Source organism: Phycomyces blakesleeanus (genome assembly GCF_001638985.1).
Source record: "Phycomyces blakesleeanus NRRL 1555(-) unplaced genomic scaffold PHYBLscaffold_4, whole genome shotgun sequence".
NCBI classification, from domain to species: Eukaryota; Fungi; Mucoromycota; class Mucoromycetes; order Mucorales; family Phycomycetaceae; genus Phycomyces; species Phycomyces blakesleeanus.
Window position 1 is genome coordinate 659,700 of NW_017265137.1, and position 68,963 is coordinate 728,662.

The following is a 68,963-nucleotide window of genomic DNA, read 5'->3' on the forward strand; positions in this document are numbered from 1 at the left end:
ATTTACCCCAATCCTTATCGATGGAATCCTGATCGATGGACACCCGAAGAAGAACAAAAACGATCTAGATACTCATGGATGCCATTCAGTACCGGACCTCGCGCTTGCATTGGCATGGCATTTTCTCTTCAAGAAATGAAAACGAGCTTGGCTATGCTCTTACAGAAGTACCGCTTTATTTATGGTGTGTATCATGTTTCTTCTAAAACCCTAAAATAATGATGTTAATAGTAACAATCAACGCCTATTTCTTTTTTTTTCTATAAAAAAATACTTGCGTACACACATACATACATACATATATGTATGAATGCATAATCACTTATGCATAATCACTTACTTACTTGTTGTATGTTTTAGACGGCCCACCTATCCAATTTGATCCTAAAATGGCTACCACAAAACCTTACAGCTTTATGATGACAGTCAAACCTCGTACTAGCTTTCCACAGTCCAATGTTTCTCTAAAAAATACTCCCACAGAGCCAACCAGCCTAGTGATACGAACACTTCCTCAGTTAGTCTCAAATTCAGTCACTATAGATTTACCCAAGATTACATTTCTGTATGGCTCTCAGACAGGTGCAGCCCAAGATTATGCAACGCAGCTTTCTGTACAAGCACAAGGGTTTGGGTTCAAGGACATCACTCTTTGTGAACTAGACAAGTGGAGTGTAATATGGTCTGAAAATATTGATGGACCCAAGGAAAAAGAAAATAACGAGGACAATAACGACCAAAAGGAGCTTATTGTCATTTGTTCGGCTACCTACAATGGTCTCCCGCCCGACAATGCCGAAATCTTTAGCAAATTTTTGGATAAAAAATCCAATGACTTGAATTACTCTGGATTCAGTGGTCTGATGTACACCGTGTTTGGTATTGGAAACAAGAATTGGCGTACATATCAATACTTTCCTATCAAAATTGATCGACTATTCGAAACCTTTGGCGCAGAGCGCATTTTCCCTGCTGGTAAAGGAAATGCAGATAAAGATATCGATTCCCAATTCAATGAATGGTAAAAAAAAAGGTTTTTGCTTTGTATTATTTATAAAAAAAAAAACTTTGCCTCCTTTCAAAAAAAAAAAGGGTGAAATACTCACCAAATACTCCCTCTCGAATTTCTTGTTTTTATAAAGGTGCGTCAATTTCTGGACTCATACTCTCAAATATTACGGTGCTGCCGTTTCCGTAGAAAGCTCTTTTGACCAAACATCTAATAGAGGTCACAAAACAAAGGCCAAAGCCAAAGTCATTCACATCCGCCCAAGTGAAGAAGACAAATGGAAGGTTGCGATAGAAAACAAGAATGGGAGCCAGCATGCCAAGATTCTTGTTAATCAAGAGCTGCAATGCATAGGTTCAAACCGAAGTACACGCCACATACAGATTGACATTTCAAACTTTACTCCTGCGGAAGATGGGTTCTTGTACAAGGCTGGCGATCATCTGGAGATCTGGCCAAAGAACAGTCCAGATATTGTCGAGGCTGTTGCACTAAACTTTGGATGGGTGCTTGATTCTGTATTTGAGGTCGACCCTGGCTCACTGGCCGGTGCTTCATCCCGGTCTATTGCCGCCATAATTTCTGGTCCTTGTACTGTCAGAAATGCTCTGACTTGCTTTGCTGACATATCATCTCCTCCTTCCCGCAGTATGGTTTCCTGTTTCTCTTCCCAGCTTCGCAAGCTTGCTCCCGATACTGCAGATGAATTTGATCAACTCATCACACCAAACTTTAGTAACAGCGATCCATACCCTGCATTTATAAAACGCCACCGCACCCTTCTTGATCTACAGAAGGCTTACCCGTTAGTCAACAGTCTTGACCTAGGACAATTTTTGACTGCTGTGGGGTGCATTCAGCCGCGCCGCTACTCTATTGCATCTTCTCCTTTGGCTCACCCTAAAGAAGCACATGTTGTAGTAGGTCTGGTTGACGATGTCGTGAATGGGTTCCACTACTACGGGCTTGGTTCGTCTTATCTCTATCGATCCAACGGAGTGTCTATCAGGGCATCTCTAAAGTCGTCCAAGGGTGTTTTTGAGCTTCCGTCTGACCCAAGTGTGCCTATAGTTATGATTGCAGCCGGTACCGGTTTAGCTCCCTTTCGAGGATTCCTTCAAGAGCGAGCGGCTCAGCGTGCACAGGGTGTGAAGACAGGATCAAGTATTCTTTTCTTTGGATGCCGTCATCCTGAACAGGACTACATTTTTTCAGATGAGCTGGACCAATATGAAAGAGATGGGGTTCTGTCGAGACTTTATGTTTCCTTCTCTCGGAATACTTCTTCTCGTCCTACTGCCGTCAGATATGTTCAGCATCAGTTGCTGGCCCACTCCTCCGAAATCTGGAATCTGGTGATGCCGACCACCAAAAAGGATTCAAAGCCTGCACATATATATGTATGTGGCGGAGGTGCAATGAGTCGTGAAGTACGCCGTACATTCTACACAATGGCCACATATTTTGGTGAGACTCAAGACGACCAAGAAGCCAAGCTTCTTATACAAAGCTGGATAGATTCCAAGCGATTCAATGAAGACGTCTGGGGCTAGCTATGCTTTCATCTTATTTTATTTGAATTAAGAATATTTAATACAATTATACATATATATATATATAACACCATTATATAATTAGATATTTTATTTGTTAATATAGATATATTTAATCACTGCTTATAATTATAATAATATAAACATTCAATTGCTTTCATTCTTTCCCTTTCCTTTTCCTTTTCTATCTTCTTGGTCTTTCTCTAAGCATAAGAAAATATCGGTCTTGGGCTTCAATTACTATTATCATTACTATCACCTTTTAAATATATATATAAAATATTATATATTTTCTACAGCGCTTGTCCAAAAAAAGAATATATGTGTATATAAAATCTTCAAAAATAAAACAAAATAAAAACTTTTAAAATAAAATAAAAAATTAAACATGAGCAACACAGAGTCCGAGATTCCTTGTCAACATTCCAATGACGCCTCAAAACAATCTTCAATACGTTCAACCAATACAATGCAAGAAATGCGTACGATTAAGCAACGATTAGCTGATGCACTTGGAGACAACGGACCATTATATTGGAGCGCAATGAAGGAATTCATTACTGGAAATCTCAGCCGCATAGAATTTGATTTTTATGCTAATCTATACTTGAATAGACAGAATGGTAAATATATAATAAATAAAAGGTAGATATAGATACACAAAATTTCATAAAAATTCACACTCTAACAAGCGATTTTTTTTTTTTATTTTATTTTATTTTTTTGAAAAAAAAAAACCAATTTGTAGCTTATCTTCACAACGCATTCATCCTCAGTACAATTCAAAATTCAAAAGTGAATTCACAACCAGTACGAAAACCCAACCCACAACTCAATTCCAAACGAAAGCGCATAAAAGAAAGTCGGGAGGTGCAAGAATTAGAGGCACGAAAGAAATTGAAGATGGATGTCATGTCATTAAGTAGAGCTGATCGCGAAAGTTTAAATAAGCTGGTTAAAGTAAGACACACTATGATGGAAATTGAATTTATAATTTCCCTTATTTTTTTGTTTGTTAAACTTTGTATGTATTTATGTATATCTATATCTCTCTCTCTGTGTGTGTATGGTATTAATTGAGTAGGCTGGGAATACAATCCAATTGAAGGCATTTGTAGACAAAGCCCTTGGTAATCTCACAGGCCAATCACCTTGTTCTTTGATTACACGCCTTAACAATGACTCTAGTAAGTGGCAGAAAAACATATACAATTGTGTGTGTTACTGATCCATTGTTAAACAATGGATATTTGGACAGGTCTTGAATCATTACCTCCGCCAATTTGCCGTGAAGCTAAAGAGTTACCGGACCAATACACACTCAATGTGCGAATGAAACTTATATCCCTACAACATGGTTTACTGGATAAGCTAGAAGATGATGTAGTGGATGTTATGGCTCTGGCACTGCAGGTACGAATGCTAATGAATGTTTTTGATAGCAATCAAAAAGACCAACCTAATAATGAAGTATATTCATCGTATTTTCTTTTTCTTTTTCTTTGTGGTTGGGTTACACCTTCATTATTATATTATAATATATATATCTATATATCTATTACTCGGCCAAAAACAAAACAAAAAAAAAGATCTTTTTAAAAAACATTATATCCGACATCATCACAAAACGTCGGGTAAATCGACCGGTTGGTCTGTCAATCTCATCTCACATTAATGAAAATGGCACGCACTCAAGCTATGGAGAACGTTTGGATACATACAACAAATTTGCCGACATGAATTCTCTTTTCAAAACAACCTCACTATCACCATTGTCATCATTATCATATTCGCACACTTCTTCTATTGATTGCAATGATTTTGCATTTGCACTTGACATGTCACCCAGCGCGCCTATCGAAATTCCTCTTTACAAAGAAAAGCTAAAAACATTTGTCTACAAAGAAGATTCTACAAATAAGAATAATAATAACAGTAGTAAATCTGGAAGTGGTTTACTTCCAAAGCAAAAGAAAAAGAAAAAAAAAAAGCAAGAAAAAAAATAACCCCTAAATGATCACAAACTATTCACACCCTCCTACCCACCCACTCACCCACTCACCCAATCACCCAATCACTCACTTACTCACTAATCTCATATCTCACACATCACAACAGCTACAACAACAAATTGGTGATATTTTGTAAAATTTCATGTGGGTTCTACTTGACCGGGTTTTTATATATAAAAGGCATCGCACATAGACACAATAAATCATAATCATAATCATAAAACAAATAATCAAGTATAAAAATAAAGAAAGAAAAATTATAGTTTTCCACTATAAATATTGTATGGTTACTATTATAAATTAATAAAAAGTATGGGAAACAGTTCGTCCTTTATAAAAACAGAAACTACTACTACTACTACTACTACTACTACTACTACAAAGTTTATATCTAAAGATAGCCTTTACCAAGACATATGAGTTCGTATCTATATATTTATACTTAACAAATAGTTACACCAGTAACCTCGGGTTGGTTAAAAAAAACGATGATACTACTAAAAATTGACCATTGAGAAATATTTCCGGAATTCGATCGTACTCTCGTTTCTACATGTGGAGAAATGAGAAGGATGAGGAGGATGAGGATGAGGAAAAAGATGAGGCAGGATGAGAATAAGTAGGACGAATAGGGAGTTTCAAAAAATATATAATACATTAAATACGTTAATCCTCATTATCCCATTACACAATTACATGGGTTTTGTACGCGTAAATATATATATACATAAATATATTCATACACATGTGTATATAAGATTTGAATATTTTTTTGAACCTTTTTTCTTTGGTTTTATTTGGTTTGGTTTGTTTTTAGAATTTGAAAGACGTCTTGTATTGATAAAGGGTTTTGTTTAAACCGGCAAATGACTTTTATAGAAAAAATAAGCTCAAGTTCAGATTCTAGTGTAGCGTTTCTTTTTTTTTTATAAAAAAAATACGGAAATTTGTCTTAAAATAGACAATTATTCTTTCATATACATATATGTATATATAAAAGGTAATGACTTTTTTCCTTCTTCTTCTATTAAATATCAAGAGATTCTTTGTAGCGTATCTTGTAAGACAGTCTGTAGACATTGATAATATACGATTACTCCAGAAAAAAGATATAATTAGACCTTATTACAGACTGCAAGTAGACATTTGTATAATGTTTAAATACCAGAAAACCTGTTGGTGCATGTCGCATACAAGAATTATAGATCTGTAAGCTTGTTTTTGATGCCAAATAGTATATAGAAGCAAGTACTTGAAGCAGTAGTAACAGTAGTAGTAGTAAAAGTAATATTTTCTGACATGATGATATGTTAAAAGAAAAAGAAAAAGGCCTTAATATTTTTACGGATTAACCAGTACAGAAAATAACCCCAGATTAAAAAGAAACCTATTTTGAGTACTATTTTCTTGGTTAGATTTAATTAGAAACTAATTTATTTTGTATATGTCAATCAAAGACTTTCTCTCTCTTTCTCTCTCTTAATGTAGTCTTTTCCTATTCATTTTCCAAGCTATGTATGACATAATCTTAGTCCAATATTAAGCATATATGCTTATTACACACTAAAAGCTTATATATTTTTATTGATTGATTCTGGACCAGACAATCTTTTCAGTGTAATTATGGATCACTATGACAACGAATACACTTGTATTGATAATATTCTCTTTGTTAAGCTACAAAATAAATTTTCTGTTTTTATCAATTTTCATTCTAAATAAACAAGCATTCTGTGAGTATGATGATTCGAAACCTACACAGTATATATATATATGAAAACAAATTGATGTGAGGAAAAAGATGGAACTCCCACAATTATTATAATGTGGGAAAACAGCCGCATATTATTTTTATTACTTTGGCTCCAATTGACTCTTAGGTAATTACATATTCTCGTTCTCTCGTTCATTTTTTATGATTAAATTTTACTTTACTTTTATATATATATAAGTAAATGATATGATAGGAGATGATGTCTAGGTTGAAAGTTGTTAGAGGAGTGTAGTACAAATAAGCGGCGAAAATTAATTAGATACATTAGAATAATTGCATAGGAAATGGAGCAAAACGAAAGAAAGAAAGAAAGAAAGAAAGAAAAGGAAGGAGGAAATGCAGGTGTAAATGTAGATAATAGATAATAGGCAGTAGGCAGTAGATGTTGATGTTGATGTTGATACAGTTACAGATGTAGATTTAGATGATAATAAATATAGTGACAATTGGCTATTCTCTCTCTCTCTCTTTGGTTTAGTTATTAAGACCATCAGATACTAACCATAGATTTACACAAATCCTAAAGCATGAAACTCTTATGAGCCAATTATGATTTATGAAGTACAAAGATGTTATTTTATTTTATTTGTACAACTCTTGAAATCTGAATTTTCGGTTACTAACCAAAGCAAGCCTACAATCATTATTATATGCACATACATACATATATATGTATGTATACAAAGGGGTCGAATGAGTCGTACAGTCATTGCTTTGCTTAAATGTGTAGCTCGGCTCCTTCCTATATCGCTCTAGCCATCCAAAAAATAAGGGAATTCCGTTCTGTAAGATAATCCACAATCCAAACTGTCGATAGCGTGTTGGCACATGTGTTGTACTAGAAATACACAATCTTGGTTGTCAAATTACTAATACCGTTATTATTATTGATCTGCTTTATATACATAATGTATATGAATAATTGATAATCTCTAGTTATACAGTTATTTTCTTGTGTAGACAGGCATAAACAGACACACCCATACTTAAGGTTCTTTACCTGTTTTATTCCTAGCTTTGACTCGATTCCTAGTGCTTGTTTATTATTGTTACTATTAGCTATTTAATTATACGAGAAAATTGTTACATAATAATGGATTTGTGGTTATCAAGTGTGTATATATTATGTTCTGTATTCTTGGTTGTACCCGCCAAGACCATTTTTGGGGGAATTCATGACAGCTGATATGAATTGAAATAAAGGTCCCTGGTTTACTACACGTTCAACCTTCCTTTTCTTTTTTTAAATAAAACATAAACTGTGTGTATATTCTTTAGGTATTAATTTTGTCAGTCATTATTTGTGTAATTTCGGCTTTTAGCAAAGAGCATCTTCTTCCTTTCACTTTATATATAGCAATGTGCCAAATCCTTTACAAAAGGAGTTGGATATCTCTCTCTATATAAAATAAAGTATAATAGTTGACGAGGCTGGTTTATCGTCAATCTAAATCTATGATGTAAATGCGGCAACTGCCAGATTTACTAGTCTTGCTAATCTCACTTTACTGCCGTAGTATTTTGTGCTTCTTTATTTTTTGATCTTAAATATATAATACAGTATAGTACAATATAAGAAAAAGCCTCTTGTTCGATCTTAGATTACCCAAATTTGGTTTATTCTGTAACCTTGGAAACATTATTATTCTTCTGGCAGTCAAAAAAAAATTGCTGTGGTAACCAAGGAAATATATTGGTTGATTGATTGATTGATTGATTGATTGTATATATATAATATATATAAATACAGGATTTGTCACTAAAGGACAAGCCTACACACATACACATCTATAAATAACTGTATCACTATATATAAAAATATGCTTCATTTTTATTTTGCTATAATTATTTTTATATTATATTTGCAGCACCACAAGATCGATGCAGATCACATTGATTATTGTCTTGATAAACGTCTGTTATATTATATTGAACTTGAAATTGAACTTGGGTTTTATGCTATATTATATTTTAAAGCCTTACACATGAAGCTTAAAAGAAGAAGAACAAGAAGAAGAATAAAAGGTTTACCGATTATTTATATATAGATATAGTTTAAAGTAAAATAAAATAAAGCAATATGTCTCGCACGACATAAGAGTCGGTGGTGGACTGGAATCCGATCAAACTTAAAGCAATCCCATACAATATTTATATATGTATATAATTGTATATAAGAGCAGGAAATACCTAATCGGATATCGAGGTCCATTTGGTTTTCAATAGAGAAAGATATATGGTAACGTAGGACTTTGGACGATGTTGCAGAAAAAGAAGAGAAGGAAACCCTAGATATTGAACAAACTAAAAGAAGTATAGATGTACATATATAATATATAGTATAAAGATTGTGTGTATTTGAACAAAAATCCAATTAATTATTTTCTTGCTGTTGTGATTATAAAGACAAATGGCCTGAATATTGTGAAGAGAAAAAGAAACATTGGTCAGATAAGAAACAAATGTATAAATGATTATAATCACATTTAATATGAGAGGCCTATCACTAAAATCAAAAGATTCTTTTTATATATATTGTGATAGTAATGGTGTGTAACTCAACCAAAATGAAAAGTGTGTGTATGTGTGATGGTCTGAAAATAAAAATAAAAGTAAAAACCATAAAAAGAACGTGCATGGTTGGGCGGAAGACAGAGAGTCAGAGAGACAGAGGGGAGACAAAGAGTGAGACATCTTTGTGACATGATTTATAATTCCGAAACTGTTACGGCGTAAGTAAAAGTAAAAAAGTAAAAAGAATCGAAGCCAACCAACCAAGCAGCCAAGCAGCCAAGACAAAACATATATGTAAAGAAGAAACCAAGGATATAAATAAATATTAAAGATATATAAAGAAGTTGGCTCAAGTGGAGCATTTTGAATCATTCACTTTAAGCCCTGCCATCAGCAGTTGACATGCATGATCCAAGAGGTGTGTTACCATCTGGCCCAGGCTATTCTTATCTTTTATATTCCAGAAAAAGCCCTTTTTTTTTTGTTCTACTCCTCAGTCGCTTTGCCACAAAAGAAGCCCTCTATTTTATTTTGCAACCCAGAATAAATTGTTTATATAAAGATATCCCACATTTATTTTCAATTATTGTTCGCCAGGCGAATAGACAACCCTTCTTCCTTTTTCTTCTTAATCTTCTTCTCTCAAGCCCCCCTTTTTTATTGTTATATATATTTTCTGTCATGTTCCATCGCAGTAGCATCTTGATGCAGATATTGTTCATCCTCTGTACACTCCTACTACTGGTGTCATGTCGACCATACGAAATTAGAAAGTCCGGAGGAGCAGAATCATTAGAGCTCTCTAGACCCAGTCAGTTTCAAATGGATGTCTATTCTCGACCCAGTCGAAGAGGCACAGTACAGCGCATTCGATCAAAGAGAAAGAGAAGTGAGTCTAATAAATTTTTATCAAAGCTCTTTATATTCATATTTATTTATCTATTTTCTTTTTGGTCTATCAGGCGTCTCTACACCTTGTTGGAATTTGCAATCAAAGCATGTAGGCTCAATAGATCTAAATGATCCCTTGACAAAAATAACGTTCTACAGGGTAAGAGAAAACCAAGATTTTTTTTTATGTATTTATAAATTAGAAATATATATATATAAAAAATGATCGCCCCACTCTATTTTTATCGATACTTACTATTGTCGTTAAATAGTCTCCGGAATGTCAGGGTGCTCCTGTTCGGGTACTCCAGGGCACCAGCACCAAACAGCTCAATATAAAAGCCCGGTCCGTTAAAGTTGTCCGGATCCGGCCAATCTATTTCTCCACGCCTGAAGACTCCTCATAATATCATCTATACATACACCACCAACACCAAGAAAGTAATACCAGTAACAACAGCAACGATAATAATAATCCACATGTACAGTTAAATCAACAGCACGCAAAAAAACCCCCAACTCCTTTGGAATCCTAAGCACGCTTAATTCTCAATGCCAAGAAACCAACAAAAAAAATCAAAATCAAAAACAATGAATTGAATTGAATTGAATTGAAACTTGTAATAATCTTATTTATATTTTAAAAAAGAATAGAAAGAAAAATCTTAATTAATTTGATTCTTTGGGTGAATCTATGTAAATAGATACACACCAACACACCCACACATATACATATATATATATACATACATATACATTACATACATAAACAAATAAGAATTTTACCATTCCTAATACAAATATATTTAATAAACAATATACACCTGTCTTTATTAAATTACAAGAAAGAACTCCAGCAAGCTAGCAAACTAGCAAGCAAAAATAGAATTAATAAATGAATTGAAAGAAAGAAAGAGGTAATTTGATGAGTCCTGTCATAATTTCATCAAACAAGCTAATATAATTAAAGAGTCCTTATACTGAAAACCTAAACCCATCAACTAATCAATCAATTCATTAATACAATCATTAATTCAATAGAACATAAGCTTTAATATAGGTTAATTATAGACAATATAAAGAACATGGAAATGATAATAATACCTGCTCATTACAAGAATTGGCTCCAATTCTAAAGTAAATCAATAGATAATTGATTTCGAGGATCAAGAAAAATGCTTATTTTATTTTATTTAATTTGATTTAATTTTAATTTGATTTAATAAACCATTGTGGCTTACACACAAACTATTTTAACAATCACAAGCTATACAATCCCCCTCAGCTCAAGACAATATAATTAGATCTAATGTGTATGTATGTGTTTATACTCTGTAAGTCGAATTTTATTCTTCTTTTGAAAATATAAAGGTACTCAAAAGAAGGGGGTGGGTCTCACAAAAGAAATGTACCTACTTTAATCTTTGACCACAAATCATATACATCTTTAAAGAAAACGGAGTCATTATATATATATATATATATATATGTGTGTGTGTGTGTGTAAGCATGCACATCATATACCTCGTCTTACACAATTTTCTTTTTCGTTTCATGATTTTCATTATTACTTTATTACTTTATTTATAAATGTAACTAGAGAGAGATAAAAGAAAGTCAAAATTAGTGGCCTTGGTCATCTTCCTGAATTTTGTTTTAAAAACCATTTGTTGGTTGAAAATCTAATCTGAAACGTGAACATAACTACTATATATGTATATAAAAGAGCGGTTTGATTTAATATACCTTGCTCAATATTTCTTTCTTGACAAGGTGTATCCCAACCGTTCCGCCGACAACGGGTGTCACTAATATACTTTATTTGTGTCTTTCGTGTATTCTCACCCCCAGATTCAATCAATTGACATTTAGTAATTAGTTTTGTGTGGTGCAGTATGATCATAATTGTGTAATTCTTATTTGTCTTCTTTATGATCCCATTAACACAGTATTCAGTAACCAACCTAAAGAGAGAGAGAGAGGGAGAAACCTTTTCGACCCAACTTATAGGCTTGTTCAAACATAAGAAAATGATATTTTCAAGATGGCCAAGATATTTTCGTTTATTAAAAGCAGTTGAAGCTGTAGAAGAAGACTATATGGAGCTAGATAGCTCTTTGGTTGGTGCTTGTCTGATAGTATTACCTGTAAAAAGTCTTATTCTTGACCTAGTTTATTCTAGTAATCTATTTAACTTTCTGTATTTTAACAATAAAGGATTTAATAATAATTTATTACTTTAATCCTTAACATATGACTGTACTATTTTCTTTTAATAGTTATAATTTTCTCTTCAGCTTGTTTGTTTGTTTGTTTGTTTGCATACTTGGTTGGTTACAACAGCTGTTTCCAGGAGAGAGAGAGAAATGGAACAAACCTTGTATCTCCATGACATTAATTTAACAGCTTTGATTCCCATGGCAACCATCAAATTCAGGATTTTTTTCAGTAAATACGACAGGAACCAAAGTCGAAGATAAAAAAAAACATTTATATATCCAATTATTGTTCTATCTTGAGTATACATACATATATATTGTTAAAAAAAACGGAATACTACAGACGATATTATCTTTATTAAAGACTTTGCTTTTTTGTAACAGCCTCTCCATCTTTACTTCGTCTCCTTTTTATCTTGACTCTTAAAGGGTATAATTATCTCATAATTTCTCCTTTAATTTTTTTTTACCATAATTTAGCTCTTCCATTTAATTTTAGAGCTAACATAGGCTAAAAGACTTTTAATCACATCTTCTTTTCGCTATTCTTTTAAGCAGCTTGTCTGAGACGTTGTGGTTTGGCTTCCGGAACTTCATCTTATTGGCTCCTAAAAGGCTTTTTAGGAACTTTTTTTTCCTGATGGCCGTAATGATATCGAATGTTTGTTGAGCTTTTTCTCTTAATTTTATTTATTCATTTATTCTTTTCTTCATCTCTTACCTTAATACTCAGATTCACGTGATCATTGTGCTTTTAATTATTTTTTGAAGATGCGAGGCCAGTACCAAGTTTCTCTCAGCTTATTGGACAATACCTGTACCACTTTGTATGTATCAACTTTTATTTCAGCCTTTTTCCATCTTTTTTTTTCTTAATACACTAATCGAAGCATATCGTCAAAAAAATCCAAACAGCCACTATTACACAACCTTCTTATTCTAGAAGAAAGCTCAGATATAAAACTCTGTAATAACCCCCGCTTAAATCTCTATCTCTATCTGTCTTTTCAAACACATCCCCAAATTGCGCCACAAAAAGAGAGAGAGAGAGAAAGCCTATTACTGTCAAAAGTAGACAGTCAATAAATCAAACCTCTTGTTATTTTTCTTTGTAGCATGTGAACGAGCATTGGTATCATTTTAATTGATTTTATTATCCGGTGCGTGAAACACAGTGAAGCTATAAGCTAGTGCGTTTTGAATTAAACAGAAAAAGCCGTTCTCCCTCTTTATTAAAATCAGAATATACAATAGCCTTTCAAGAAGACATCCTTTTCTTCTTCTTCTTTTTTTTGTTTTTGTTTGATTTGATTTGATTTAACTTTCTTTATGGTAACCAGCACAATACATATTGTTAATAATTTACACAGAGTATGACAAGAAGAAGGAGAGGAAGATAGAAATGGAGAGGGAGAGAAATAGAAAGAATTGAACGTTTGTTTTGAGTTTATGGACTTGAGAATGTACCGAGTTGCAATGGGGTTTTACAATCAATAATGCAAACAGAAATATACAAAATATAAAATCTCCTTCGCTCACACTCCCGCCTTCCCTTTCACCATGGCTTTTATCAAGTCACACAGATTATCTTTATGATCTTTGTACCTGATCCTACACATTAATACTGTTCCTTATTTGAGACAAAAAAATAAAACATTCAATTATATTTATATGTATATGTATAGCTGGCATATATATATTTGGTACAGGAATCTGTTTGTAGATGCATTATATATATATATATATAAAAGGCAGTAATAGGAACAAAATTATCTGGGCTTAGGAAGATGTACACACAAACACGTATACATATAAACTACATACGTACACGCACACACACACAAAGCAGAGTATCATTTTAATCATCTTTACTCCCGCCCCTATACGTATTGCTCTCCTTTAGTAATAATAATAATAATGCTCATGTTTACCTCGTGCCTAGATGTGTATATATATATAACTGAAAAGAAAGTTTAGTGCACGCCTTATTTTAATAAAGGTATATACACATATATATATATATATATAATTGAATAAAATAAAACACACGCACTCAGGCACTCAGGTACGCACTCAGGCATTCACGCACGCACGCACGTACGCACGTACGCACATACACACAAACTCTGCATTCAATGCATTGAAACACCGGGGGATGGGAAAATTTCAGAGGTCACAAACCAACTGGGTAAAGAGACGTCGTCAGCACCTTTTGGATGCGGCTTTCTCTTGTTTTGTTCCAACCAAGTTTAACACAATGAGTGGCCAGAACTACATTGGTTCCAAGATTTCAGCATGTATCATTGCATCTTACTCGATTCCTGTCTAACCAGCATCTTGTTTATTCACAACAGCTCATCAGTTTGAGTGACATTCGCTACGTGGGAACTTTACACAGCATCAACACCCAGGATTCTACCGTTGCCCTAGAGAAAGGTAAACTAAATCTTATGGGGATGATGGTAGCCATGTAGATGGAAAGAACGCGTAATGGAAACTATATATACATAAAGCAAAAAAGCCTTGCCTTGACAATAATTTCTAAACGCGTGTGTATATGTTTTTTCTTTTTCTTTTCTTTCTCTTTCTCTTTCTCTTTCTTTTTGATTTGTTTCGCTATTGTCCTTGCTGTTGTTGCACTATATAGTACGCTCTTTTGGTACAGAAGGCAGAAGAGGCAAGCCTGAAGAAGAAATTCCACCTTCCGAGAATGTTTTCGACTTCGTTGTCTTTCGTGGATCAGATATCAAGGATCTTCAAGTCTTTGAAGCACCCACCAAGCCCACGCCTCCTCCACCTGCACCCGTACCAAATGACCCTGCAATTATGGTACGTTTATTATAATATTATAGGCTAAACCAAGTATATATATATATATATACATATATATGCATGCGTGTATGTGCTTACTTTATAAATATTATATTTATCTTATAACAACAATAATTAATGTCATTCCCTATTCCCTTTTTTATTAATATTAAAAACATATGTAGCAGAGTTCAGTTATGAAGGGTTATCCTCCGATGAACCCCTATATGATGTCTCCTTACCAGCCTACATCTCAGTATTGGCAGTCGCCTGGGTATCCTCCTCAGCAGATCCCCCAGCACCCAGCACAGACTTCGTTACAGACTCCTCCTCCACCTCCCCAAGCACAAACACAGGCACAGGTACAGGCAGCACAAGCCCAAGCAGCACAGGCAGCACAGGCCCAAGCAGCAGCACAAGCAGCAGCAGCAGCAGCACAGGCCCAAGCAGCAGCACAGGCAGCAGCACAGGCAGCTGTGCAACCCAACCAACCCTTGGCAGAGACTCAGGTGCCCCTTACTCGTGTCGAAGTACCAAAGTCTCGTGAGGAGCCTATTATTGCACCAAAGCGAGACTCGTTCGAAAAACACAAGTCAGGTTTGGCTGAGGGGTCCGCACAAGAGATTGATGGTGCTGCAGTAGAGTCTCTTGCAAAGCAAGTCAGTGAGTTGGATCTCGAGATTAAGGAAACCAAGGTGACTGTAGAGGATATTCATGTCCATCAGAATCAGCAGCAACAACAATTGCAACAGCAACTGCATCAGCAGCAACATCAGCACCATAACCAAAACCAGCAAATCCAACAGCAGTCTTCTGGATACAACAACCGTCAAAACAACAACAACGGCAATAACAACAACAGAGGTCGTTATAACAACAATAACAACAACAATAATGGTAATAATTATCGTGGAAATGGCCGAGGTCGTTTCCAGAACCAAGAGCACAATAAGCAAAGTCTCAGCATTCCTAAATCCGACTTTGACTTTGAGACCTCAAACGCAAAGTTTGACAAGGACCAGTTGTTGAAGGAAGTTGCCAGACCTCATGAGGAAGAAGAGGAACAGAAAGTAGAGGTTGTAGAAGAGGAAGAGGAAGTTCAGATTCCTGTATCCGACGAGTTGTTTTATGATAGAGCAAAGAGCTTCTTTGACAATATTTCTTGTGAATCCAAAGAGCGCAAAGAGCAAAATGGGTAAGCTAGACAAATAGAAATACATGAGAGATGTGATGGATTATAGATGGTTATATGTGGTTATGGGATATGGAATGTTAAGATGGGTGTAATGGGTGGGGTAACCTGTATTGACGGAGTTGATGTATATGTGTGCGTGTGTTAGTAGCATTGATCGTCGTGGCAAGTTCCAGGAAGAGCGTAGATTGAACATGGAGACTTTTGGACAAACCACAGTTGATCAATCAAGATTCCGCAACCACCGTGGTCGGGGTGGAAACCGTGGTCGTGGCTACCATCGTGGTGGCAACCGTAACAACAACAATAACAACAACAACTACAACAACAACGGTAACAACGGCAATAACTCTAACCAAAACTACCGCCAGGGCAACAGAGTAAGTTATATATTTAGCTATTCACTTCTTTACGTCTTTACTTATTATTATTTTTATAAACCACATTGACAACAACACCAACAACAACAACAGCAGCAGCAGCAGCCTATTTCACAGGAGCAAATAAACTAGAGAATATCACGAATGTTCAGTATAATCGCATTGCCCTCCTCCCCACCCCCCCTCTATCTTACCTACCTATCTCTTTTTTTCTTCTTTCTTTCATTCTTTCTTTCAATTTTTCGACTATAATTGTCTTTTCTTCTTCTTCTTTTTCTTTTTGATGCTTTCATCGATCGGTTCTTTCTTTGTAAAATAACCTAGTGAAGTCAAACCACTTTCTTTATTATTTCTTTATTATCTCTATACTTATTCTTATTGTTGATGTTGTTTTTCTTTGCAAACTTTGCTTTATGTCTTCCCTTCAATTGCTTTGAGATATCTCTTCTTCTTTTTTGCGATTGAGTAATCGAAAATTTACCATAAAAGACGATATATATATATAAAATATATACCGAGTTTCTTCTTCTTCTTCTTTCATTATCACTATTACTATTACTATTTATTCATTTAACTATCTAATGCTTATGTGCGTGTGTTTTCTTTTTTCTTTTAAAAATGAACCACTGGAATCAATGATTAATTATACATAATGATACTGCTGTTTATTTGTTGTTATTAATTTAACTTAAATTAACTTGATTTAATATTACGATATTATTGAAACGTTATTATATTGTATTACATATTATGGTGATGAAAATATTTTTTGTTTAAAAAAATAATGAAAAAGAACAGAAAAGAACAAAACAAAACAGAAAATAAAATAAAATAAAATAAAAATAAAGAAAACAAAAATCATGTATGTTTTTTTTTATACAGGTGAAGTAGGGTTGAGAGGTCGACGACACACGCGCCAAACTGCTTTACCATAATTCTTCCAACCTTCTGTACCTTGCAGAAGGTGATACAAAATGATAGAAGAGAAAGTTGCAGCACCTAATGTTATTGTCCAAAGAAATAAATAAATAAGTAAATAAATAGTACTGTGGTTTATTTTAATGATCTGACAACTTACCAATGCCGTCCAATTGGAAATTATTCATTTGTACCGGTACTTGGATAGTAGCAGCCAACATGAGAGGAATACCCCCCACAAAAATGTTCCGGGAATCTGGTAGTAGATAAGCAAAGATAGTACAAGATTTCTTATTTGTTATCAATTTTATTACAAGTATTTTTTTTTCTTAAAACCAAAAAAAAAGTGGGCACTTACCAAAGAAATCAACCTCATTGATTACCCATATACGAACACCTGTCACGCCTATGATTGTGTACAGAACGAATGCTACACCACCAAACACACCAGGTGGGATGGTATGAACTACGGCACCAAACTTGGCAATACAGCCCAGAATAATTGCTACAATTGCAGCAACAAGGAATACTACTGGTGAGAAAATACGTGTGATAGCCTAAAAAACCAAAAATAAATAAAAATATATGATGACAATGTAAAGTGTAAATAAATTATAGATCAGCTTAGTTTTGGTTTGGATGGGTTACTTACAACAACACCAATATTCTCGGCGTAGGTTGTCATGGGTGGAGCACCAACAAAGGATGCCATTATGGTTGACAGAGCATCACCAAGATAAGCAGCACCAAGGTATTTCTCCATTGGTTTTTCGGTCATGGAACTCAGTGCCTTGAGATGGCCTAGATTCTCTGCCAAGACTACAACAATCAGAGGAGCAATGGTACTGATTGATTTGCTATCAAACACCAATTCATGATGAATAGTCGGACCACGGACCCAAGGAGCAGCACTGACAGATGTGTAATCAATTGCGGGACCAGCCCCCTTGAGACCACAGATCAGGTTGATAACGTAGCCGATAATCATCCCAAGAAGAATTGCCCTAAAGAAAATAATAGCAATAATAGCAATAATAATAAATGATGTAAATATAATGTTTTAATGTACATTCATAAATAAATAGCTAATATATGTATATGTACGTATATAGATAAATAAGCACAAAAAATAAAGATATTCATTAAAGTGGATCAGACGATACTTGCATGCGGCGTATTGAGGGAAGAGGTGCATAGACTGACAAAAGCATGATAATAAGAACGGTCGAAACAGCCATCCATGTATCAAAGGAGTTTGAGGTAGCTTGTGTAAAGGCAGAGAAGGCAAGATGTAGTCCAATGCCACTTACAATGGCACCAGTAACAACTAAAAATAAATATCAAGGTGGTTGTTAGTATAGTACTCTTGGGTGTAAGCATGTACCGTTACATGTACGTGCATGTGCATGTGTATGAATAAGTGAATAAGTAGGTGTATGGGGTAAAATTTTTCTTTTGGTTAATGGGTATTTACTTGGTGGCATCAGAAACTCTAGCCAGGCATGGCCGAATGCGAGTACAAAAATGGCGATAGCAACGTATATGATGCCAAGAATAAGAATGCCACCCTGTGCTACGGGCATGTTTTCGTTGAATGTACTCGGGCTGTAAACATATCCTGTTACTGCGCATACAGCACTGACAAAAGAGCCAGAACTTCCGAGATAAGATGGTACCCTTCCTCTGGTAACAATAAAGAATATGATGGTCGAGATTCCAGAGAAGAAAAGGGCAGCTTTATAAGAAATATTAATAAAAAACAATTTCAATTTCCAAAAAAAAAAATGTAAGTTAAATGTACAAGATAAACATTTTTTTTGTTTCATTTTAAAGATTAATTTTTCTTGATTTGATGATACTTACTATTGGTGTCGAATCCCATGAGTAATGCTGGAATAAGGCAAGCAATAATAATATACAAAGGTTAGGTGGTTGCCAAGTTAATTGTTTAAACTTATAATCAAGTAAAACTAGGGTCGACAGTCAGAAAAACGTACGGATCAAAACAGTTCCACTGAACATGGCTAAAACATGCTGAATTCCATATGCTATTGTCTGGATCCAGTTGGGCCGTTCATCAGTTTTTACCATTCCTATCATGATCATTTAGTGAATACAATAAGCAATGGTATGTTAGTGTGGTTTTAAAAAATCTTTTTCGAATTATTCTTTACCTGAAGTTTGTAGCTTGTAGTGAGGGAAGTAGTGTATTATATTGTATCGTAACTTCTGCTTCCATGTTTTGCAATCTTCCATAGGGTCTTCGCTCCTGACAAAGTCTGATGCCTTTTCCACCTCAATGGTCACCTCTTTTTCGAATTTGTGATCTGGATTCATTCTGTCAAAATGAAAGACGAAAAAGTATTTGTTGAAGACAAGATAGAAAGTAAGAAAAGCAAAGAAAAAATAAATAAAATAAACCAAGAAAATAATTCCTATTTTATACATATTATATATATATATGTGTGTGTTATATAGGTGTACATGAGTATAAACACATACTATGCAAAAGGAGGGTAGGATGGCTGGCTTGTATCACATGTGTACAGTTTGATATCTCTTCTAAATCATAGGCTTGATACAGGAGATATATACAAATCTCTGGGATATTTGGAATCCGGCAATCAGTCCATTCAAGTCGAACTCTTACACTGAATATTTATTATCATAATTAAATAATTGAACCCAATATTCCATATTACGATAGATGTTTAACTGGTTTAAGCCTTGATTCTATTACATTTTAATACATATAGAGCAATGGAATTGAAAGATAAAATAAAAACGACACACGGATATATTCAATAGTAGTCTGGTAAGCTATTACTATATATTAGCCATGGCTTCCTTTTGATTTTCTAATGACTATACTAACTATAATGACTAGAGTAATTATGATTATAATACTATCGTTAGTGTATGAAATCATCATTTGGAGTTGATAATCTACTGAACATCTTTTTTCCACTTTTTTCTTTAGATTTGTTGCCATGGTTATTGGATTCTCGGAATGTCGGATCATTAATATCCTAGTTAATTTGTGCGATTATGATAGCAAGCTAAAAAAAAATCATTTCTTTTTTGGACGGTGTATCTATATCAAGTGACCCATATTTGAAGGTGAAGATAAACCACAATAAGCTGTGTAGACAGAAAAGACAAGGTGAATAAAGAGATAAAATATAATAGACTAGAACACAACACACACAAAAGAGTGAATTGGAGATGCGATCGACGCACACAAACCTTGTTTATAGGCTGATAGATATAGGATGTCCTATCTCTCATCCTAATCTCTCTTTCATTCATTCACTAATTCACATGAGGTCCTCTTTTTCCTTTTTTTTAAGAAAAAATAAAAAGGCAAAATTATAATGATTATTACTTTAAACTAGTAAAAAGGAAAGAACACTGGTTTTGTTGCTGTTGTTGTTGCTGCTGCTTTTGCTTTTGTTGCTTTCTTTTGTCTTTTTTTTAATGTAAAGTATTTATATATGTATATATATTTTTGTGGTGCTTGTATGTAAATGAAATGAAACCATGAATAAACTAAAAAAAAAAAAGATAAAGATAAAGATAAAAAGATAAAATATAGGCTAAAAGTCTTCGTTGGCTTCCCGGATCTCTTTAAGAAGGGCATTATCTGGGTTTAAACTCTGGAAAAGCAGGTAGTCAAACTTGCCGTTGGCCATCAGTCGAACCGCCATTCTGTCAATGCCTATGACAGCCAATACAGTTTGAATGTATGCGTCAATCAAATCATCAATACCAAGACCAAGCTGATTGAAATCTTTCCGATCCATTAAAATTAGCCGTGATGTGTCTGTGGTCCAGCCACCATCTGGCAGTTTGACCGATAGGTTGGTTCCAAGCATATCCCAAGTATTGGCTATACAAGAGAAAAATAAATAAAAATCAATCAAACGATCAATCAAACAAAGGAGTGGGTGCATGATTTTTTATTTATTTATTTTTGGGTTAGTAATAAGCAGGAGACTTAATAGTTTTAAGATATTCTTACCATCAGGCTCTAACTTTGAAGTCAGGGGAAGACGGGCTTTTCTTCCGTATATGCAGATCGGTCTGAATCCGCTTTCACTGCCTAAAGGAGACCAAAAAGAAAAAAAAAGAGGGAAGGGGAAGTTAATATCAATAAACTCGATCAATTTTTGCTTTAACTTTTACTTTCTACTCTTGATATACACTCTAGAATACTATGTAGACTTGCCTGTAACCATCATACGAAGATCGCTTACATATGTATTGCTCTTCTTGTTTGGAATGGTCCCGACATGATAGAAACGACCAGTACGTGACATACTGGACCATGAAGCATTTCCAACCAAAGACTGTACAATAAACTACGATAATATAAGCCTTACTGGTTTATATAATTAATAGCAAACTAACTCTAAAAAAAATTAAAGCAGAATAGCAACAGAAAGAAAGAGGGAGTGACAAGGAGTGTGGTCAAACATACCTTGTCATAATGGTGATCCTGGTCGAGAAAGTTCTCAAGTTCATGCTTGTTGGTGATCGTATATACGCCTTGACCTAATAAAACGAAAGTTAAATGCCTTGTTTACCCAACAACAACAACAATAATAATAATAGTAGTAGTAGTAGGGATAATAAATAAATACGCAAAAGAAAGAACTTTACCAGCATTAGAATAAGGAACCTTGAGTACAGCATGTCCTCCCATAGACTGCAGCCATAGGGGAATCTCACCACGAGTAACATTGTTGATTGTTTCTGGAGTACGGATACTGAGACCAGAATCCACCAGCTCAGAGTTATAAAAATCATAAGCTCTGGCAGCCATCATCTTATTGCGTCCTCCTGCAAGACAGCTGATGATTTGGTTCATCACGACTGTCTTTGTAACCAAAGGAAAGCGGTTCCATGGCTTCTGGGTGAGGTAGCGGAAGCATGCACGGATAGGATGCCAGACCTTGTCCTGGTCTCGGATATATAGAATACGATCGGCCCATTTGACATTGGGATCAGGATCATCAACGTGCCATTCAGCAATCCAGACGTGTTCTTTGGCAACATCAGCCAAAACAGCCGCGTACCCACTTGCTTCCATCATGTTTTTATCACAGACCACAGCCAACCCACCAAGAGAAGGATCTGCCTTGGAAAGCTGTTCTTGGAATGCAGATTCGATAACCAACCTATAGCCTCCCTGTTCATTATGTTCGTCAGTCTCGGACAGGAGCGGCATGGACTTTTGGCCAGACGGACAGGAGTTTGTCTCGATAACGATCATCTGGCGCTGTCCAGACGAGGTGGTTACATTGAAAAGGTCAGAGCCGGCCCATTGAAAGTGGGTTGGACGGTAAGACAGGATTTGCTTCAGAAGATCAGGGTTGACCTGAGGGTTGAGATGTGTGTATCGGGCGATGATACGGTCATTTCCAAGAGTAAAAAAAGACTGGACAAGAGGGTGGATCTGTGCATTGAGCACGCGAGGATAAAAGTGCTTCTCAGACTCAAATTCACCCTGGGACACGGTGTAGGCCTTGATGTCGTGCTTCTGTTCCTCACTAGGTGGCGTGCGTGGGGGAGAAGGAGAACGGGCGGTCTGGGTAGAGACTGAAGCACGACGTGGAGTCTTTTCTCCCGGGACGAGTGGAGGCGATCCTGGAGTTGTGAAAGTGGGTAGACTGGTGAGAGTGTCTTGCTGCATGGAAAAAGAGAGTAAGTGGTCCATGAGAGAATATTGATTGCCGGATATTTATACCAAAATTGCTTACACTTCTCTTTCACAGCTGCATGACGTGCAAGTTTAATACGTCCAAGCAAGTATCATTTACCAAACTTTGCGCTTCCGATTGGATCGATTTCTCCCTCTTTCTCATCCAGTGCAAAAGGTAGACCCTGCCTCAAAAAGGGAACCCCTTTCTAGACGAACCAATCTTTGGCTTCCCAGTCACCGCATGCTTTTCGTCCTTCTCCTTAACTTATCCCCCTCTCTCACAACTTCTGTTTCTTTAACCCAAAAAAATAAGAAGATCGCTTATGCTGAATAATAATCCCAGTAGCCGTGGGAATACACTTTAATAGGTACACACACAATTATATATATAATATCTTTATGTGTCAGAGAGAGAGAGAGAGAGAGAGAGAGAAAGAGTATGTGTTGGGGTACACTTGATAATAAATAATTGTTATTGTTCTTAAATATCTATATCTACCAATAGTTCTTTTCTACACGTGGCTCATCTGTTTGGTTCATTGATATGTTATTTTGACCAAAAAATAATAAATAACAAATAATGATTAAAAATTTAAAATATATTATATAGATATATATATATTCCAACCTCTAAAACAAACATCATAAACAAAATCGCATTTCAATTGATTCTTTTTTTTTTTTAAAAAAAAAAAAAAATCGCCGAGCTTCCTTATCACATCTCTTTTATTTTATTTTTTTAAATAGCCAAATATTTGAAAATTTGAAACATGATCTTTCAAACACATACATACAAACCCACACCCATACATATACGCATAAGCACACGCATAAGCACACGCATACACGCATAAGCACACGCAGAAAACCAAGATTTTTTTATTTTTTTATTTTTGCCTTTGCCATTCTATTTTAGTTTACTGCAAACGCACAAATTTATTAATAAATTTTATAGGTACATCAAAGATTTCACTCTTTTTATATATTATTCACTATGGTTAAGCCAAAAGAAGGGGTTGATAGAGAGGGGGATGTTCTTTACAGAGAATAACAAAAAAAGTATATTTACAGAACTATATGCAACCCTTCTTTCGGTTGTTCCTTACCGTGTTGCAATGTAATGCCCTGTACCTTTTCTTTTCTTTTTTTTTTTGGGTTTCCTTCCCTTGCATCAGATTTGCAATTGGCGTGACAGAGGTGGTGCAAATAGAGTAACTCCAGTGACGTTACTCCGCGACGTCATTATCCTTCTCTGATTGGCTGCAATTCTACACTCGCTTTTTTGAACCTTCTCTCATTTTTACCACCCCTTTTTGCTCCATCTAGCCTTTGAAGCAACGACACGTGTAATCTTTTAATATATTTTTTATATTATATTATAACTATAACTATAGTACACTATACTACAATATCACCACACTATAGAATACCATACTATACAATACTATAGTCTATTATATTTCTCTTGCCGTCGCACCGTATTTGCACATCGACAGCTAGAAACAATATTAGAGCCTAATTTAAAAGTATCCTTGACGCCATCTCATCATCTCCATCCATTACTTATTCGGACTCAGGGTAAAGCGTTCAACTTCCACCCTATTATTCTCTTACCCATTTTCCTTTTTATATTTTCGTTCCCCTCTCCCCTCCTCGTCCTCCTTCCCTCCCTCCCCCCAACCTCCCTCCCCAAACGCCCGCCCACCTTTCTTGAACCCAGACTTTTTTGTAATAGCGCACGATGCAGATGCTTACAAAGGTAAGGGAACCACAGTATACACATATACGCACACACATACACACACATACACGCGCGTCTTCATCTCGCTCACAACCGGGATCTAGTTTGAATCCAAGAGCAATCGCGTCAAAGGCATTGCCTTCCACCCAAAACGTCCATGGATTTTGGCATCCCTGCATAATGGCTGTCTCCAATTGTGGGATTACCGCATGGGCACTCTTTTAGAGCGGTTTGATGAGCATGATGGTACGTCTCGGCCAGCCAGACTCGGTCTCATATCTTGTTGGTAGGCCCTGTGCGCGGCATTGCCTTCCATCCCACCCAGCCACTGTTCGTATCAGGTGGTGACGACTACAAGATCAAAGTGTGGAATTACAAGACTCGCCGTTGTCTTTTTACGCTCAACGGTCATTTAGATTATGTTCGTACTGTATACTTCCATCACGAATACCCTTGGATCATCTCGGCCTCGGATGACCAGACAATTCGCATTTGGAACTGGCAATCACGTAATTGCATTGCAATTCTCACTGGCCACAACCATTATGTAATGTCTGCCCAGTTCCATCCCAAAAATGACCTTGTTGTATCAGCTTCTATGGACCAGACTGTAAGAGTATGGGACATTTCTGGTAAGTCATATTTGAGGGTTCTTCAATAGTATATATATATATATATATGTATATCTATAGCTAGATATATCTAAAAATAAAATAAAGAGAGAGAGAAAGAAACAGAGAGATAAAGCTAGAAGAAGAAGAAGAAGAGGAGGCAAAGGTCTTTGTTTGCTTATGTTGAGAATCAGGCCTGCGTAAGAAGAACCAAGCTCCTACTCCAATGGCCTTTGAGGATTCATTCTCTAGACAGAACTCACAGGCAGATCTGTTTGGATCTACTGATGTTATGGTAAAGTATGTTCTTGAGGGCCATGACCATGGCGTCAACTGGGCCACTTTCCACCCCACACTTCCCCTGATTGTATCGGCAGGCGACGATAGACAGGTTAAGTTGTGGAGAATGAATGGTACGTACATAAATATACAAATCATTACAATGCATAGAGCATTTAGGCCATTTAGAAAAAAGGAACCAAAAGCAAAAGCAAAAGCAAAACAAAACAAAACAAAATAACAACGAGTGAGGAAAATATTGATACATATTTATATCAGACTCCAAGGCATGGGAAGTAGATAGCTGCAGAGGCCATTTCAATAATGTGTCTAGTGCCATCTTCCACCCTCGCCAAGAGTTAATTCTATCCGATGGTGAGGATAAGTCTATCCGTGTATGGGATATGACCAAGCGCACTGCTGTTGCTACTTTCAAGCGCGATCATGACCGCTTCTGGGTTCTGACAGCTCATCCAGAACTTAACTTGTTTGCTGCTGGTGAGTAATTAAGAGACATCATCAATCAATAAAGGAGTTTTTAGTGTATTGACATTATATTCCCCCGATAACCAAAAAAACAGGTCACGATAGCGGTTTGATTGTATTCAAGCTGGAGCGTGAACGTCCTGCTTATCAGACCCACCAAAACCAACTGTATTACATTAAGGACAAGATCCTGCATGTGCATGATCTTGCCAGTACAGCAGACCAAGAGATTCTCAGCGTCCGCAAGCTGGGCTCGCAATATGTTCAGCCCCGCACCCTTTCCTACAACCCAGCTGAGCGCGCTGTTTTAGTGACATCTGTAAGCAAAAATGAATTATAATAACAATAACAGTAAGAAGAGTATGCATTAACAGTAAATTTTCTCTCTCTCTCACTCTCTTTTAGCCTCACGATGGTGGTATTTATGAATTATACCCACTTCCAAGAAACTTGACTGGTAACTTAAAAGAACCTGCGGATGAGGCAAAACGCGGAAATGGTCATTCGGCCGTCTTTATCGCTCGCAACCGATTTGCTGTGTTTGATAAAATCAACCAGCAAATCCAGATCCGTGATTTGGCAAACGCAGTTACCAAATCTTTCAAGACACCAGGAATGGTGACAGATATGTTCTATGCTGGTACCGGAAATTTACTTTTGGCTACTGCCACAAGTGTAATATTGTTTGATATCCAGCAGAGACGTGTTGTGACAGAACTTGCTGTGGCTGCTGTCAAGTATGCAATCTGGTCGGCTGATCTTAACACTGTCGCTCTTCTCAGCAAACACACCATCACCCTCGCTGACAAGAACCTTAAGCAGACATGTCAGATCCACGAGACAATCCGTATCAAGAGTGGTACCTGGGACGATTCTGGCGTTTTTATCTACTGCACACTCAACCACATCAAATATGCCCTTCCTCAAGGGTATGTTATTTAATAGCCAATATTTAATCGAGTGCTTGCATTAATACTCTTCCTTTTTTTTTATTTCCATAAATACTAACAACAATAATTAATGATTGATTTTAAATCGAATTTAGTGACAACGGTATCATTCGTACCCTTGAGCAGCCTGTCTATCTTACTGCAGTTAAAGGCAAGGTTCTTTACATCCTCGATCGTGAGGGCAAGGCACGCTCTATTACCATTGACCCCACCGAGTTCCGTTTCAAGCTGGCACTTATCAACCGCCAGTACGAAGAAGTCCTCCACATCATTCGCAGCTCGAACCTTGTTGGACAATCGATTATTGCTTACCTCCAAAAGAAGGGTTATCCTGAAATTGCATTGCACTTTGTCCGTGACGAACGCACCCGATTCGAATTGGCATTGGAATGTGGTAACCTCGACGTTGCGCTCGAAACAGCAAAGATCATCGATAAGCCTGATTGCTGGACAAAGTTGAGCACCGAGGCCTTGCGCCAGGGTAACTACAAAATTGTAGAGATGTCTTATCAGCGTACAAAGAACTACGACCGCCTCTCGTTCCTTTACCTCACCAGCGGAAATGAGACCAATCTGCGCCAGATGATGAAGATTGCCGAATTGCGCAATGACTCCATGTCCCGTTTCCAAAACGCACTTTACCTGGGCGATATCGAAGAGCGTGTTCGCCTCCTCCAAGATGTTGGGCAGTTGCCTCTTGCCTACTTGACCGCCAAGACCCACGGTCTTACTGAGCAGGCAAACGCTATTCTCGCAGCCGCAGGAAAGACCGAGGATGAAATCGAGCTGCCTAGCATGTCTGCTGATTTGCCTACTCCAATCAAACCAGTTGTTAAGCTTGAGGATCCCAACTGGCCTTTGTTGACTGTCTCAAAGAGCTTCTTTGAGGGTGCCTTTACTTCCGAACGCAACACATCTAATCCTATTGCTGCCCCCACATTCTCGTATGATGCTCAGATTGATAATATTGAAGAAGCCGGTGGTGATTGGGGAGCTGATGATGATGATGTGATCTCCGGAACTAAGGCCAAGGCCTCTTATGATGATGACGATCTTCTTGGAAACCATGATAATGGAGATGAGGCTGGTGGATGGGATGTTGATGATGACATCAAGGTAGACATTGATGCAGAGATTGGCCAGGCTGCTGCACAGGCCACCGCTGAATTTGTTGCACCTACTGCTGGCACAAGTGAAAGTGCTATTTGGGTGCAAAACTCTCCTCTTGCTGTTGATCACATTGCCGCCGGATCCTTTGAGACTGCTATGCAGGTAAATATTGAGGATTTCATCCATTGTTTTGAACCAAAGCTAACAAAAAAAGCTGTATTGGATTATGTGATTATGCGATTGTTGTTTTGTAAATGGCATATATATATATATTAGATCTTGAACCGCCAAGTGGGAATTGTTCAGTTTGAACCTTTGAAGCCCTACTTCCTTTCCATATTCCAGGCATCCCGTGTATATGTCGCCTCAACTGCTTCTAACCCAACTCTCACATTCTCCCTCCGTCGCAATCCCGAGGAATCAACTCAAAGAAACAGCCTTCCCGCAGTTGTCTACAACTTCCAAAACATTGTGTCTACCCAACTTCAACTGGGTTACAGACTCTTTACCTCTGGTAGATTGGCTGCATCAGCTACTCAGTTCAAGACCCTGTTGCATTCTATTTTATTCACAGTTGTTTCTAACAAGACCGAATCAGAGGAAGTTACTCAACTCATCAACATCTGTCGTGAATATCTTACCGGTCTTGCTATAGAGCAGCAGCGTCGCGCCACTACTGGCACAGAGCCCGAAAGTGTCAAGCACGCTCTAGAACTCGCTGCCTACTTTACCCACTGCCAGCTTCAAGCCTCCCATCTCCAACTCGCTCTTCGCCAGGCTACCAAGCAAGCATTTAAGCTTAAGAACTTTAGCACTGCTTCTCAATTTGCCCGTCGCCTGCTTGAGTTGGCTCCCCCCAGATCAGTCGCTGATGAGGTAAAGCTCAGAAAGAGAGAGAGAGAGAGAGAGAGAGAGAGAGAAGAAAAAAGAAATATTCATCATTTCTTTTCTTTCTGTTATAAATAGGCTCGTCAGATCCAGGCTGTCTGTGAGCGTTCTTTGAGAGATGAAATTGAGCTCAACTATGATCAGTACAACCCATTTGTGGTCTGTAGCATTACTTTTGAACCCATCTACAAGGGCTCTCCAAAGGCGAGCTGTTCATTCTGCCAAGCTTCTTATAAGCCTGAATTAGAAGGCAAGCTGTGTACAGTGTGTGAAGTAGCACAGATCGGCGCAAGTGCAACTGGTCTGCGTGTACTGGCATAAAAGATATGAAGTAAAAAAAAAAGAAAAAAGAAAAAGAAGAAGTGATTGTAATCCATTAAAGATAATAATAATAAAAAGAAACGTCAGCTTTTTGTAAAAGTGAATGGTCTAATTATATGTACAAGTTATCTAAATAATCTACTAATTCGCTAGTCCATACGGACAAAAGGGGGCAGCATAAGCGCTGTCAATATAAGGGAACACAGGAACCTCCATTGTAGTCTGGAAGCTAATACGGACATAAGGCTCCATAAATAAAGGACCTGTCACGGCAATCCAACTGACTGTAAGTAAACGGCCGACCCAAAGTGGCAATTGCTTAGGGCCCAAGGGAAAGTCGGGGGACGAGACAATCGATGCGATGGCTTGTAAAACAAAAAAGATAGTCTGATAACCTTTCACGCCGACTTGGTTGAATTGGCTATATCCTCTAATGGTCAACAGAACGTAGTCATGCATCAAACCAGACACAACAAAAGCACCCATCACAGCAGCTATATGTCCTGCTTTTGTTTGTTTGCCAAACAGGCGCTTAATTGGAAAATAGCCGATTCTTAGGAATCCAGGGCGAAACTTCTGGTGCCAGCGTTTTGACCACAGCTCATAGGCAGATCTTGAAAGCCATGGCTTGTTAAAGATGGGTGGTTGGTCTACTAGCCAGATATAGGCTGTATAGTAAGGCTGAACCAACTCTGTCTTGTTCTTGACCGGCAGGAACGAATATGCCAACAGTTGGGCTGACCGAAATATACGATAAAGGGGCAAAAGAATTGCTACATGCAAGTGAACAGTAAACCCCATTACCATATGGTAGTACAGGCTTCTTAACGGGAGCTTTCCTCGTAATGTGATAAAGTCGAGCAGAACGTAACCATAGCTTTTTGACGAGAAGGTCTCTGGCGGCACAGCACAGACTCGTAAGAACGTATCAAATGGCACCATTACTGGCATCAGCATAAATAGAGATAAGTTGGCCATAAGGAGCCAACATAGTGCATCCGAACGTACTTTCTGGATAGGAACCGTTACGATCTTTTCTGGTTTCTCGCTCGGCTCAGGAGTGATAACGTCCCAAAGAGGTGGAATTCTGCCACCCACAGGAAGACGATTAAGATCGATAGTATAAAACACCATTCGAGCAGATAAGCAAGACGCAATGAGGCCAACTGCCGACATGCCTAGTTTGTCGCCATTTCCGTCATGCAACAGTGGAATTGTAAAATGAGCCGTGGCAAGTGTCATTAGGATGAGATTATGTATGGTTGATGTTGGTGCAAGTTTAATAGTGTCATTTTTTGTAAACAGGTAGAATGTCAAGAGAGGAAAGGCACAAGTCCCATAAAGCCAAAGTTCTTGGTTGAACATTTATTTTATTTTTCTTTAAAGAAAAAAAAAACAAGAGCCAAATGTTCAAAGTGTCTTGGTAACCGAACCCTATATGCCAAGTGTATCTGCAATTGAAATTGTAAAGAACAGGGGGCGCAGACGTAATGTAGAGGGAGGGGGAAGGTATGACAAGTATTTATGCTAATATTATTTCTTTTTTTTTTTACTGTATGCTCAGCATTCGTTTATGAATAGATTAAGAGGTCTCTTGATGGTCATATGTATATAGTAGAGTTTTGAGCATATACAATGCCCGAGAGAATGCTTTTGGTCAGAATGATGAATGCATAATAATATTAAAAACAAATGTGTACCTGAGGTTGTATGCCACTAAATTAGAAAGACTGTTTCAAAATTGCTTCTATTCTCTTAAACATCGCTTAATGGTTCTCATAAGAAAAATCATTCCCCCCCTTAAAAATCAAACTTTCTGCTACTGTCTTTTTATCTTATCTTTTTTTTTGGGTTCATAATAGATGCAGACTGCTTTTTTTAATATGAAGATTCTTACAAAAACAAAAGATGGTTTCAAGACACTTTCTTGTCTTTAAAGTAGATACTATTAAGATAAGATATAACTTATAGTATAATGTCTTTTATGGAATATTGAGATATCATTTTAGAATAACCTTTTTAGTATTTTTTTTATGTAGTAATTGATGATATTTTTTTTTTAAAAAACCAAAATAAAAGAGGTGTGATTGTTATAATTTTCTGCTAAAAACTTAATCACTGTATGTCACACATGCTATTTATGCATTTGAATATTGCAAAGATACGATATCGATAAAAGAAAGAAAAAAGAATTTTTTTTGTGAGATGGCCCTTGAACAAGTATAAAGGCCATTTATCTAAGACAAAGTGAAATATTAAGCGTGTTCAGTATCCCATGATTCAAACAAACGCTCCCATTGATCCCCAGGTACAAGTGATCCAAACAGCTGGGTCATATTATCTCCAAGCTTTTGTTAAAAAAGAAATTTAAAAGAAATATGGTTAAACATTGGGTTGTATATATATATATACATGCTTTTCATAAATGTATTTTAATATACATATTTCTTACCTTGTCAAGCTCACGAATAATATCTTCCATCATGGTAACGTATGCATAATAAAACATATACACATTGTCCTTTTCAAGTGTTTGCTCTGAACGCACTACTGGCATCTCCCGCAACCTAACCAAGAGAGACTGCCATGCCTTGCGAGCAGGTGGGAAATATGGTGGCATTGGTGTCTTGAGCCTCAATGCAGAAGCCAATAGGTAGAAATACAACAAAACATTCCCAACCATCTCACGTCTTTCTTGATTTGCAGGCATGATAAAGTTTCTCTGGACCTCTTCATACCAAGCATCTTTGAGAACAACCGTGCGCATCGAAAGAAACTTGTCAACAATGTTTTGACAGGACCCCAAGATCGTTCTATATGTATCAGCGGGAAATGGACCCTTGAGGCGTGGTTCATTGGGAGTCTGAGCCAACAGTTCCTGAAGATCCAAAAGTGCCCTTTGTAAACCTAGCTCTAGATCCATAAAGCTCTGGGTAGCCAGTCGTCGCTGGGCCTCTGCAGTCAGCCACTGTGCATCAGAGGCCTGTCTGCCTAGTTGCTGTACATGCTGGAGAGTAGCGTCAGCAATCTCTTGGCGATGTTGAATATCGTTTGATGTTTCAGAATAAAGTGAGACTAATTTCTGGTAGAGCCAAGCAAGTCGCAGCAAAAAGTCCGAAAGTCCTTTTCGGAGTTCAACGCGTGCTTCATAGGGCCAAATGTAAGCTGTGGTAATCAAACCAAAGGCCACACCGGCCAAAATTGCTAGGCAACGCTGAAGTGCCAATCTCCAGACTTCAATTGTGTTTTCGTTTCTGTCGTTGAATTTGTTTAACATCACAAGATTATAAGCCAGAAGAGTGAATTGGCCAAACTTTCCGTGCTTGTGATTCAAGATCAACCAAAAGTTGGGGACAGAGAATAGCCAAGTAACGATAGGCAAAATAACATGGTTACCAGGGAATAGTATATAGAGAACCATGGCCGAAAAACATCCAAGGATTGTAGAGAAAATACGGTATACAGCCACCAAGTTGGTTCCTCCCACAGTAGGGGTCATAACAACCATAAGCTATATAAAAAAATGCATATATAATAAAGTATGAGAGTTCACCAATAAGAAATAAAGATATATATATATATATATATATATATATATTGTATATTGTATATGTTCTTACTGTGATAAGGGCCCATTCCATACGCCATTCACGGAACCAGGGGCCAGTTGAGCTCAAGAAGGCAGGAGTGGCCAGAAGAGTTGCAGCAATAGCGGCCTTGGTAGCATATCGAACCTTTTGAAGTTTAAAAAGTGAAAAGGTGACCCAGATCTGAATGAAGAATTTACGCCACTTGGTCGTGGGCGTGGGTGTATGCAGTGTGTTTGTAGTGTTACGCTCATTAGGAGTAAATCCAGTCAAAGAAAGGCGTCTTCCTGATCTCGAAGGCTCTATAGTTTGTATCTTGCTCTTTAGTATACAGGTATATAAAAAACATAATATAAAAGGTACACGCATACAATACACCCTTGGATTCGTTTTCTTTAAAATATAAGGTTTACCTTTAGGCCTACGCCAAAATATCAACCATACCCAGATGCTCTCCTTTGTTGTCTCATCCAATAAGGCTTCCACAGCCTCGGTCAGACAAATCAGCTCGCGTGCAAATTCCATCATATTGAACACAAAAAAATAAACCAGAAACACTTCATCTCCAGGCACAAAATCATCCTGAGATGCATCGGATCTCAATCTACGCAGGCGATGTGCATGCAAGCGCCGGACGGCTTCCTTTTGGGATACCTCAAACAGTGAAATGGCCTTTACAAGATTATCCTTGAGTGTTTTAAAATCTGGACCAGTCTTGTTTCTGTTGTCTACCGAGGCGGCAGGGGCCCCGAATTTGGTCTGGAGATGGAGAATCGTTTGCTTGCATGTGTAAGCCAGAGATTTCAATGGTTGCCTGATAGTTTGGATAAACTCGATCAAAGAACGGCTTTCATTAGCGGCGGCAGCGGCTTCTTCATCCCCCGAGGCCAAGATAGAACGAGACGATGAATGAGGGTCACTTAGGCCGGAGTTGGATCGAAAGACGGATGGAATGTCGTCGTTTCCATTGTGTTCGTCGTCTGCAACATAAGAAGTCGATGTTCTCTGACGTCTCATTTCGTGTTCGAGCTTTCTGCGTCTATAGCCAGCCCTGATGTTCCAAGAGGACTCTGACACCTGGGCTCTCTTGTAAAGATTTCTTCGGTTAGTGGGTTTGGCACCCATGACTTCAAATTGAAGACCACATGAACTGCGTAGTCCACCAACATGCTGAGCTAACCGTTGCATACTCTTTATGACCTTGTCATATTCATCACCTCTTCCGCGCATCTCACTGTTCCACAAGGATTCCAATTTGGCTTCTTTGAGTGATTTTTGGAGAGCTGTAAAGCTTGTTCGGTGGGATTCAATGGCAGTGTGTAAAGTCCGATTAGCGGTAAATTCCGGAAGATCGTCATCGAGTAAAAAAGTCTTTGTGAGCAATTTAAGCAGGATGCGGTATGACAGTAACGTAGCCTCGAGATCTTTTCTAATAAAAATTTAAAAGAAAAAAAAAGAAAAAGTAAAACAAGGGACATTGGAGAACATTATTTAGCAAAAGTTTTAGAGGATGTATGTCGCCTAATATTTGAGCTTACTTTAATTTCTTGGCTGCCGACACAGGCCAGAAGACGATACAACAGGTTACAGTGATAAGAGTACCCGTGGCGACAGCGGAAGTGATTTGTTGGATTCTGGTAGTGTCGAAATCACCTTTGTTGGCTGATCCCTCTCTGACAACCACGATAAATAGGATAATGAAACACAGACTAGATGCTTATGAAGATAAACCGCCCATTGTGTAAATTTTTCTTTTAATTTTATAGAGCTAACTTTGTATTCTTTATGGATGATGTCAATTTGTTTTTGCTTACCAGTGGCCACCGGAGGCTTGTTCCAATGTGCCTTGAGGAAAGAGACCAGAAAGGTAGGCAGGATAAGCCAAACAAAGAGTGATATAAGATGGGCTACGGTAAACATGTCTCGATCGACAAAGAAATCTGTTGTTGCCATTGATCCCAGACAGACGGCTAGTGCGAATAGAGTGTATCCCCAGCCATACATTGCGGCTTCTACCATGCCTCCGAGTGTCTTTGCAGGATTAAAGAAAACCGTGGCTGTGGCAACGATATGACTGGAGGTACGGTTGTGGCCAATCAAGGCATTGAGGCTGGGCACAAATGTGAATAAAGAAGCCAAGAAATAGGCAAATGAACACTTGAGTACCAATCGCTGTTGAGGTGTAAGGACAAGTTGATTCTTGAAACGTTTGAAGCCAGTCTTTAATTGACTCCAGTAACGGTTGTCTTGGTTTGAATTGGACTGTTTACGATCATGTTTGCTACGACGTCTGCGTCCGGCCGGGAAGAAAGGTACATCTGAATCACTATCTGATGAAGACGAAGAGGATGAAGACGAGGAGTTGCCTGTTCGATCCACACCCGAATAGCTGTTTCTGGCATGTCCCATCAGTGGTGTGGTGTCTGGTAGGTCTTGACTGCATTTTAGAAGATCCCAAAAAAAAACAACAGCAACAGAACCATTAATATCAATAATAATAATAAGAGAAAGTTTCGGCTACTTTACTTGCTTTCTGATTTGATTTTATTTATTTTAAAAAAAATGTTATCCAGATATGTTTTGGGTGTATTAAAAACAAAAAACCAAAAAAAAAGAGCTTGCCTTTCCCAGTCTTGTTCGTAGGTGTCTGAGTACATCGCTTCTGGTAGGGTGGATAAAGAGACTGTGCGTTTTTGTAAGGTACCGTCGTCCAGTACTACTTCTGTTTCATCTGTCAGGGAGGGTGCACGGAGTTTCGGACGAAGTTTGCTAAATTTGTGGAAATGATCTTCACCAATCTCCATTGGCGAACTTGAGAGGAGAGAGGAATTACCCTCGATTGGTGGAGAAAGTGCTGCATTACGTGGTAATCGTCTCGGGGCAGACGAGCTCTCCATATGCAAAAAAAAAAGACAAGAAGTAAGAGTGATAAAAAAAAAGAAAAAAAAAAGAGAGAGATAATGGATGTGACATCATATATGGAGATTTTAAATCCTTAAAATATATATAAAAAAAAGACAATATTCAGCCGAGTAATTCGAATTGCCTTTTTTGACAAGTCGATCTGTCCTTTCTGTTTTCCTGTGTATATATATGTGTGTGTGCATATACTGGGTCCATCTTTGGGCGGTATACGTTTTGTATAAAGCGTACAGAAATTATTGATGTTACCGCCATACAATAGAGTGTACAAAGAATGTTTTGGGCACAATGAAACATACGGAAGAAGATCTATTGTTATCGTAAATATGGCTCCAATGTCAAACAAATTCATAATATATATATATATATATATTTATTAGTGCTCTTTACTCAAATGTCCAGGTTCAGGCTCAGGTTCAGGTTCATTTTCGTTTATGCTAATATCATTGCACTTAATGTTTTTTTGTTCTTCTTGATTTTCATATGGTAATCTCTTTATGTACTTTGTGTATATAAATACAAGAACATGTTACTTTTTTTTTTCAAAAACAAGACAAGATATAGTAATGCGTAAATTACCTTGTCATTTGGTTAAGCATAATGGCCTGAATAGGAGACTTGATGGTCTTTTATGTATATATTTTATTTCACTTTTTACCATTTCAGGTCAGTCTAGGGAGGACGATGAATTTCTTTTTTTAATTTTTTTTTTTTAATTTTTTTTTTGGGCTGTCGATTCAAAGTGTGTACAGGTACAGGCACACACATAGAAAGAGACTACAAGATACAGACACAAACTTGCCGTTATTACTATTACCATTACCGTTACCGTTATCTCTCTTTTATTTTTATTTTTACTATTATTAATATTTTCATATATTCATTGAATGGCAATGACAGAACAACTCGAGAAAGTATGCCTTCAACTTGATGATCTGGCATTACAATATCTTTCCAAACTGGAGGAGTATGGTCGAGAGTGGGAGACCTGCAGCAGTGACTTCCAACAGGTACAGTTTGATCATCTACATTTAGTGGATAATCTCAAAGCTAATCAAACCACGTTTACTCAAGGGATACTTGGATCTTGCTCAAGCCAAATACACAATGGGATTCACAACCATCTCACAGTCTTCTTATGACGAACGAATGAAGGCCTTACTACGAATGCATGTCCCTTTATTTTTAGTTATACAAGTACAATCTCTAATATATTTGTATCTATATATTCTTTTCTTTAGTCAGATTGAAAACAACACCTTTAGTATATCGAAACCTCCAGAACACCCGGTAGAATCCGAGACTAATTTGAGACGCAGAACAGCACCAACCACAAGTACCAGTACCAGTGCAAGTACAAGTACTAGCTCGAGCGCCAGTTCCAGTTCCAGCTCCAATATCAATATCAATAATACCAATACTAACAATTCTTTCTCGACAAAAAAGAAGGACTCTGAATGGATCGAAATCGAGAGAGAACTTGAATTACCAGAAGAATATGAAATGAATGAAAAGAAACCAGAAAAGCCAAAGAAGCCAAACAACGATCCTTTGCGATGGTTTGGATATCTTGTATCGCCTTCTCTTAGAACTAGTCAGAAGCATTTTAAAACAGGTAAATTACGATAAAAAAAGAAAGAAAGATTGAATAATTTTGAATATGAAATAACAATAACTTCTTTTGCGTGTGGTTTGTTTTACTTTGACTTTGTAGCTACAATGCGAATAATTGAACAAGCTAATCGGATGAAGGAACTTAAATGCTTGGAAGAAGAATATAACGCATTGCAAAAGAAGAAGATATTGCTTTTGGATCAATCAATACCTTGAATCATATTGATATTTTTGAACTTGAGAAAAAAAATATTGTTTTATTTATTGACTTTTTTTGTTTTATTTTGTTTTGTTTTGTTTTAATAATTTGTAAAGAAGAGAGAATGATAAGTGGAAGAAGAAGAAGAAGAAGAAGAGGCTATTCATAGTTTTCATAAGCAAGATAAGCTCCAGAAATTAGGTCCATCTAGGACTATTTGGGTGGAAATTAACCATTAATTAATGAGCTGACGATCAACGGAGCATTCGGCAATATTCATACCTCTTGTTCCGGATGACGCATTGAATAAAATGTTTCTTCGTCAACAAGCTTAATAGTAATAAATGATTTCATATTAGATTCATTTGATCTCAAGAGACATCTAAAGAATCATTATTCTTATTACCTGTAGCTTATTGCCTGTGCCTCTTACAGTGGTGTCAAATTGAATATGTTGCCCAGTTCTAAAATGAATGAATAAATGTGTATAGATATATAGATATATATATATATATATAGACTTACTCATATGGTTCAATATCCATCACTTCTTCTCCTAGCATGCCCCAATTAGCCAATCCGCCTCCAGACTTCTTTAGCAGGTTGCGAACATCCGAAAGACCATTACTAGACAGAGAATGATATTGGGATTAAAGAACGTCCCTTCAGGCTTTGATAAATACAGCATATGAATATATGTGTATATTACCGAGAAGTGTGATGTTCATGGCGAATGCCGAAGCTTGATTGCTTTGTACGGGTCATGATAGAAGTAAAAGAGAAAGAATAATGAAGAAAGAAATATTGGGAGCAAGCAAAACTGTCATTTTAACTTGGTGGGAAACCACGGGCGTCATGCGACTTTCTGGTCCATTCCAATCAAAAATCAGATGATTACTATGCCGTGCAACATTTTTATTTTTTATTTTATTTTATTTTATTTTATTTTATTTTTACAAAGGAAAACATGGAGAGATTCATATATATATTTATTTTTATTTTAAAGGTGACAAAAAGGGACAATGCCTGCACTGCCTGCGAGGGGATAAAGGAAGGAGTCTATGGTGACATATAGAGTGTAAACCAGAATGATACTGCCCCATACCATTAACCCTATATCAATCACTTTATCTTGAAGGTTTGTTGAGATCTTGTAATGGAACATCCCTAAAAGATTAAAAAGAAAGATACACACACAGATAAATCATTATTTTCAATCAATTAGACTAACCCTTAATAACCAGCTATACCTGGGAATATAAAGCACAAGGGAACGCAGAACACAGATCCAACTATAAAAAATAAAAAACAAAAAAGACACACGCACACGCATATCAATAAGCATGCCAGTATGAAACGCACACAATTTTTTTTGAGAAAAAAAAATAATTACCAAACGAGACAAATAGGTCTAAATTAGCAGGACCAATAGAGTAAGCAGCTAATGCACAGAAAGATGCCAGGCCAAGTCTGAAGGCGTTCTTTAGCCATTTCACGCGCCTATCTTGATTACCTGACTGTCGATTCCAAAAGAGACCATTTTCAAGGATCTTTGTGGCTGGAAACAGAGTCAATGGGGTTCTGTAATTTAATGAACATAAGATTAATTTGTCTTTTTCTTTTAAAAATAAATAAAAATAAGCACTGGTCTCGTATTTACTTGCGTGAGAATAATTGCAATTGAATAAAAGGTCTGGGCTGTGATGGTCAGTGGGTTGGATGGAGGGAAATTATATATGACAGCTGCCTGAATATGGTCGCCATAAGCGAGGTACGAGATGGAGCCAATCAGTACATAAACTACACAGACAATCATAGTGCCCAGGGTAACCACAAACGGAAAGCGTTCGGGTTTTTGCATGGATTCGACAATTGGAATTACTATTAATTTTATATATTAGTATTTAGAACACACTATCCAAACTAGATTGATTACCTAGTCCAACTCCTTCAAACGAAAATGTTGCTTGATAAGAAGTACATACATAGATAGATAGATAAATAAATAAACAAAAAATTAGCCTTAGCCTTTGTTGATTGTTGATTGGCTTTTATTACCTGTCCCAATCATGAGTGCAAAACTGGATGGATTGACCATCTTTACATTCGGTCCAATTCCCCCATCAGTCAATTCGACAGATGCAAAGTAGAGTACGCTCACTAGGCCAAAAAGAATAAACACATCGGCGATGATAGCTGTGAATGATAACCGGGCGATGTGTCTCACAAGAGCTAGTGGAAGTACTAAAATCAATGGAATCCAGATATAATACTTTTGGTCCAGATGGGCCGCACAATTCGACAACACATCTACTACATTCACCAGGTTGCCGGATATAAACACCAGGTAGGAGCACACGAAGCCTAGCTGAGAAACAGCAATAAAGAACAAGACGGTGTATCGGACTCGCTCTCCATACAATATCCCTCCCATATCACCATACGATCCACCCACGATATTCTGGGCATCAACCAGTCGCAAAAGGCCAACCAAAGAAATAACCGCGATAACTAACATTAGCACTATAGATAGAGCAAGACCACCATTGGCAAACCTAAAAAAAAAAAGGTATGTCAAAATTAACAGATCTTATGTTAGTATTCCCACAACCACAAGAATTAAACAACATTATCATTTCTTTGTTGATACTTGCGCTTTGGGAAGAAATAAAACACCAGATCCAACAAATGCTTTGAGAAACATAAACATAGCCTTTGTTACAGATGCCTTTGGTACATCATCATCATCATCTTCCTCCTCCTCGTCTTCTTCAGTTTCCCTTTTTTCTTTTGGGCTCCGGAGGTCAACAATCCTCTCTTGATGTCTACTAAAAGCACTACTCCCTTCTGCAATAAAACTCCTTCTCTTCTCTGCAACAATACTTGGCCGTGTTGTCTGATGTGTGTCAAAATCCTCTCCTGCAAAATGGCTATAGAGTGAAAACGAAGACACCGATCGGACAAATTGATGTCTTTGACGAGAATGGAAAAACGATGCGTGGGGTGTGGCAGTACGCGGCGGGTGGGAAGAATGAGGAGGTGGAGGTGGAGGGTATGGAGGATGTGTAAGGTTTGGCGTGCTTTTTGCGGAGAGATAACTTGATTGCCTTTGGGGACATGTGGGTTGGCGTATTACCGGATCGGGTCGGAGAGAAGAAACGGAGGTATCAATCGGAGGGGGTTTGGGTGCACTAGAGAGTGTCATACTAGAATAGTACACACACTATATACACTATACACTATACACACTACGTACTATATACACACACGCACACACTTAAAATAAAATACTATATATATATATATATATGTGTGTGTATATATATAGAATAAGAGAAGAAGTAGTAAGATTGAAAGTATAAAACTATTGTGTGCGTCGTTATACTGTTGAACAAGAGAGTCGAGTAAAGAGCACAAAGTAAAGAAGAGTAAAGTAAAGGGATTATTTTCAATGCACAAAGAGATAAAGAACAACAGGGTATTTACAGCCAAAAAGGCCAAGGCCAAGACCACATAAAACTAATTAAATAAGTAAATGAATTAACAAACAATTAGGAAAATGAAACACAAATTATTAACATCTCTTTGAAAATAATAATAATTCATTCTAGGAATTGATACGGATTCATGCCATTGATAGGGTTGTTATCAAATTATGGCGGTTCGTTTATTTAATCGGTTGTTTATCAAATACACATTCATTCGTTCAAAAATATCTAAAATCATAATACTATCAGTAATAATACTACTAATAATCTATAGTGGTATGCACATCTTCTTTAAACATAAAGAAGTCTTTATAAACTGTGTTTCAATTATGTCTATCCACACACACACACACACACACACACACAAACACAAAGCACAGCCAGTCACCTTAACCTATCCAAAGGCCAATTGACTCGCTTTTTTTTTATATTTATATATATATTTTAGTCAAGAGCAAGAGCCAAATAATATATATATATATAATGTCAAACCCTCAATCCCTTCATGTAGTGTTGCATGTACCAGAAGGTAGCTTTTATTTGTACATTGGTAAACTCATTTTCAATGATTAACTTGTATGCTTCATAAGGTCTTGAGTTTGTAGCTGTTGATGACATTAAGGAATCACTAAAAGGAAAGATCACCGAGGAAGCGACTTTTCTCAGCGAACCAAAGACAGGACGAGTGCACTTGATGGTTCAGACCACAAAACCGTCCCAAATAATACAATCCCTCAAGTCAGCAACCTTATTGAGCGTGTACAGCGTTACTCTAGTTGTCTCTGAAACCAATATCCCTCAAAGCACATTCGATGATCCTCAACTGACATACGACTTCACCAATGATGTAACCCTTGCCAGTCCCTGGGAAAATGCTTTGGAGGCAGTGAGCATAGCCTCAGGCTCAAATAGCAGTGATCTTGCTCCGACATTTAGAGCAACATTTCACAAAGGCCAATTAAAGAACAGTGCACAATCACAGAAATTGGCAGGTTACATCGGATTTGCATTCAGTCAGAGACACCCTGACTGGAAGGTCAAATTGACAGAGTATGATCAAGAGGTGGTCGCGCTTTGGTTCCGGTCGACTGAAAAAGCCATGTTGGAACGACTGGCTTCATGTGCTGACCACGGAGAGGATGGTCCTATTGTTCTCTTGCTCGGCTTGACAATTCCAATCAAAGATCCAAAATATCGCAACCGTGTGCATGTTGGACGAACCAGTTTGAATCCGTGTATTGCCTATTGCTTGGCAAGACTAGCAGATCCAAAACCAGGTCAGGTTATTCTGGATATGTGCTGTGGTACGGTAAGCATCTTTTGTTAGATAGAAACCATTAGATCTATGCATGTGTGTGTATTTTTCTTTCCTTCTTCTTTATATTACTCTAGTAAAGACGATATATATATATTCTGTATTCTTATTATCATTAAACTATTTTCTATTATCTTTTTTCTTATAACTCTATACCTACTTATATATATATATATATATATATACATGTGTGTGTGTGTGTGTTTAAAGGGCACAATTCCTCTTGAAGGTGCTTCTAAATATCCAAGTACAATGTGGATTGGTAGTGAAGGTAAGAAATCCAAAAAAAAAGTATAAAATATATACGTATAAAAGTATTCTAAGAGAGGTTGTGCCGGTAGTAAATCTGAGAACACTTTGCGTAAAGGCAAAGGGAAATCTTGAACATTCCGGTGTAAACAATGTGGATTTGATGGTTGGTGATGGCCGTTGTCTTGCCCTCCGTTCTGGATGTATTGATACTGTTGTCTGTGGCAAGTGAACATTTCTTTATTTTAGTTTTTTTGAATTCCACTATATATCTATACATAAAGGACAATATCTATGCATCTATGTATTCACAGTTATTGATATTTAGACTGGCCCTGGGGTTTACGCGAAGGATCCTATTCTGCTATTCAAAAGGTAAACGTCTAGATTATATTGAAATGAAAATTAAAGTGATTCTTTCTTTTTCCTATTGATTTATTGCTTTATACTTGAGAAACAATATCTAATATTCTTTTATTAGCTGTATCCAAAGTTTATCAAACAGATAGGTCGAGTATTGCCTACTCATGGAAAGGCGCTTATTGTTACTCAGGGTCAAAAATTGTTCAATAGAGTGCTGGCTTATTCTTGGTCCAAAGATATGTGGACAACTGATTCTATTATCCCCATTGGTATCGGTGGTTATGATGTATATCTCTACATACTTATCAAAAAAGAACCCAAGCCGTCTGCTGAGACAACATCTTAAAACAACAACAACAACAACAACAACAATAATAATAATAGAGTCCCATCTCTCGTAGATTGTATATTATACCTTTATTTCTTTGCATCAATGATCCAAGCATTGTGTTTTTTTTTATAAATTATAAAGTTGAAGACTAGACTTTTTTTTTTCTAAACTTGATTTGCTTGGTATAAATGGATGTTGATGTTCATTTTGATCCATAATATTTCACTAATAAACAACACAGATCTAGTACATCGAATATAGAGGGTGTTTTTTTTATTATCTATTAGAAAAAACGGTTATATTTCGGCGTGTGTTTTTATACATTCCAGGCCTTTATATCTATGAATTAAAGTAATAAGTTCTAGGAGCATTAAAGTATCTTATAGGCTAGGTCTTTTTTCTTAATTAATTTGATATTGGTAAATTTCTTTGGATTATAAAGCTTTTTTTTTATATAGTACACACACCTATATAAATAGATATTTCAAAGAAAAGAGCTTTAATGACATATTCATCTCTACTAAAGGACAACCCACCTAGGTTATTATTCTAATGTATTTCACTATTGTAAATTTTGCATTAAAAGAAAAGGAGATGTGTATACCAATATTAATTTACACACTGATGCACACACACTTTACTTTGCTATATGATAAACATATTATCTACATTTGTCTACTGTGTATAGTTATATACTAATCTTAAGGCTTGGAAGTTGTCGAAATGCAGTTGATTGTATTGAAAAGGCTAGGGGCAAGTGAGTAAAGATATTCCAACGACAATAGTATAGGCTGTATGTGGATCCGGCTGTACAACTAATCGACTGGATGTTTTGTCTACAAAGTTTCCTTAGAAAATCACATCTGAATTTCTGGGCTTGATGTTTGAGTCTCACTCAATTACAATGTGTATACCACATTCAAAATGTGACACTTTTCTGCATTTCTTTCTTTCTTTCTTTCTTTATCCCTGTGAGTCAAGTATTTAATCAAGAAAATCGTCCAACCCTTTAAATATAGCAGTATTACTGAAAACGCAAATATTAATCGACTGGATCCTAGGATCATAATGGAAACAGCACACACACACAGCCAAAACTATTCAACATACCTACTACCAACAGCACAACAGCTTGTTCTTTTAATTAACTTACTAATATATAGTTTTTTGTAAGCTACCAGTTAAAGCTTATTGATTATATATCTATAAAGCTCTTTGGATTAGAAATCCAACATCTTATTAGGTAATGCTATAATAGTACATGTATAATGAGAAAAGCATGGCTTTAAACCTTGACATATTTTACATAAGTTCTGTATCATTATTGTTTACACTCCAAAAGGTGATATAGGCAGTGTTGGTTTATATGATGAAGTGGCCCAAAAGCTTAAAGAAAAGATAAGAATAGGTATTGCTCTTCTCTAACAAATCCTTAGCCCGCATATTGGTATTTCGCAGCTTGTTTTTTTAAAGAAAAATAAAATAAAAACAAAAGTGGTGTGTAAGGAGAACTTAAATTACTTTTATCTTTTGATGTTTATATGGTTATTTCGATAATTAGTAAGATGTTGCTAAGCTATTACTAAAGGATTGGTGGTAAACTACGCTTATTTGAATAATTAATACTAAATAAGAAAGAGAGAGAAATTTAAATAGATAAATACAGTTGGGATTGATTATTACAATTCTTGTGCTTTTCAAGTAATTTCTTCGCCAGCTATAAAAATTATATTCTTCTTGCGGCCACGACTTGAGCAATTCGTTTACATAATTGATACAGAAAAATATTTAGAAAGATACAATATGTTTGGGTCAGCCGAAAGTTCAAAGACACACGCAATGAGCTAATGAAAATTAATATTCTCCTATCTATGTAAGCTCTTAATGAAGGTAACAATAGCGAGTCTATCTACTAAGAAGATAATGCTCCCTGCCACAAGATTAATACTGCAGAAGAGTGGAAGTAATGTTATAATTTTATAGTAATAGTAAGGCTGCCAATTAGCCCAGATTTTAGCTCTATAGAGATCTCATAAGAATATTCCACCAGAAGAGTGAAAAAGAAAAAGAGGTTAATCATCAAAAGCTTTTAAGTATGTGGCGGTAAATACCTATATGGAATAAAATATTACTCGGATTGGTGTTTGTAATATCAAGTGTATGCCAATGCCTGATTGCATGCCAATGCCTAATTGCGTGCCAATGCCTAATTGAATTTCAATGGTTAATGACATACATGAGATGAAGAGGGTTGATGAAGATTAATCTAACTATTAAATATTCTAAAAAAAAAACTATATCTTCATATTTATATGTTCTCAGGCATGGGTTGTTAAGTGAAAGGAGATCAAGTAAACTAAGAAGGTTATAGTGGTCCCTCGATAACTTCAAGGCCAACGCGAGGACTAAGTGCCTTGAAATAATTGAAGGATGAAATTAAGGAGTGCAGATTATATACTCACCGATGAAGATAGAGGGAGTGTCAAAACACGCTTTGTTAGAAGTACCCCTAAATACAATTAAAAAAAAAGTTGGCAGCTAGTTATTATCATAACTCGATTGGCTGAAATTCTTTCTCATTAAGGATTCAGGCTAAAAATTATTGTGAAAGTGAAATTACCGAGAATTGTGAAAGTTTAGCCTGGTTTTTAGAAGGAGGGTTGCCAGAGCCTTGAAATTATCGAGGGACCAATGTAAAAAAATTGTACTATTGATTTATCAGAACTTAATGAGTATGATGTTCATTGTTGGTACGAGTCCATAAATATATATATATACACATACCTTGGTTGTAAAAAATGAATAAAAATTTAAACAGATCCCAGTACTGAATATTGTATTAAAATATTCGTTCGTCTGTTTTTAAAGTGTATCCGATAAATCCCAAAAGTAAAATCAAAGATTTTTTTTGTCAAGACCTGCGCTTGAAGGCCGATCCACTCAAGTTTACACCCAAGCTTCTCAACAACCCTCATTCCTGCCTACTCGGCATGGCATCAAATTTACCATGACGGCAAAGTATCGGTGAAATGCTTTAATGCCAAACTGCTCGGGACAGGTGTCTGAGACACCCAAGTGAACAGCATAGCATTTACTTAGGCACCTTAACTTTGCTTCGGGTTCGTCCCTCATGTCCAGTTCTGTTTACCAGAGCGTGGGTTACAAGTGTCAAAGTCTAAGCAATGAGGGACTTGAAAAGCACAGGGATCATTTCAACAGGAAGCAGTAAAATACAGGAGATCGTACTGGTTGATCTATCTGCATTACTTCACGTCCAGGTGCTCAACGAATTTAAAAAAAACTCTACGCATCCAGGTGATACACCCTTATACTTGCACCTTTCTGTGACAATCTTGACATGTCCCGAAGGACAAAATCCGGAGAGCCAATATCCAACGTCCTAAGAAAATAGCATAAAGCTACCTCTGCGTTCCTCAGTCTTCTCCATGTTATGTGCCGCACAACACAGAAAAAACTGACGTGGATTTCATCCGGCTTTCGCCTTCATATGAGTGGCTCAGGAAGGTCTTTAACATCCAGTATGCTCTACACTAAGAGCTACTTTCCCTTACGGTACTTGTGTTCAGTTGGTTTTTTATAAGTATATTTAGCCTTCGATGAAACTTTTCACCGGGATTAGGGTGTTTGTAAAAACAACCCGACTCATCGGAAGCTACTTAACACAAAGACAAGAACTCAAGACAAGGTGAGGGGATTGCACCCTCCAATAACCTTTTCCAGGGAGTGAAGGCTACTGACTTGTTGGTATGTCTGGAAAAGCAGTTCACTAGTTCACAATCCAGAGCAGTCAAAAGTCTACCCCGGTTCAAACATTGGAGCTTCTCCATCTCAAACAATAAAGTCCAAGACGGAATCCCTTTTGGTTTCTTTTCCACTGCAGTAAATGCAGGTAGAATCGCTCAAAGTACGGACCAATTTTAGGCCATGGTACCTTGAGCGAACTCAATGACTAGACGCCAAAGAGTGCAGTGCGTTCAATAAAAAAACCAGAATCTCATATTAAGACAAGCCCTATAAATAAGGCGTCTACAATGAGCGAGTTGGAAAAGAGCCCGGAGACTCACTGTTAAAGACCATGATATACACATTTTGCATGAAAATGTTTACGTATATTCCTTTTGATATATCGTGACCAATAGAATACGAGGTATTCAGGGATCACTGCAAAAGTAGAGAAGTAAAAGCAAAATATATTATAAAGTTAATATACTTGTCATGTTAAAAAATGTGTGTGTGTACGCATTTACTTACCTCGCAGATAAACTGCGAATGGTTTAACCAGTACTACTGTTCCTTGCACATGAAATCGTCCTTGTTTCCTTGTACATGAAATCGACCTGGTGTCCTTGAACATGAAATCGTCCTGGTGTCCTTGTACATGAAATCGACCTGGTGTCCTTGTACATGAAATCGACCTTGTGTCCTTGTACATGAAATCGACCTTGTGTCCTTGAACATGAAATCGACCTTGTGTCCTTGAACATGAAATCCCCCTTGTGTCCTTGTACATGAAATCGTCCTGGTGTCCTTGTACATGAAATCGACCTTGTGTCCTTGAACATGAAATCGTCCTTGTGTCCTTGTACATGAAATCGTTCGGGAATCCTTGTACATGAAATCCCGTTTGTGTTCTTCTGCAAGAAATCTCCTTGGTGTTCCTAGTACATGGAATCGCCCAAGTGTTCCTTGCGCAGGAAATCTCCCTGGTGTTCCTTGTACATGGAATCGCCCAAGTGTTCCTTGAGAAGGAAATCTCCCTGGTGTTCCTTGTACATGGAATCGCCCAAGTGTTCCTTGAGAAGGAAAACACCCTGGTGTTCCTAGTACATGGAATCGCCCAAGTGTTCCTTGAGAAGGAAAACACCCTGGTGTTCCTAGTACATGGAATCGCCCAAGTGTTCCTTGCGCAGGAAATCTCCCTGGTGTTCCTTGTACATGGAATCGCCCAAGTGTTCCTTGCGCAGGAAATCTCCCTGGTGTTCCTAGTACATGGAATCGCCCAAGTGTTCCTTGCGCAGGAAAACACCCTGGTGTTCCTTGTACATGGAATCGCCCAAGTGTTCCTTGCGCAGGAAATCTCCCTGGTGTTCCTAGTACATGGAATCGCCCAAGTGTTCCTTGCGCAGGAAATCTCCCTGGTGTTCCTAGTACATGGAATCGCCCAAGTGTTCCTTGCGCAGGAAATCTCCCTGGTGTTCCTTGTACATGGAATCGCCCAAGTGTTCCTTGCGCAGGAAATCTCCCTGGTGTTCCTAGTACATGGAATCGCCCAAGTGTTCCTTGCGCAGGAAAACACCCTGGTGTTCCTTGTACATGGAATCGCCCAAGTGTTCCTTGCGCAGGAAATCTCCCTGGTGTTCCTAGTACATGGAATCGCCCAAGTGTTCCTTGCGCAGGAAATCTCCCTGGTGTTCCTAGTACATGGAATCGCCCAAGTGTTCCTTGCGCAGGAAATCTCCCTGGTGTTCCTTGTACATGGAATCGCCCAAGTGTTCCTTGAGAAGGAAATCTCCCTGGTGTTCCTTGTACATGGAATCGCCCAAGTGTTCCTTGCGCAGGAAATCTCCCTGGTGTTCCTAGTACATGGAATCGCCCAAGTGTTCCTTGAGAAGGAAAACACCCTGGTGTTCCTAGTACATGGAATCGCCCAAGTGTTCCTTGAGAAGGAAAACACCCTGGTGTTCCTAGTACATGGAATCGCCCAAGTGTTCCTTGCGCAGGAAATCTCCCTGGTGTTCCTTGTACATGGAATCGCCCAAGTGTTCCTTGCGCAGGAAAACGCCCTGGTGTTCCTTGTACATGGAATCGCCCAAGTGTTCCTTGCGCAGGAAATCTCCCTGGTGTTCCTTGTACATGGAATCGCCCAAGTGTTCCTTGAGAAGGAAATCTCCCTGGTGTTCCTTGTACATGGAATCGCCCAAGTGTTCCTTGCGCAGGAAATCTCCCTGGTGTTCCTTGTACATGGAATCGCCCAAGTGTTCCTTGAGAAGGAAAACACCCTGGTGTTCCTAGTACATGGAATCGCCCAAGTGTTCCTTGAGAAGGAAAACACCCTGGTGTTCCTAGTACATGGAATCGCCCAAGTGTTCCTTGAGAAGGAAAACACCCTGGTGTTCCTAGTACATGGAATCGCCCAAGTGTTCCTTGCGCAGGAAATCTCCCTGGTGTTCCTTGTACATGGAATCGCCCAAGTGTTCCTTGCGCAGGAAAACGCCCTGGTGTTCCTTGTACATGGAATCGCCCAAGTGTTCCTTGCGCAGGAAATCTCCCTGGTGTTCCTTGTACATGGAATCGCCCAAGTGTTCCTTGAGAAGGAAATCTCCCTGGTGTTCCTTGTACATGGAATCGCCCAAGTGTTCCTTGCGCAGGAAATCTCCCTGGTGTTCCTTGTACATGGAATCGCCCAAGTGTTCCTTGAGAAGGAAAACACCCTGGTGTTCCTAGTACATGGAATCGCCCAAGTGTTCCTTGAGAAGGAAAACACCCTGGTGTTCCTAGTACATGGAATCGCCCAAGTGTTCCTTGCGCAGGAAATCTCCCTGGTGTTCCTTGTACATGGAATCGCCCAAGTGTTCCTTGAGAAGGAAATCTCCCTGGTGTTCCTTGTACATGGAATCGCCCAAGTGTTCCTTGAGAAGGAAATCTCCCTGGTGTTCCTTGTACATGGAATCGCCCAAGTGTTCCTTGCGCAGGAAATCTCCCTGGTGTTCCTTGTACATGGAATCGCCCAAGTGTTCCTTGAGAAGGAAAACACCCTGGTGTTCTTAGTACATGGAATCGCCCAAGTGTTCCTTGAGAAGGAAAACACCCTGGTGTTCCTAGTACATGGAATCGCCCAAGTGTTCCTTGAGAAGGAAAACTCCCTGGTGTTCCTTGTACATGGAATCGCCCAAGTGTTCCTTGCGCAGGAAATCTCCCTGGTGTTCCTTGTACATGGAATCGCCCAAGTGTTCCTTGAGAAGGAAATCTCCCTGGTGTTCCTTGTACATGGAATCGCCCATGTGTTCCTTGTGCACGGAATCGCCTTGATGGTTCTTGTGCTGGAAATCGCCCAGGTGTTCCTTGCGCAGGAAATTGCACTGGTCTTCCTTGTACATGAAATTGTCCAGGTGTTCTCTGTGCTGGAAATCGACCTAGTTTTTCTTGTACATGAACTCGACATGAAAGACTTTTTCGTGAACCACAGTGGAATGGATTTTGGACATATGATCAAAAAGAAAACAGGTACAAAAAACATTGTGCTGTAGTTAGTAGTTGACCGTGTCAAAGTTTGATTGTGTGTATAAAATGTTTTACCTGCTATTAGACTGGACATCATAGTGTGCAACTTAACTAGAAGTCATGTGTGTGATGCATTTTCATTATTAATATTAATATATGTCTTATATGAATGGAAATATATAGACATTGAAATGCATTTTTCCTACCTGTGGGAAACCAAAGACCATGAAAAGAAAAAGGGAAGGAAGAAAAGGGTAGACAGGCAATAGGGATTTGTATCAATTGTTATAAGAGAAAAAATGGGGATGGCGCAGTAAATAAGGCGTAAAATACCTATTTAGGATAAATCAAAACAAATTCATGTGAAAATAAAGAGCCCTATGTTTTTAGTGAAAGTTCTATACTTTTTGTCACATATTTTTTTAAGAACGTCTTGGTATTGCCTGATAGATACATTGAATAGTACTGGCACTGAGAACATTTGGATATTGTTTGGCTTTAAATAACCTTTGTATGTCTTTGTAGAAATATTTTTTACACACTTTTTATCTCATCTAATACTCATCCTGTTTTTTTTTAAAAATCCGCCAAACAAATAAAGAAAGGTAATTAAGTCTTCTGATCACAACCTGTTTAGTTTCATTTCACAAAGTATCTTGAAATACAAGTAACTAAAGAATCACCCTTTCTGAGAGAATAATATCATATTCATTATTAAATGAGTTGATATTTTAATGCTTCTCGAAAATCTTTTCTTATATATTTAAATTTGTTGTAAATGAGTATTGACTACTGCTGTAATTGAGAATAAGTCTGAAGGAAATAATATAAGTCCTCAGCTATTCCAGTCAAAAATGTCTACCAACTACTTTATTATTTAACACGGGTTTATTATGCACAATAGTGATTATATTTTATATAATGATATCATCATAATATGTGATACATCAATGAATTATTACAAGTATACTTATGACTCACAAACACATTTACTTTTGATGTTAACACTTCATTGGGACTACACACCTTTATATAATTAATCATACATTAATTATCCCAAGATCACGTTCCTCTGAATAAGGCTCAGATAGGATCGATTACCTGACCCCAGTCATATAATTTTCCCAGTCCAAAACAATATAAATAGCAGTGGTAGTTCAGTGTAGAAACCTCGTCAAATTTTGATACCAAATCTTTTCTCAATAAGCAAACCCTACACAAGTTCTCACGAATCTTTGTTCCTCACTTTCAAATCTTGCATTCTTTTTAACAACTTCAAAAACTTCAACTACCACAACAAAATTATACAATTTTAAATATATATGCAATATCTCTTGTCAGCTATAAATACAGAGTTTTCTCTTACTTTTAATTAATTAAAGTATTATTATTATAGTGCACATTAACGTGTCTTAGCTAATACGGGTTATTCACTTTAAAGCTATGTTCAAAGGCAAAATTTTAATTTTATAATTGTGATAGTAAAAGTACAATAAGCTAACTATTGAATCTTTATTTTTGATACTCTAGTATGTATATATTGCTGCAAAATTGTCAAATCATTTATTTAAAGAATTATGATAAATATTCTATAGTAACTTTACATATCTAATAGTATGTATAAATATTCCTTCTTTTTTCTCTTTCTTTCTATGATAATAGCATTACTTTTTGATACAGAGCCTAGTTGAAATTTTTTATTTTCTTTATGCAACCCTTCTGTTTTTTCATTATTTTTAATATACAGTATCTATAATTATTTTATCAAAAAAATATAGCGATTCTTATATCTAATCAAGCTAACTATATATCTTAGAATATATCAAATTCTGATATAGTCGATATAATGGAATCAGAACAATAATGCGTATTTTAAGCTCAAAGCACAGAATACAACAGATAAGAATACCTCTGTGTCTCTCTTTATATATATATCTTTATTATTTGACACAGTTAGCTTTGGAAAAGGTTTGTTTTTGGCCAAACTCATTTGATATATTTATATCTGGTCGACACAATTAACTGTTTAACAAGCTTTCAAGCTTTTACTATCTTAAGTTTTTTCTAATCTTTACTTTCTTCATCACTTATTTATATCAAGGTTATTTCCACAAGCTTTATCATCTCATTCTAAAAGTAACAAGCGTTCATATTAATTTACATGCACTATTATTATTCAAACTATTAAATTATCTCAATAACCATGCTATCTAATTATTTTATAAAAACTATACAATCCCAAACAAATCAATTCAGTAATAATTATCTTTTGCAAATATTAATATTTGTCTATATATTTTTTTCTGTTCCTTGATCTGAAGAGCACTGCTATTTGCTGCAAAGGCTACAAGTGTTGGTCTGACCAATCTTTTCTCCTTTTCATATATTTTCTTTTACAAATGCTTATATCACACAAACCAACGTAGCATATGTCATATTCTTCTATTGTATTTTATTCTCTGTTTTGTTTTTGTGCATTTCTCTTGATAAATTAACAAGATGTATCATATTATATCAATATAAAAAGCAACAACAAAAACCAAATCACTAAAATCAACACGTTTTCTGATTAGTTGTCTTTAATTTTAATATTCTTTTTTTTCTGAAATGCATTTATTCAATTAAACAAGTTAAAGTTAAATGAGAACAAAATATAATGTTAAAACATGTATATTAAGGGAGAAAATAAGAGAAAGAAAATATTAAACAATTGAAACTCTGATTTCAATCTTTCATCTATGATGGAAAATAAATGAAAAGAATGAAAAGTAAAATGTAAAATAGAGCAATGAAGAAAATATATATTATCCCAAAATTCTACTTGAATTCAATATTTTAAGTACCCTTGTGAAATAAAGACAGAACTGAATATATTTTAACTACTACCTTTTCAATTCTTACAGTACGTGCTGCTTTTATATAAATATTATGTGTGTGAATAAATTATAATATTATTAATTTTGTTACTGTAAATATATAGCATATCTCAGGTATATCCAATATCACTGCTCTATTTATATGTTACTATTAATATATTCTACATATCTGCAAGAGCAAAAGGGAGATTATCAGAAATTATTCTCCAGTAAGACTTTTGAACAGTAGAAAGAACTCTATTCAAGATATGATGGTTGTTGTGAATGAGTATTGATTACTGCTGAATCTGAGAGTAAGACTGAAGGATAAAATAATATCCTTAGCTATTCCAGTCAAACGGATCTCCCTTTATGATATTATCTAATACACAGATCATCATACACATAATTGATTATTTATTATTATCACCATGACATGGGATATACAAATACATATACATTATATATATGGCATCATTATATTTCATCTACATATTTCTTTTATTATACAAATACTTAATTGAGAGACTACAACTACAACTATCTAATATTATGAAACATTACCCGAGTATCTGGGTCGGAATACTAAAATATTACCAATAGCATAAATGCTCTTCTTTACCAAAACTCTTGGACTGATCTGACTGGAGAAGTATCATATCAATTGGTCTTTCCGGATCTTTCCAGAAGAACAATACTCCTGGAAGATGACTCATCGTGATAAAGATTACTTAAGCACACATTGAATTACAAATTAGAAAAACATATAAATATCAGTAGATAGTTCCGTGTAGAAAGACAATCGAATTTTATCATTCTTTACTTTTCTTTTGAAATAAACAACCTACACAAGTTCTCACGAATTCTTTCGTCTATATTATATTTTGCTTTATTTTCTCCCCACAACATTTTTTTTCGTGAACTACAATGAACTCTCCTGCTGACTTGTTTCCCGCTGGTTTGACCCCTGTTCCTGAGGAGGCTACCTTGTCCCCCATGTCTGCGGATGAATTATTCTCTGACTTGAGTGAGCCCGTCCTCTTTCCGGATGCTGCCCCTGGTTTTGGTTCCGTTTCTGGTTCTGGTTCCCCTCCCGTTGGTAGAGAAGTAGCAACTGCTTCCTCCTGTGTGGCCGTTCTCAAGGCTGAATTGGGCAACCATATCGAGGCCTTCAGCGCTGCTCATGTAGCAAACAATGAGCAAGCAGCTGATGATGCACTCCGCAGGATCGAGCGCACAAGATTGGCAATCACTAGCCTTGAAAAGTGCAGCGAGATGCTTGCCTCTCCTGGTACAAACACAGAGAGAGCTGGCCGTGAAGGAGGGTTGACTCTCAACAGAAGAGATCTTCCCAAATTCCAATTGGCCTCCAGTATTATTAAGCCCTTCCCAAATGAAGAGGTTTTTGAATCAGTTGGACATTTCCTACGTACCTTCAAGAATGTGATCGAGTCTTCTTCCTTGGACATCGAGAGAGTTTGGAAGAAATTCCTCCCACTTTGCCTGCCTCACACTGATGACGGATGGGTAGAGATGGATCTTAAGAAGTGTATTGATTGGAAGGCGGCGAAATCATGCTTCAACAAAAGACATGGTTCCAGCTTGGTGTCTCGGCGATTCACAGACCAGGTCTTTACAATGATGATGAAGAACACTGAGTCCATCGGTGATTACTCGAAGAAGTTCCTCCGTGCGGTTTACAATGCTGGTTTACCCAAAGACGATGCTCGCATCGCTGATCGCTTCCTTGCCTCGCTGACCTTATCAGTGCAAACACTGGTAAGAGTTACCATGGCCCGCTCTGGTCCCAATGGGGAGTCCAAGCGTGATTGGACTGTAGAGCAGATCACGCAGATCGGCAGAGACATCCTTGGGGATGACAACAGGCTCTATGCTGAGGCGACCCGATTGATTCCTGGTTCCCGTGGGCAACCTGAGAAGAATAACGAGGAACATCCCAGAAAGAAGCTTCACCACTCCAACAAGATAACCAAGCATGAGAAGACATTTTTCTGCTCGCACCATGGAAAAAACCCGACCCATGAGTCCAGCAAGTGTTTTACCTTGATCAACCGCAAGAACAAAGCCAGTAGTTCCAACAGTCGCAATCCTTGCAGACGTTGTGGTGAAAACTACTACCATGGTCATGTCTGCAAAAGCAAGAACAATGAGCCAATTCTCATGGTATCCCAGTCTCCCGCAAAGGATAAGTCTGAGCAGACGCTCAAGACGATCCAGGACAGGATAGATGAAGACATGGAGGAAATATCATTTGAATGTAAGTACCTACTTGACAGAATTGAGAGAAGAATTAAAGCTAATGATGCGTTTAATCTTGTAACTCCAATCATAATAGAGAACCAGAAGTTAATCGGGATGATCGATACAGGCAGTTCCCGCACGTTTATAAATTTGAAATGTTTAAATAACAATTTACAAATAACAAAAATAAATTCTTCAATTGGTTCCTTTAATTTTCTGTCTAAGAATAGTAGTACAAAGAGATTAGGAAAAACTGATCCTTTAAATTTTAAATATATAAATGGCATCACCTTTAAGCATGCACCAGAGGTGTTAGAGTTTAATACGGGTTTTAATTTTGATATCCTCCTTGGAAGAGATATTTTGGCAAAGATGAATATTGGATTAATTAATGTTGCATATGATATTGAAGGAGAATATGTCCATTCAGATAATGCAAAAGACTATGCCGCCATTTATGAAAATCTAAATATTGATAAAGAGAAAAAGTTTGAACCTGATAATTCGCCAGCTGGCACAGCACAGCAACGAGCAGAATTTATGAGCTCTATTAAAGCATCACTGGAGGAAAATAAGAATATTCCCGTTGAGTCATATTGTCCTTTATCAGAATCTATTATTCGTTTACCTACTAAGGAAGGTGCGACGGCTTACAGACGGCAGTATCCTATACCGCACGCTCTAAGACCAACACTTGACAAGCAAGTAAAAGAATGGCTTGAGACAGGAACTATTGTCAAGTCCAAGACCAACACTTCCTTCAACAGTCCAATGTTGCTTGTTCCAAAGAGAAACAAAGCTGGTGAGATTGTCAGTCATAGAGTGTGTTTAGATGTGCGATTGTTAAATCAGATCCTACCTCCCACATTCAATTATCCAATTCCAAAAATTCAAACAATATTTCAAAACTTAAGTGGAAAGAAATTCTTTACCACACTCGACTTATCCAATGCGTATCATCGTTTCAAAGTTGCACCTGAGGATGTACACAAACTGACATTCACTCACTTAGATGGGCAACAGTATAGCTTTATTAAAGGCTGTTTTGGCTTGAAGATGCTTACTTCACAATTTCAACATGTCATGGCTACTTTATTTGATAAGATTGACTGTGTACAGAATTTTGTTGATGATTGTATTGTTGCCAGTGAAACATTTGAACAGCATGTCAAAGACGTAAAATTAGTTATTGAAAAATTGTCATCCGCGAAGTTGATTCTGAACTCGGAAAAGTGTGTCTGGTTTCAACATTCAGTGAGATTGCTTGGTTTTGTCGTCAATGAGACAGGCACCAAGGTTGATAAGCGAAAGTTGACAAATGTTGACAAATGGCCTATTCCTACAACTGCGAAACAGATTCAGCAATTCATGGGTTTGATCAATTACTTCAGAGATTATATTCCTATGATTTCGAAGGTAGCTGAGCCTATTTCACGTTTGAGTCATGCCAAGAATGTGTCTGGTCAATGGACAGATGAGCAGACGAAAAGCTTTAAAGCACTAAAAGACATATTGCACCAAGATTTAATTCTTCATTACGCAGATATGTCACGTGAAATGTATGTGGCCACAGATGCATCCCTTTATGGAGCAGCTTGCTTATTGTTTCAGCGAGATGAACAAGGGCGTGATAAATATATCAGCTTTGTATCAACTTCCTTAAGCCCATCGCAGCGACGATGGAGCACAACTAAAAGAGAATTATATGCAGTCGTTTTGGCGCTTGAAAAATTCCGTCCATTTCTGTGGGGCCGACAGTTCACAATTTTTACTGATCATCGAGCACTCATTTATCTCCACACTCAAAAAAATCGCTAATCCAATGATGATTGGCTGGATTGAGACACTCCTTGACTTTGATTTTAAAGTGGTCCATATTCCTGGTTTGTTGAATAAACTACCTGATTTGCTAAGCCGCTTGTATCCTCCAGAGGATAGTGACAAGCTGGTGGAGGATGATGGATTGAGAAAAATCAGAACAAATGACTTTCAAGCTAAAAACAGAGTTATTGTTCAAAAGAAAAAATATAGTAAAGACAGAGTGCTAAATGTACTTGCAACGCAACTCGTCGAAAATGCTTCAGAGTCGTCCGACTATATGTCACCTCCTGAAGAAAAGCGTAATGGCTTACTAAAAGAAGCACATTCGTTTGGTCACTTTGGAAGTCAAGCTATAGTGAATGATCTTCATTCACAAGGCTTACACTGGACTAATATATATGAAGAGGCTAAAGAGATTATTCGTTCTTGCCCTGAATGTCAGAAACACAATATTAGCAAGAAAGGCTATCACCCATTGACTAATGTTGTAGCATTCCGACCATTTGATCATATTGCAATTGACTTATGCGGTGAATTCCCTGTATCAGAGGATGGACACACGTACATGTTAGTTCTGGTTGATGTATGCTCCAAGTACATTATCTTGAGACCACTGCCAAACAAGAACTCAACAACAATAGCTAAAGCATTGATAAAGATTTTTGGAGATTATGGTTTTCCCAAAGTAATGCAAAGTGACAATGGTCTGGAATTTAGAAACTCTTTAATGTCAAGCCTATCTAAAGAGCTTGGGATTGATCGAAGATATTCGACAGCATATCACCCACAAGGAAATGGTATTGCCGAAGCCAGTGTAAAAATTGCAGAGAATACTGTACGTAAAATGATGAGAGCGAACAGCAATGACTGGTGTCACTATCTACCGATTGTTCAGCTGTGTATCAATAGACATATTCCTCAAAAAACACTAAGTGCGCCGTTTTCATTAATGTATGCTCGCAGAGTCAATGTGCCTGATGAGTATGGTGACAAAGATAAATACTCTCTTCCAAAAGCCACAGTTACAATTGATGAGCTAGAGAAGCAGATTGATCATATGGAAAATATTATATTCCCTGCCATTAACGAACGTGTGTTAAGGATTAATGAGGAATTAAAAAAGAAATATGATCACAAAAATATCCTAATCGACATCCCCAAAGGAACACACGTTATGGTCAGATTACCACATCGATCAAATAAATTGGCACCTATTTATGAAGGTCCATATACAGTGGTTCGAAAGAATAAAGGAGGATCGTATGAGTTAAAGGATGAGCAAGGTGAATTGTTACACCGAAATTATACACCCTCAGAACTCAAGATGGTCACCATCGATGAATCAACAATTGAGAATGAGCTCTACGAAGTTGAAGACATTCGAGATCATCGTGGTACTGCTGGTCAACGAGAATATTTGGTCAAATGGGCTGGCTATGGCGAACGCGCTAATACATGGCAAAAGGCTGAAGACTTTACCGATTCCACAATTGTACAAAAATATTGGAAGAAAGTTAGAGAGTTGGAACGTTTAGAGAATGAGAGAGCTGAAGACTTGATTAACAAAAGTGCATCCTCAAAAAAGAAAATAGTTCACACTTCAAGACTAAATGGTAAAAGTAACAATAACGATGAGCACAAGAAAAGAACACTTCCTACCACTTTGAGTAGAGAAGAAAGATTACACAAAAGAAGAGCAACAAAAAATTAAAATAACAAAAAATGAACACGTAATCCACAAAGCTGAGTTTACAGTGTAGATCTCCATAAAGTACAAAAATTATGTGCATGATTGACTATAATAAAATAAGCAATTGGCCAGACAATGAAATAGTAAATGAAATGTTTTATTGCCGAATCAACAAAAGGTATTGTTGAATCTGGTGGAGGATAATGTTGTGAATGAGTATTGATTACTGCTGAATCTGAGAGTAAGACTGAAGGATAAAATAATATCCTTAGCTATTCCAGTCAAACGGATCTCCCTTTATGATATTATCTAATACACAGATCATCATACACATAATTGATTATTTATTATTATCACCATGACATGGGATATACAAATACATATACATTATATATATGGCATCATTATATTTCATCTACATATTTCTTTTATTATACAAATACTTAATTGAGAGACTACAACTACAACTATCTAATATTATGAAACATTACCCGAGTATCTGGGTCGGAATACTAAAATATTACCAATAGCATAAATGCTCTTCTTTACCAAAACTCTTGGACTGATCTGACTGGAGAAGTATCATATCAATTGGTCTTTCCGGATCTTTCCAGAAGAACAATACTCCTGGAAGATGACTCATCGTGATAAAGATTACTTAAGCACACATTGAATTACAAATTAGAAAAACATATAAATATCAGTAGATAGTTCCGTGTAGAAAGACAATCGAATTTTATCATTCTTTACTTTTCTTTTGAAATAAACAACCTACACAAGTTCTCACGAATTCTTTCGTCTATATTATATTTTGCTTTATTTTCTCCCCACAACAATGGTAATCAATATTTGAGAGGAAGGGAGGTTGCGGAAATTTAATGTCAAATTATTGCAGATGAGCTGATATAAGAGTGAGATATACATATTATCTGTTGTGAATGAGTATTGATTACTGCTGAATCTGAGAGTAAGATTGAAGGATAAAATAATATCCTCAGCTATTCCAGTCAAACGAATCTCCCTTTATGATATTATCTAATACACAGATCATCATACACATAATTGATTATTTATTATTATCACCATGACATGGGATATACAAATACATATACATTATATATATGGCATCATTATATTTCATCTACATATTTCTTTTATTATACAAATACTTAATTGAGAGACTACAACTACAACTATTTAATATTATGAAACATTACCCGAGTATCTGGGTCGGAATACTAAAATATTACCAATAGCATAAATGCTCTTCTTTACCGAAACTCTTGGACTGATCTGACTGGAGAAGTATCATATCAATTGGTCTTTCCGGATCTTTCCAGAAGAACAATACTCCTGGAAGATGACTCATCATGATAAAGATTACTTAAGCACACACTGAATTACAAATTAGAAAAACATATAAATATCAGTAGATAGTTCCGTGTAGAAAGAGGGAATTTGATCATTCTTTACTTTTCTTTTGAAATAAACAACCTACACAAGTTCTCACGAATTCTTTCGTCTATATTATATTTTGCTTTATTTTCTCCCCACAACATATATGTTATAAAATATAGTAGTATACTTTTAAATATTAGTATATAGCTTTATTATCTTGCTATTTATTGAAGTCTATAAAGACAAGGGGATTGTATAACGGTTCTATACTGTTTTAAATAAAGAAAAATAGAAGAAATAAGATTAATTAAGAGTGAAATAGCAATATTTTTAAATATTTAGCCTTTGCTTTTAATATCTGGTAATATTCTGATATAAGCCGGAGTATTTGAATATAATATGAACTTAATTAATACGCAAGTATATATAAGTACTTAACCATTAAACAACTAGAATATAAAAAAAAATACAGTGACTGTAACATTAGTAATATGCTTGAAATATGATAGTGGCACAACATATTCTAAGTATTCAACTAATCGTCTGGCAAATAGACATTTGTTTTTCTTTAGTCTAAGGTTTTCAATGTGACAAGCTTGAAATACTAGTTCGAGATGCTTAGCATGTTCGGAGAGTGACTTGGAAAAAATAAGTATATCATCAATAAAGATATATGAAAATTTTCCAATATATTATTATAAAGTTATAGGCGTTGTTCTTTGAAAAGTAGACGGAGCTGATGAAAAACCAAAAGGCATAACTGTGAATTCATATGTCCTATGTCGTTTTACAACACCAATTTTTCAATCGAATATTGTGTAACCGGGATTTTCCAGAATCCACTCGCAGCATCCTGTGTGTAAAACCAGGTAGCTCCACCAAGTGAATCAAGCAAGTCATCAATATGAGATAAAGGGAAATCATCTTTAATTGTGATTTGATTTAATCTTCAGTAATATATAATGAGGAGTAGTACTTTATCTCATTTCTTAACAAAGAAGACAGAGGAAGTTTACAATACTTGCAATGGAAGAATAAGGCCAAGCTCTAGAAGATGATTTATTTCTATTTTGAGAGCTTTGTTTTCTTCTCAGATAAGTTGATAAGGTCTAAAGCAAATACGTTGGATAATGTTTGTGGGTATGTGATATTCCAAGAGATTGACTAAAATCAATCCACTATTTTCAGCATATGCACACTAGTTTTTATTTAAAAGATCATTGATAACGTTTGGTATTTTTGCTTCTTAATTTGATGTTTCTGGGAGTAATTTGTCAACGTATTCTAGTAGTTGTTTTCCTGTGACAATATGTTCGTTTTGTTAGGATATATAGAGATTTTGTGCTTCATTGTTCTCCCAAAGTGATGTTACAAATTGTGTTCGTAAAACTTCGAATTGATTTTCTTGCAATAATTTGTCCTAATCTTTTTCAGGTGTTTTTGGTCCTTCTAGGCAGTAAGTCTGATGGGATTCCAGAGTTTCCCTTAAACAAATAGCATTTGTCAATAGCTAAATTGCAGCTATTGTCACCTTAAACATTCGACGACTCGGGCTAAAAGAATATATCCAGAGTACAAATTAATGTCTTATATATTTAGCCTTTGGGCATACAATTTTCTCAAACAAACTTAAACGAATAGTGATTGAATATTTTTGGGCTGACTGTTGTTGAACTGGTCTTGTTTCATCTTTTAGCTTAACATATCCAGATTCATGTTTTATTAGTATTATAATGGCTGAATTTTGAGGTCGAAGTTGTATTCCACAGGTTCGGAACCAGAGCATTCCAGAAAGTTAAGGGTCTTTGCTCGAGGGTTCACTTTTGACGCTCATAGTGTCTGATCTAAATTTCCGGCTATTTGTACTGGTACATACTTGATTATGTTGCATGGTTCTTTGGATTATACGTCAAGACTAGATATAGTTAGTTTGTCTCCAGTCGGCTTGAGTCCAAGTTTTTCTACTAGGTTTTGCCAATAATAGAAACACTTGCGTCAGAGTCAAAGATTACTGAGATAATATAGTTATTGATCATTATTGAAGCCTTTAGTGGCTGACTAACAGAGAAATTGTTGAAATTGCTTTTATAGTTATAAGTGATGTCATCACTGTATTCTTGGGCAGATTTGTATCTATTGGAGCCATTGATATAATTTTCAGAGCCAATGTCATCCTCCATACTGTCAAATTCTTTATAAGTGTTATTATCAGCGTTGATATCGGTGCTAGTCTTGGTATCAGTATCCGTTTTGAACTTAGTACTGATATAAGTGTCAGTCTCAATATCTGTGTTCTTATTGTTTTTAACCAAGTTGATAGGGGGAATTAGATTCTTTTTTAGTCCATGTAGATAATAGAACTCACCTTTGATATCTTTTGAGGTGAATTTGTTCATTGCTAACCAGTCAGCAACGGTCAATTCTGCATCTGTTAGTAGTAGTGTATCCCAGACGCCGTCCTTTGATCTTTTTATTACTGGCAGTAATTTTGATGGGGTTCTTTTGGTTCTTATTTTATTTGTGGCTTTTCTAGGATCAAGAAAATCTGATGGTCCAGCTACTTGACTCATTCTTGTATTATATTTTATAGGAGAAAATCTTTTTGTTGCAACTGGGAATTGAGGAAAAAGATGTTTATTTGATGTGTATACAGCAGGTTTATTTTCTTTTTGACGGTTTGAGATTGAAGGTTCTGAAATGTCGGTGTCTACTCTATTTTTTGTTTAAGCAGTAAAGACAGAAACGGACTCAATGAGATTAACATTGGATTCATGGCTGTTTTATGGTGGGTTTTATATAAAATGAGCTCCAGTAGTCCTCTATACTAGTGCCCAAACCTTTTTCACTGTTGCTTTCTTGAAGGTTGGAACATTCTGGTCTTCGATACTCTTTTTGATCACATTCATAGAAGGTAAATGGTTTTCTTGGTTTTTCGGAGCCAACTAAATATATTTTTAAGGCTTTGAGTTCTTGTACGAGATGGAATAGGGCAGCATAAATGCTGGAGGCTTTGTCAGAGTTTTTTTTGGGGGTGATGTCTTCTAATTACTTGCAAATAATTGTGTCGACCAGATATAAATATATCAAATGAGTTTGGCCAAAAACAAACCTTTTCCAAAGCTAACTGTGTCAAATAATAAAGATATATATATAAAGAGAGACACAGAGGTATTCTTATCTGTTGTATTCTGTGCTTTGAGCTTAAAATACGCATTATTGTTCTGATTCCATTATATCGACTATATCAGAATTTGATATATTCTAAGATATATAGTTAGCTTGATTAGATATAAGAATCGCTATATTTTTTTGATAAAATAATTATAGATACTGTATATTAAAAATAATGAAAAAACAGAAGGGTTGCATAAAGAAAATAAAAAATTTCAACTAGGCTCTGTATCAAAAAGTAATGCTATTATCATAGAAAGAAAGAGAAAAAAGAAGGAATATTTATACATACTATTAGATATGTAAAGTTACTATAGAATATTTATCATAATTCTTTAAATAAATGATTTGACAATTTTGCAGCAATATATACATACTAGAGTATCAAAAATAAAGATTCAATAGTTAGCTTATTGTACTTTTACTATCACAATTATAAAATTAAAATTTTGCCTTTGAACATAGCTTTAAAGTGAATAACCCGTATTAGCTAAGACACGTTAATGTGCACTATAATAATAATACTTTAATTAATTAAAAGTAAGAGAAAACTCTGTATTTATAGCTGACAAGAGATATTGCATATATATTTAAAATTGTATAATTTTGTTGTGGTAGTTGAAGTTTTTGAAGTTGTTAAAAAGAATGCAAGATTTGAAAGTGAGGAACAAAGATTCGTGAGAACTTGTGTAGGGTTTGCTTATTGAGAAAAGATTTGGTATCAAAATTTGACGAGGTTTCTACACTGAACTACCACTGCTATTTATATTGTTTTGGACTGGGAAAATTATATGACTGGGGTCAGGTAATCGATCCTATCTGAGCCTTATTCAGAGGAACGTGATCTTGGGATAATTAATGTATGATTAATTATATAAAGGTGTGTAGTCCCAATGAAGTGTTAACATCAAAAGTAAATGTGTTTGTGAGTCATAAGTATACTTGTAATAATTCATTGATGTATCACATATTATGATGATATCATTATATAAAATATAATCACTATTGTGCATAATAAACCCGTGTTAAATAATAAAGTAGTTGGTAGACATTTTTGACTGGAATAGCTGAGGACTTATATTATTTCCTTCAGACTTATTCTCAATTACAGCAGTAGTCAATACTCATTTACAACAAATTTAAATATATAAGAAAAGATTTTCGAGAAGCATTAAAATATCAACTCATTTAATAATGAATATGATATTATTCTCTCAGAAAGGGTGATTCTTTAGTTACTTGTATTTCAAGATACTTTGTGAAATGAAACTAAACAGGTTGTGATCAGAAGACTTAATTACCTTTCTTTATTTGTTTGGCGGATTTTTAAAAAAAAACAGGATGAGTATTAGATGAGATAAAAAGTGTGTAAAAAATATTTCTACAAAGACATACAAAGGTTATTTAAAGCCAAACAATATCCAAATGTTCTCAGTGCCAGTACTATTCAATGTATCTATCAGGCAATACCAAGACGTTCTTAAAAAAATATGTGACAAAAAGTATAGAACTTTCACTAAAAACATAGGGCTCTTTATTTTCACATGAATTTGTTTTGATTTATCCTAAATAGGTATTTTACGCCTTATTTACTGCGCCATCCCCATTTTTTCTCTTATAACAATTGATACAAATCCCTATTGCCTGTCTACCCTTTTCTTCCTTCCCTTTTTCTTTTCATGGTCTTTGGTTTCCCACAGGTAGGAAAAATGCATTTCAATGTCTATATATTTCCATTCATATAAGACATATATTAATATTAATAATGAAAATGCATCACACACATGACTTCTAGTTAAGTTGCACACTATGATGTCCAGTCTAATAGCAGGTAAAACATTTTATACACACAATCAAACTTTGACACGGTCAACTACTAACTACAGCACAATGTTTTTTGTACCTGTTTTCTTTTTGATCATATGTCCAAAATCCATTCCACTGTGGTTCACGAAAAAGTCTTTCATGTCGAGTTCATGTACAAGAAAAACTAGGTCGATTTCCAGCACAGAGAACACCTGGACAATTTCATGTACAAGGAAGACCAGTGCAATTTCCTGCGCAAGGAACACCTGGGCGATTTCCAGCACAAGAACCATCAAGGCGATTCCGTGCACAAGGAACACATGGGCGATTCCATGTACAAGGAACACCAGGGAGATTTCCTTCTCAAGGAACACTTGGGCGATTCCATGTACAAGGAACACCAGGGAGATTTCCTGCGCAAGGAACACTTGGGCGATTCCATGTACAAGGAACACCAGGGAGTTTTCCTTCTCAAGGAACACTTGGGCGATTCCATGTACTAGGAACACCAGGGTGTTTTCCTTCTCAAGGAACACTTGGGCGATTCCATGTACTAAGAACACCAGGGTGTTTTCCTTCTCAAGGAACACTTGGGCGATTCCATGTACAAGGAACACCAGGGAGATTTCCTGCGCAAGGAACACTTGGGCGATTCCATGTACAAGGAACACCAGGGAGATTTCCTTCTCAAGGAACACTTGGGCGATTCCATGTACAAGGAACACCAGGGAGATTTCCTTCTCAAGGAACACTTGGGCGATTCCATGTACAAGGAACACCAGGGAGATTTCCTGCGCAAGGAACACTTGGGCGATTCCATGTACTAGGAACACCAGGGTGTTTTCCTTCTCAAGGAACACTTGGGCGATTCCATGTACTAGGAACACCAGGGTGTTTTCCTTCTCAAGGAACACTTGGGCGATTCCATGTACAAGGAACACCAGGGAGATTTCCTGCGCAAGGAACACTTGGGCGATTCCATGTACAAGGAACACCAGGGAGATTTCCTTCTCAAGGAACACTTGGGCGATTCCATGTACAAGGAACACCAGGGAGATTTCCTGCGCAAGGAACACTTGGGCGATTCCATGTACAAGGAACACCAGGGCGTTTTCCTGCGCAAGGAACACTTGGGCGATTCCATGTACAAGGAACACCAGGGAGATTTCCTGCGCAAGGAACACTTGGGCGATTCCATGTACTAGGAACACCAGGGTGTTTTCCTTCTCAAGGAACACTTGGGCGATTCCATGTACTAGGAACACCAGGGTGTTTTCCTTCTCAAGGAACACTTGGGCGATTCCATGTACTAGGAACACCAGGGTGTTTTCCTTCTCAAGGAACACTTGGGCGATTCCATGTACAAGGAACACCAGGGAGATTTCCTGCGCAAGGAACACTTGGGCGATTCCATGTACAAGGAACACCAGGGAGATTTCCTTCTCAAGGAACACTTGGGCGATTCCATGTACAAGGAACACCAGGGAGATTTCCTGCGCAAGGAACACTTGGGCGATTCCATGTACAAGGAACACCAGGGCGTTTTCCTGCGCAAGGAACACTTGGGCGATTCCATGTACAAGGAACACCAGGGAGATTTCCTGCGCAAGGAACACTTGGGCGATTCCATGTACTAGGAACACCAGGGTGTTTTCCTTCTCAAGGAACACTTGGGCGATTCCATGTACTAGGAACACCAGGGTGTTTTCCTTCTCAAGGAACACTTGGGCGATTCCATGTACTAGGAACACCAGGGAGATTTCCTGCGCAAGGAACACTTGGGCGATTCCATGTACAAGGAACACCAGGGAGATTTCCTTCTCAAGGAACACTTGGGCGATTCCATGTACAAGGAACACCAGGGAGATTTCCTGCGCAAGGAACACTTGGGCGATTCCATGTACTAGGAACACCAGGGAGATTTCCTGCGCAAGGAACACTTGGGCGATTCCATGTACTAGGAACACCAGGGAGATTTCCTGCGCAAGGAACACTTGGGCGATTCCATGTACAAGGAACACCAGGGTGTTTTCCTGCGCAAGGAACACTTGGGCGATTCCATGTACTAGGAACACCAGGGAGATTTCCTGCGCAAGGAACACTTGGGCGATTCCATGTACAAGGAACACCAGGGAGATTTCCTGCGCAAGGAACACTTGGGCGATTCCATGTACTAGGAACACCAGGGTGTTTTCCTTCTCAAGGAACACTTGGGCGATTCCATGTACTAGGAACACCAGGGTGTTTTCCTTCTCAAGGAACACTTGGGCGATTCCATGTACAAGGAACACCAGGGAGATTTCCTTCTCAAGGAACACTTGGGCGATTCCATGTACAAGGAACACCAGGGAGATTTCCTGCGCAAGGAACACTTGGGCGATTCCATGTACTAGGAACACCAAGGAGATTTCTTGCAGAAGAACACAAACGGGATTTCATGTACAAGGATTCCCGAACGATTTCATGTACAAGGACACAAGGACGATTTCATGTTCAAGGACACAAGGTCGATTTCATGTACAAGGACACCAGGACGATTTCATGTACAAGGACACAAGGGGGATTTCATGTTCAAGGACACAAGGTCGATTTCATGTTCAAGGACACAAGGTCGATTTCATGTACAAGGACACAAGGTCGATTTCATGTACAAGGACACCAGGTCGATTTCATGTACAAGGACACCAGGACGATTTCATGTTCAAGGACACCAGGTCGATTTCATGTACAAGGAAACAAGGACGATTTCATGTGCAAGGAACAGTAGTACTGGTTAAACCATTCGCAGTTTATCTGCGAGGTAAGTAAATGCGTACACACACACATTTTTTAACATGACAAGTATATTAACTTTATAATATATTTTGCTTTTACTTCTCTACTTTTGCAGTGATCCCTGAATACCTCGTATTCTATTGGTCACGATATATCAAAAGGAATATACGTAAACATTTTCATGCAAAATGTGTATATCATGGTCTTTAACAGTGAGTCTCCGGGCTCTTTTCCAACTCGCTCATTGTAGACGCCTTATTTATAGGGCTTGTCTTAATATGAGATTCTGGTTTTTTTATTGAACGCACTGCACTCTTTGGCGTCTAGTCATTGAGTTCGCTCAAGGTACCATGGCCTAAAATTGGTCCGTACTTTGAGCGATTCTACCTGCATTTACTGCAGTGGAAAAGAAACCAAAAGGGATTCCGTCTTGGACTTTATTGTTTGAGATGGAGAAGCTCCAATGTTTGAACCGGGGTAGACTTTTGACTGCTCTGGATTGTGAACTAGTG

General features: G+C 37.0%; 17 protein-coding genes across 17 annotated transcripts in view; 8 read left to right on the plus strand and 9 right to left on the minus strand.

Moving 5' to 3' along the window:
• The window catches only part of PHYBLDRAFT_108369 (CYP5025 protein), a gene marked incomplete at both ends in the record, with an annotated part of 1,923 nt that extends 1,447 nt beyond the window's left edge, over nucleotides 1-476 (plus strand). Inside the window, 2 exons of the mRNA XM_018428048.1 lie at nucleotides 1-184; nucleotides 361-476. The exon at nucleotides 1-184 is cut by the window's left edge and continues 810 nt beyond it. Of these exons, the coding sequence (XP_018295462.1) occupies nucleotides 1-184; nucleotides 361-476 (300 nt within the window). The remainder of the gene's footprint in view (nucleotides 185-360) is intronic.
• Nucleotides 477-1,659: 1,183 nt separating this feature from the next.
• Nucleotides 1,660-2,562, plus strand: PHYBLDRAFT_108753 (hypothetical protein; the record flags this gene model as incomplete). Its single annotated transcript, XM_018428064.1, has 1 exon — nucleotides 1,660-2,562. The coding sequence occupies one exon, from the start codon at nucleotides 1,660-1,662 to the stop codon at nucleotides 2,560-2,562; it is 903 nt and encodes a 300-aa protein (XP_018295463.1).
• Nucleotides 2,563-2,950: 388 nt separating this feature from the next.
• PHYBLDRAFT_60557 (hypothetical protein) lies at nucleotides 2,951-4,568 on the plus strand (the record flags this gene model as incomplete). Its single annotated transcript, XM_018440660.1, has 5 exons — nucleotides 2,951-3,185; nucleotides 3,311-3,522; nucleotides 3,647-3,749; nucleotides 3,821-3,975; nucleotides 4,152-4,568. The coding sequence occupies 5 exons, from the start codon at nucleotides 2,951-2,953 to the stop codon at nucleotides 4,566-4,568; spliced, it is 1,122 nt and encodes a 373-aa protein (XP_018295464.1).
• Nucleotides 4,569-9,468: 4,900 nt separating this feature from the next.
• PHYBLDRAFT_185488 (hypothetical protein) lies at nucleotides 9,469-10,595 on the plus strand. The gene is made up of 3 exons (XM_018439083.1): nucleotides 9,469-9,751; nucleotides 9,825-9,913; nucleotides 10,026-10,595. The coding sequence occupies exons 1-3, from the start codon at nucleotides 9,544-9,546 to the stop codon at nucleotides 10,158-10,160; spliced, it is 432 nt and encodes a 143-aa protein (XP_018295465.1). The 5' UTR covers nucleotides 9,469-9,543; the 3' UTR covers nucleotides 10,161-10,595.
• Nucleotides 10,596-16,996: 6,401 nt separating this feature from the next.
• Nucleotides 16,997-19,364, minus strand: PHYBLDRAFT_131129 (hypothetical protein; the record flags this gene model as incomplete). The annotated part of the gene is made up of 8 exons (XM_018429406.1): nucleotides 16,997-17,354; nucleotides 17,434-17,529; nucleotides 17,632-17,830; nucleotides 17,926-18,277; nucleotides 18,432-18,600; nucleotides 18,748-19,008; nucleotides 19,137-19,163; nucleotides 19,271-19,364. 8 exons carry the CDS (start codon nucleotides 19,362-19,364, stop codon nucleotides 17,230-17,232), a joined length of 1,323 nt encoding a protein of 440 aa, XP_018295466.1. The 3' UTR covers nucleotides 16,997-17,229.
• Nucleotides 19,365-20,749: 1,385 nt separating this feature from the next.
• On the minus strand, nucleotides 20,750-22,992 carry PHYBLDRAFT_179852 (hypothetical protein; the record flags this gene model as incomplete). Its single annotated transcript, XM_018438221.1, has 5 exons — nucleotides 20,750-21,162; nucleotides 21,295-21,375; nucleotides 21,502-21,634; nucleotides 21,754-21,827; nucleotides 21,936-22,992. 5 exons carry the CDS (start codon nucleotides 22,990-22,992, stop codon nucleotides 20,870-20,872), a joined length of 1,638 nt encoding a protein of 545 aa, XP_018295467.1. The 3' UTR covers nucleotides 20,750-20,869.
• Nucleotides 22,993-24,718: 1,726 nt separating this feature from the next.
• Nucleotides 24,719-29,458, plus strand: PHYBLDRAFT_176941 (hypothetical protein; the record flags this gene model as incomplete). The annotated part of the gene is made up of 10 exons (XM_018437836.1): nucleotides 24,719-24,736; nucleotides 24,823-24,964; nucleotides 25,009-25,350; nucleotides 25,524-25,742; nucleotides 25,888-26,106; nucleotides 26,190-26,413; nucleotides 26,500-27,023; nucleotides 27,140-28,316; nucleotides 28,431-29,030; nucleotides 29,121-29,458. 10 exons carry the CDS (start codon nucleotides 24,719-24,721, stop codon nucleotides 29,361-29,363), a joined length of 3,708 nt encoding a protein of 1,235 aa, XP_018295468.1. The 3' UTR covers nucleotides 29,364-29,458.
• A 46-nt stretch (nucleotides 29,459-29,504) lies between these two features.
• Nucleotides 29,505-30,605, minus strand: PHYBLDRAFT_141317 (hypothetical protein; the record flags this gene model as incomplete). Its single annotated transcript, XM_018430563.1, has 1 exon — nucleotides 29,505-30,605. One exon carries the CDS (start codon nucleotides 30,603-30,605, stop codon nucleotides 29,505-29,507), a length of 1,101 nt encoding a protein of 366 aa, XP_018295469.1.
• Nucleotides 30,606-31,375: 770 nt separating this feature from the next.
• On the minus strand, nucleotides 31,376-35,851 carry PHYBLDRAFT_179854 (hypothetical protein). Its single transcript, XM_018438222.1, has 7 exons — nucleotides 35,573-35,851; nucleotides 34,765-35,387; nucleotides 34,489-34,666; nucleotides 33,395-34,379; nucleotides 32,984-33,271; nucleotides 31,816-32,874; nucleotides 31,376-31,711 (listed from the first exon to the last, which is right to left on the minus strand). Exons 1-7 carry the CDS (start codon nucleotides 35,845-35,847, stop codon nucleotides 31,619-31,621), a joined length of 3,501 nt encoding a protein of 1,166 aa, XP_018295470.1. The 5' UTR covers nucleotides 35,848-35,851; the 3' UTR covers nucleotides 31,376-31,618.
• A 908-nt stretch (nucleotides 35,852-36,759) lies between these two features.
• Nucleotides 36,760-37,702, plus strand: PHYBLDRAFT_141319 (hypothetical protein; the record flags this gene model as incomplete). The annotated part of the gene is made up of 4 exons (XM_018430564.1): nucleotides 36,760-36,882; nucleotides 36,947-37,045; nucleotides 37,118-37,487; nucleotides 37,587-37,702. 4 exons carry the CDS (start codon nucleotides 36,760-36,762, stop codon nucleotides 37,700-37,702), a joined length of 708 nt encoding a protein of 235 aa, XP_018295471.1.
• A 17-nt stretch (nucleotides 37,703-37,719) lies between these two features.
• PHYBLDRAFT_157756 (hypothetical protein) lies at nucleotides 37,720-38,455 on the minus strand. The gene is made up of 4 exons (XM_018433670.1): nucleotides 38,395-38,455; nucleotides 38,211-38,312; nucleotides 38,092-38,149; nucleotides 37,720-38,015 (listed from the first exon to the last, which is right to left on the minus strand). The coding sequence occupies exons 1-4, from the start codon at nucleotides 38,448-38,450 to the stop codon at nucleotides 37,962-37,964; spliced, it is 270 nt and encodes an 89-aa protein (XP_018295472.1). The 5' UTR covers nucleotides 38,451-38,455; the 3' UTR covers nucleotides 37,720-37,961.
• A 230-nt stretch (nucleotides 38,456-38,685) lies between these two features.
• On the minus strand, nucleotides 38,686-40,804 carry PHYBLDRAFT_60567 (hypothetical protein; the record flags this gene model as incomplete). The annotated part of the gene is made up of 8 exons (XM_018440661.1): nucleotides 38,686-38,852; nucleotides 38,936-38,977; nucleotides 39,079-39,266; nucleotides 39,461-39,566; nucleotides 39,622-39,651; nucleotides 39,744-40,240; nucleotides 40,394-40,615; nucleotides 40,785-40,804. 8 exons carry the CDS (start codon nucleotides 40,802-40,804, stop codon nucleotides 38,686-38,688), a joined length of 1,272 nt encoding a protein of 423 aa, XP_018295473.1.
• Nucleotides 40,805-41,633: 829 nt separating this feature from the next.
• PHYBLDRAFT_179856 (hypothetical protein) lies at nucleotides 41,634-43,690 on the plus strand. Its single transcript, XM_018438223.1, has 6 exons — nucleotides 41,634-41,702; nucleotides 41,764-42,482; nucleotides 42,699-42,759; nucleotides 42,830-42,961; nucleotides 43,066-43,112; nucleotides 43,219-43,690. The coding sequence occupies exons 1-6, from the start codon at nucleotides 41,657-41,659 to the stop codon at nucleotides 43,444-43,446; spliced, it is 1,233 nt and encodes a 410-aa protein (XP_018295474.1). The 5' UTR covers nucleotides 41,634-41,656; the 3' UTR covers nucleotides 43,447-43,690.
• A 2,702-nt stretch (nucleotides 43,691-46,392) lies between these two features.
• On the minus strand, nucleotides 46,393-54,244 carry PHYBLDRAFT_141323 (hypothetical protein; the record flags this gene model as incomplete). The annotated part of the gene is made up of 7 exons (XM_018430565.1): nucleotides 46,393-46,571; nucleotides 46,770-46,831; nucleotides 47,153-47,202; nucleotides 47,264-47,401; nucleotides 47,704-47,715; nucleotides 47,779-50,585; nucleotides 54,151-54,244. The coding sequence occupies 7 exons, from the start codon at nucleotides 54,242-54,244 to the stop codon at nucleotides 46,393-46,395; spliced, it is 3,342 nt and encodes a 1,113-aa protein (XP_018295475.1).
• Nucleotides 54,245-59,569: 5,325 nt separating this feature from the next.
• On the minus strand, nucleotides 59,570-60,673 carry PHYBLDRAFT_164349 (hypothetical protein; the record flags this gene model as incomplete). The annotated part of the gene is made up of 4 exons (XM_018434991.1): nucleotides 59,570-59,610; nucleotides 59,851-59,958; nucleotides 60,255-60,322; nucleotides 60,552-60,673. 4 exons carry the CDS (start codon nucleotides 60,671-60,673, stop codon nucleotides 59,570-59,572), a joined length of 339 nt encoding a protein of 112 aa, XP_018295476.1.
• A 1,754-nt stretch (nucleotides 60,674-62,427) lies between these two features.
• PHYBLDRAFT_141325 (hypothetical protein) lies at nucleotides 62,428-63,269 on the minus strand (the record flags this gene model as incomplete). Its single annotated transcript, XM_018430566.1, has 2 exons — nucleotides 62,428-62,519; nucleotides 62,690-63,269. 2 exons carry the CDS (start codon nucleotides 63,267-63,269, stop codon nucleotides 62,428-62,430), a joined length of 672 nt encoding a protein of 223 aa, XP_018295477.1.
• A 2,413-nt stretch (nucleotides 63,270-65,682) lies between these two features.
• Nucleotides 65,683-68,443, plus strand: PHYBLDRAFT_141326 (hypothetical protein; the record flags this gene model as incomplete). Its single annotated transcript, XM_018430567.1, has 2 exons — nucleotides 65,683-65,701; nucleotides 65,865-68,443. 2 exons carry the CDS (start codon nucleotides 65,683-65,685, stop codon nucleotides 68,441-68,443), a joined length of 2,598 nt encoding a protein of 865 aa, XP_018295478.1.
• Nucleotides 68,444-68,963: the final 520 nt, after the last annotated feature.

Excerpts from the sequence above, each read along its gene's own strand:
- PHYBLDRAFT_179854 (XM_018438222.1), bottom strand. The coding sequence starts at position 35,847 with ATGGAGAGCTCGTCTGCCCCGAGACGATTACCACGTAATGCAGCACTT. Across the intron at positions 34,380-34,488 it reads TCGGCAGCCAAGAAATTAAA|AAAAGATCTCGAGGCTACGT; the intron begins GTAAGCTCAAAT and ends AATTTTTATTAG. Across the intron at positions 31,712-31,815 it reads TTATTCGTGAGCTTGACAAG|CTTGGAGATAATATGACCCA; the intron begins GTAAGAAATATG and ends TTTTAACAAAAG.
- PHYBLDRAFT_179856 (XM_018438223.1), top strand. The coding sequence starts at position 41,657 with ATGTCAAACCCTCAATCCCTTCATGTAGTGTTGCATGTACCAGAAG. Across the intron at positions 42,483-42,698 it reads TGGATATGTGCTGTGGTACG|GGCACAATTCCTCTTGAAGG; the intron begins GTAAGCATCTTT and ends GTGTGTTTAAAG. Across the intron at positions 43,113-43,218 it reads CCTATTCTGCTATTCAAAAG|CTGTATCCAAAGTTTATCAA; the intron begins GTAAACGTCTAG and ends TTCTTTTATTAG.
- PHYBLDRAFT_157756 (XM_018433670.1), bottom strand. The coding sequence starts at position 38,450 with ATGACCCGTACAAAGCAATCAAGCTTCGGCATTCGCCATGAACATCAC. Across the intron at positions 38,313-38,394 it reads CATGAACATCACACTTCTCG|TAATGGTCTTTCGGATGTTC; the intron begins GTAATATACACA and ends TTCTCTGTCTAG. Across the intron at positions 38,016-38,091 it reads GCACAGGCAATAAGCTACAG|CTTGTTGACGAAGAAACATT; the intron begins GTAATAAGAATA and ends ATTACTATTAAG.
- PHYBLDRAFT_185488 (XM_018439083.1), top strand. The coding sequence starts at position 9,544 with ATGTTCCATCGCAGTAGCATCTTGATGCAGATATTGTTCATCCTCTGT. Across the intron at positions 9,752-9,824 it reads TCGATCAAAGAGAAAGAGAA|GCGTCTCTACACCTTGTTGG; the intron begins GTGAGTCTAATA and ends TTGGTCTATCAG. Across the intron at positions 9,914-10,025 it reads CAAAAATAACGTTCTACAGG|TCTCCGGAATGTCAGGGTGC; the intron begins GTAAGAGAAAAC and ends GTCGTTAAATAG.